At 38.0% G+C, this 68151-nt stretch overlaps 2 protein-coding genes across 2 annotated transcripts; both read right to left on the reverse strand.

The window, feature by feature from the left end:
- Positions 1 to 11929: 11929 nt before the first annotated feature.
- Positions 11930 to 36957, reverse strand: LOC128609491 (Fc receptor-like protein 5). Its single transcript, XM_053627971.1, has 19 exons — positions 36705 to 36957; positions 35348 to 35614; positions 33088 to 33360; positions 31755 to 32021; positions 30790 to 31059; positions 30345 to 30614; positions 26402 to 26671; positions 22405 to 22680; positions 20548 to 20823; positions 20128 to 20445; positions 19177 to 19443; positions 17597 to 17845; positions 17389 to 17496; positions 17211 to 17264; positions 17078 to 17119; positions 16911 to 16979; positions 15817 to 15894; positions 15504 to 15563; positions 11930 to 12319 (listed from the first exon to the last, which is right to left on the reverse strand). The coding sequence occupies exons 1-19, from the start codon at positions 36904 to 36906 to the stop codon at positions 12051 to 12053; spliced, it is 3885 nt and encodes a 1294-aa protein (XP_053483946.1). The 5' UTR covers positions 36907 to 36957; the 3' UTR covers positions 11930 to 12050.
- LOC128610638 (low affinity immunoglobulin gamma Fc region receptor II-b-like) lies at positions 36936 to 57983 on the reverse strand. The gene is made up of 5 exons (XM_053630059.1): positions 57839 to 57983; positions 56553 to 56585; positions 47095 to 47370; positions 37781 to 37989; positions 36936 to 36983 (listed from the first exon to the last, which is right to left on the reverse strand). Exons 1-5 carry the CDS (start codon positions 57867 to 57869, stop codon positions 36936 to 36938), a joined length of 597 nt encoding a protein of 198 aa, XP_053486034.1. The 5' UTR covers positions 57870 to 57983.
- Positions 57984 to 68151: the final 10168 nt, after the last annotated feature.

The raw sequence follows: 68151 nt of genomic DNA on the forward strand, positions 1-68151 counted from the left end.
AACCTTAGGTGTGTACAGGTGTTCATAATCAGAACTCCGGCGAACTCGAGCGCGGGTATGACTGGGAAGTGTAGTCCTCCTCCGCCACGTCCCTGGGCGGCACTACACTTTGTGAGCCGATTTCACCGTGTCGTAACAATGTTAAATAAAGTCTCTTTATAGAAAACAACAACATATCCATTATGCATTCTTATTTGTTAAATAACACCATTTTCTCCACCATACAATCCACGTGAACTAGCTGTTACTGAAGAAAGGATAAAGTGTGAGAACATTAATATAAACCTGTGCCTTTTCTTGAAGCCCGCACTATTATTCAAGCTTCTGTTATACAAAATGTATCAACACCTTCTAACACAGTGATTCTCAAACTGGGGGCCATGAGCCCTTGGGGGGCCGCCAGATGGCGCTGGGTGTCGCATAGAAATTCTAGAACATTATTTTTTTAAAAAAATTATTTTACCTGAATGTAAGTCTGGATTGTCAACCTTTGAACTATGATGTACATAAAAATGAGAAATATTAATAAATTAAATCAATTATACACAGCAAATGAAGACACACACCAAACAGAGACATCCGTTGATATACTAATGCCCTGTTAGCCACACACTGATAAATCCTACGGCTATTTAAAATGGATAAGTATTTAGAGAGAGGACATAGTCTCTTAGCTGAGAAAGTTAATACAGAAGAGCCTAGCTTGAAAAAGAATAAATTTCCACAAAGGGATGCAGCGTACACAAGGGGGGGCCTCATGCTGAAAAAGTTTGAGAACCACATTTCCAACCAATCAGAATAAAGAACTTAACCTCAATGTGGTAAATATGAATTATTATCTGTTAAACACAGGCCATATTAATGTGTCATCAAAGCTGAAGTTGTATAAAAAGTTCAAATCAGTCTGTGCCTGTCCTATATTAATTACACATGCTATATGCTATAATGATCTTAAATCCACAAATAGATTTATTCAAAGCAGCATCTGTTCTGTTGTTAAACTCAATGACATGTCTCTATTAATGTACATGTCTAGCTAATGCTGTTGAAACATCTATCTTGAGTGCTGCAGAGTCTTCTTCTGGCCCTGATGATTTGATTGCCTTATTATACTCATTTTGCTCCAATATTTTAGACTCCATTGCCCCTTTTAAACTGAAACAACCAAATCATAAATCTTATTACTGGCTGGACGATAATACTCACTCTCTCAGACAGGATTGTCGTAGAGCTGAGCGGAGATGGAAGCATGATCAGTTAACTGTGTCCTTCCAGATCTTTAAAGATTGTTTGTTTAAGTTTCAGAGTGCAGCAAAGTCAGCTAGGTCTAGGTATTTCTCTGACTTAATTGCTACACACTGTCATAGACCAAAGATCTTATTCACCACGATAAATTCAATTATTAATCCGAGTTGCCAATTCCATGTGGAACCTTTGGCTGAACTTTGTGAGAAGTTTTTAAAGTTTTTTGCTGATAAAGTAATTACCATTCGTTCTTCCTTCACTTTGCATTTATCAGACCTGTCCCCGAATTCACTGGCTTTACCGGGTTCATTTGATCAATTTGAACACGTTTCTCTAAAGGAACTGTGTGATCTGGTTAACCAGATGAAAATATCATCCACGCCGCTTGATATTGTTCCCGCTGTGCTTATGAAAGCAACCTTTTCTGAAATTGGCCCCAGTATCCAAGTGTTGATAAATTCTTCTCTGGATGCAGGGGTGGTCCCAAATTGTTTTAAGCATGCTATTGTTCAACCTTTGCTTAAGAAACAGGGTTTGGATGAAGGTTGCCTTAATAATTATCGGCCTGTCTCTAAGCTACCGTTTCTGTCAAAGCTGCTAGAGAAAGTGGTACAATCTCAATTGCTCCTGTTTTTAAACTCAGCTATGTTATTTGAACCTTTACAATCTGGTTTCACTGCTTTTCATAGCACGGAGTCTGCTTTGTTAAAAGTGTCCAATGACATTTTACTCACAGTGGATGCTGGAAAAAATACTGTGTTGATGCTATTAGATCTTACAGCTGCCTTTGATACTGTAGACCATTACATACTTCTCTGGCGCTTAGAGCATCTGTTTGGTATCAAGGGCACTGCCCTACAATGGCTCAGCTCATATCTTGAGGACAGGTCTTTCTCGGTAGCGTTGGGTAATTTCTGCTCTTCTTCTAGTCCTATTATTAGTGGTATTCCTCAAGGCTCCATTCTGGGCCCACTTCTTTTTAATTTATATATGCGGCCGTTGGGGAATATTATTAGGGCTCACAATGTCTCTTTTCATTTATATGCTGATGATACCCAGTTGTACATTCCTTTGAAAGCTGGTGACTCCATTCAGCCATTGCTGGACTGTCTGGATGACATTAAAAAATGGTTGACAAATAATTTCCTCCGACTTAATGAAGACAAAACTGAAATAATTGTTTTTGGCCCCCTGAGATTGAGAGATGGTCTCATTAACGAGCTCCATAATCACTTTCCCTCAATTTCTTCCCAGGTTCGGAACCTTGGCTTCATTCTGGACTCAGAATTATGCTTAACCAAGCAGATAAATTCGGTTGTTAAGACTAGTTTTTATCAACTACGGATTATTTCGAAACTCAAAACATTTTTGTCTTTCCAGGATTTGGAGAAGGTTATTCATGCTTTTATTACTTCTCGCTTAGATTACTGTAATTCATTATACTTGGGTCTTCCTCAGTCATCTCTGGCTCATCTTCAGATGGTTCAGAATGCAGCTGCAAGGCTGTTGACCAGGGCAAAGAAGTCTGATCGTGTCACCCCAATTTTAGCATCACTTCACTGGCTCCCAGTCCGTTTTAGGATTCAGTTTAAGATTCTGATGTTTGTTTTTAAAACTCTTAATAATCAAGCTCCTTCCTATCTCGAGGATCTTCTTAAACCACATTCATCAAACAGATGTCTAAGATCTTCTGATAGGTTTCTTTTGCATGTCCCTCGTTCCCGGTTAAAAACAAAGGGGGATAGAGCTTTTGCTGTTGTTGCCCCCCGTCTATGGAATCAACTGCCACTGGACATCCGCCTTGCACCTTCTATTACCACTTTTAAAAATAGGCTTAAAACTTATCTCTTCTGCCAGGCTTTGTGATCAAATTTTTAATTGTTTAAACAAATTTTTAATCATTTTTTTTTCTATTGTCCATTGTCTGTTTTTATTTGGTCTAATTCTCTTTCTATGTTACTTTCCTTACTCTGTGCAGCACTTTGGTCAGCTTTGCTGTGTGAAACGTTCTATATAAATAAATTTTACTTACTTTACTTACATGTCTCTCATTTAGAAACTGTCAGTTGATTTCCTGTTTGCTTGGCACAGTCTCCTGCTAAATGCTACGCCCTGCAGCATTTTATAGTATATCTACACGAGCGACTTTCTTCACTTTACAGATAATAGAGTGCAAAAACTCCAAACAAATCTCCAAACAAATATAAAATATAAAATCCTAAACAAATACTGACTACCAATGTGTAACAGCAGTTAAAATCATCAGCTTTTATGTTCTACACACGTGAGAGACACCAGGATGCAATTGCTGAAAACAGTATTTGTTTAATGACTATTTAATATTTTACTCATAAAATAAATTGGGAATGTGAACACACCACAACAAAGCAGAGTCCACCGTTCACGCTAAATTCAGTATCAAACCTTAACTACAGACTAATCAAATAATCCCACAGAACCTGATTACAGGACTCTCAGCCGTTAATTCAAAACTTAATTCACTTCCAATCACTGTAATGAAGACACACAGATAACATTTACTCACAGAGAAACACACAGAGTGGACGGAGCGCCATCCTGTCACACTGATGACTGACTAAAAACACAGGAAGTGTCGAGGCTTTAACACAGACACTTCTCATTCAAACACCAATCACACTTCAGAGAGAGAGAGAGAGAGAGAGAGAGAGAGAGAGAGAGAGAGAGAGAGAGTTGTTTCTATAAATGAGGCTAAAATGTCTTCATGTCTTCATGTTGCTGACATTAATAACAGCAACTGATCAGCTTGTAAACAGTCAGGAAGCTCTTGATGTGCTGTTATGTTTATTTTTTTGCCTAAGGTTTAAGCAGTTCATCAGTTTTACTGTTAGAGCTGATTGTTTAAAATTTCTTCAAGGGAGCAAATATATTGTTTCATTCACAGTCTGATGGTCTGAATGTTGCTGTCTGTGTGTGTTATCTGTCTGTTTCTGATGAGACAGGACACAAGTGAATAAACTCAGTGTGTCCTTTGTTAAAGGACAACCAAAAATATTTGTCATAATTCCAAGCAGAGGTCAACATACAGGAAGGCAACATCACAGTAAGCAGATCCATAATAATAATAATAATAATAATAATAATAATAATCCAAGTAAAAAAGCATGCACAAGACAAAAAAAAAAACAGATTTACACAGGAACAGGAAACTAAAGTTGATGCTTTTATGTTACTGGGCTTCAGTTTCTGATTAATTCTACTTACTGCCTGTAGATGATATGAACACATTTCAAGTTATTTCCATTCTGAGCTCTGTGTTTAAATGCATTTCTGAGGCAGAAAGTAATGTGACATAAGTTAAAATAAGATGCTGTAGAGGCTAAAATGACATCTAACATTATGTTCATCTTTCATTATTGGTTCATCTCATTGAGTGTTGATGGCACAAGTCACAGAAGCTAGCAGTAGTGAGAACATACATGTGTGGCTGTTTTAATTTTGGCTTTTCTGAGAGTGTGAAGGACAGCATTTCCTCATTTCTGTAACGAAATAGGACTATATACAGGAAGTAAGCACAGGAGCAATGTCTTTATTTGAAACACAGCAGGCAAAACACAGGAAACGTGGTCTAAACTGGACAAGGTTAACTGGGTTAAACATGAAACCTAATGTTTAGGCATGGAACGAGAACAAACATGGAAATAAGACCGCTAGCATGCTAAACGTATTCGCTACTACGTTATCATATACGAATAATACTGCGCGAAGTGCACAGCACCACAAGGGGTTTAAATATCCAACATAATCAAACTAAAATACAGACACCTGGAGTAAATTAAGACACACCCTCGAACCTCAACCAACGCTTAAACAGGGAGAGAATCAAAACAAACAAAGGCGTGTGTCTATATACAAAAGTCTTGTGCTCGTGCGTTCTCTAAAGCCGCGCGTGCATGTTGACGCCGCAGTGCCATCTGCCGGCGGGAGCGTAACAGGACCCCCCTCCAAATGCGCTCCTCCCAGAGCGCCAACGAGCACCCCCCTCCAACGGCGGTCCGGGGCCCCTGTGTGATCTGTCTCTCGCTGCATCGGAAAACAGGGCGGCCTCCGCCAGGCAGCAGACAGGCGGAGCACCACCCCCAGCAGGATCGAAACTCGGGGCGCCATCCCCGGTGGGGTTGGAATGCTGGGCGATGCCCCCAGTGGGGTTGGAATGCTTGGCGATGCCCCCAGCGGGGCTGGAAGGCTGGGCAGCCTCCTCGGCTGGGCAGGACAGCGGGACAGCCTCCTCAGCAGGACAGGGAAGCGGGACAGCTTCCTCCACAGAACAGGGCAGCAGGACAGCTTCCTCAGCAGGACAGGGAAGCGGGACAGCTTCCTCCACAGAACAGGGCAGCAGGACAACTTCCTCAGCAGGACAGAGCAGCGGGACAGCTTTCTCGGCGGGCTGGAGCTCCGAAGCTGAGACCTCCCCGTAGGTCTCAAGCTGGAGCTCTGAGGTCACCATGTTGACCTCAGGCGGGAGCTCCACAGCTGAGGCCTCCCCGTAGGTCTCAAGCTGGAGCTCCGAGGTTGCGGTTACCCCCCCAAAAAAGATGTTCTCGGCCAGCCTCTGTTCCAGACTGGGCAGCGTGACTGGGTTCTCAGCAGCGCAGGAGGGTGGAGCACTGTTCCCCTCCGGGCCGGAAGGTGGGGTGCAGTTCGGCGCTACGGCACAGGGGCGAAGCGCTACCTCCACGGTGCGGAGTGTCTGATTTATTTCATCCTCCCACTGCTTCCACTGCAACTCCTCCTGCTGCCTCCTTAACGCAGCTTGGTACTCCTCCTGCTGCTCCCTTAACGCAGCTTGATACTCCTCCAGCTGCGGAAAGCCCCAGTAATCCCAATATTTCCCGACAAGGTGCTCTCCTGCTACTTCCATAGTCTTTTGGCACAGTATTCTGTAACGAAACAGGACTATATACAGGAAGTAAGCGCAGGAGCAATGTCTTTATTTGAAACACAGCAGGCAAAACACAGGAAACACGGTCTAAACTGGACAAGGTTAACTGGGTTAAACATGGAACTTAATGTCTAGGCATGGAACGAGAACAAACATGGAAATAAGACCGCTAGCATGCTAAACGTATTCGCTACTACGTTATCATATACGAATAATACTGCGCGAAGTGCACAGCACCACAAGGGGTTTAAATATCCAACATAATCAAACTAAAATACAGACACCTGGAGTAAATTAAGACACACCCTTGACCCTCAACCAACGCTTAAATGGGGAGAGAATAAAAACAAACAAAGGCGAGTGTCGATATACTAAAGTCTCGTGCACACGTGCTCGTCAACACCGCAGGGCCATCTGCCAGCGGGAGCGTAACAATTTCTCACTGGTTAAAGTCACACATCTGAACTAGGATAGAAACCAAACCACAATAATGTTTCATGTCTTAACTGCTATTAATTTAAAGTGAAAGTCACATATTTGCTGAAAAACAAATAAGAGTAAACTGTGCAATAATGGTAATTAATCACAACATTCATTACTAGATATGAACTCCTGGGTATTTTATTTTATGTAAATGAGATCCAAAATGACTGATGTGAGACAACAAAGCAAAATATCAACATTGTTCCAGAAGCAGATTGAACTAAACAGGTCTAATTTCCTGATGTGTGTCCGTATCTGAGTCATTACCAGTAACGTAGGGATCTTCTATGTAATGAAAGGAAGACTTTCAAAGTTAGCAGTAAGCCTAAACAGGTGACAGTAATGTTGTGAGGATGGCTTACTGTGTGGCTTACAGTGTGAGTTCACTTATTTTGTCATCAAGCTTTTCTTCCTCCATTTTACAAAAATAACTTCACAGATTTATTTTTTATTACCATACATTTCCTGTATTAAGTTCATCAGGGTCATCATCTATTTCTATAAAAGGTCATTTCAAAATAAGAGACAAAGGTTTGTGGGCCTTCTCATTTGGACAAACTTTTTCAGTTCAGTCCACATGTTTTCTGTGGAATTCAGGTCAGGGCTTTGTGATGGTCACTCCATTACTTTCACTTTGTTGTCTGTAAGCCATTTTGTTAAATCTTTGGAGGTTTGATTAGGATCATTGTCCTGCTAGAAAATGACCAAGCTTTAACATTTTTGATGATGTCTAGGGGTGTTGCTTTAGTTTATCTAGATAATTCTCCTTCCTCATGGTGCCATCTATTTTCTAAGTGCACCAGTCCCATTTCCAGCTAAACACTCCTACAACATGATGCTGCCACCCCCATGCTTCACACTTGGGATGATGTTCTTTGAATTAAAAGATTTACATGCATAACATTTGATCATTATGGCCAAACATTTAAATTTTTTTGGTTTAATCTTACCAGAGAACACTTCTTCAAAAGCTATATATATATATATATATATATATATAAAAAATACACTCTGGCTTTTTATGACAGTGTTAGAGTATGGGCTTCTTCCTCCAACACCCTTTCAGGTCATGATGATGTAACACGGCTGTATGTGATGATGGCTGTACACAATTTCATACTTAACATCTGGAATTCCTTTTCCAGTTCCTTTGTTGTTGTCTTGGGGTTCAATTAAACATTTTGGACCAAAGTTTGTTCATCCCTTGGAGTTAATTTTTGCATCTTTCCTGAATGACACAGTGTCTGTGTGGTCCCAAGACTTACTGTATTGTACTGTTGTTTAGAAATGACTCCTGAGTAGGGACCAGACTTGTCCACTGTTTCTTTTTCTGGGGTTTTGGTTGAGTTATACAGTATTTTACATGGTTTCAAAGGCAAAAAAGCATTGGCTCTAAAGGTAGGCCCAGGCTCAAGCACATTTCCGGTAACCCCTAATTATGATAATTGGCCAAACAGAAGCTTCTCAAATTCATTGTTGAATTAAAGCTGGAATAAATCTGTCCTTTATCAGTTGTTTTTATATTATCTCTCATGTAAACAGAATTAGATACAATAATTGATTGGGCAAAATCAATGTAGGTTTCAAGTTATTATACAAAATGTACCTTGAAAAGTGTGGAGTTGTGAAAATCTGAGACTGAATATCTTTAACCTAGGAGTATACTTATACTTTTATATTAGGTAGCTACTTAAATAATGCTCGATTTGTTTAGCACAAACTCCTGCTTTTCTGATTGTTTGATAAGACTCATGGGTATTGTATTTATGTGAGAGCACATTATTCCACTGGCTCCAGAGACCGTCCCAAAAACTTTGGCCATAAGTGTCCATCTCTGTGCTTTCTGCATTTCAAACATTTCAAAGCTTACCCGAATTTCTGACTGGCTTTTGAAGACATGGATATTGGGTATTGCAATATTTGTAATGGGAACATTAGAAGCTGAAGGTAAAATAAAACTTTGAGAATGTTCATTATCATTATTATTATTATTTATCACTTTTCACTGTCTCTTTTTGCCCCATTGTGTAAAATGTCCACTTGAAACAAAATAGACCTTTTGACTTCCAGACCTTCATTTAAAGTAAACACACATTTTACATACAGCCAACCAGCACTGATTAAACCTCAGTGTGACAGAGCACTCTGCCACCGGCCGGGCCAGCACAGCTGCATAATACCACACACACACACACACACACACACACACACACACAAACACACACACACACACACACACACACACACACACACACACAGTTGGTAGCCTTTTCCTCAGGTGCACACTTGGGACTGCGATACTGCTTTATCCTCATACACGCATACAGTGCTCAGCATAAATAAGTACACCCCAACAGATGTCTCAGAAAATCATCTGTCTCTCTTTATAATTAATACTTTCTATGGGACTCTATACAATAAAATATTCCAGCAACTCTGGTTTATTGGTTGTAAATGAGATTTGTCAGTACAAACAAACAAAACTGAATTTTTTTAACAAAGTGATTTAAGAACATGGTGTGAAAATAAGTACACCCCAATGAAATAACAGACAAGTCAAATCAATCATTACACAGGTGGCTGCAAGATAACTGACAATTAAGGGTAGTATTTAACCTATACAATCTCCTCCCAGTCCAACCTGACAATTATGGCACCACATGGAAGAGAAATGTCACGAGTCTGGAGTAATTTCTTCATACAAAAAAGGTCAGGGCTACAATAAAATTAGTAAACCATTGCTAATTAGTTGGAATACAGTAGTGAAAGTTATTCAAAAATTAAAAAATATGGACTTGTGGCAAGCATTCTGAGATGTCCAGGCCGTCCATGGAAATTAACACCTCGAGATGAGCGTTTTGTCCTAAGAAGAGTTGAGGCAAATCACCATGCATACGATACGACGTATGCTGCACAGGAATGGCATGCAAGGGTGCCGTCCATGAAGGAAGCCACTGCTAAAGCCCATGCATACAAAAGCCCATTTAGCATTTGCCAGGGCCCATGTTGACAAAGGTGAAGAATATTGGGACTCCGTACTTTAGTCTGATGAGACAAAGGTAAATCGTTTTGGAACTGATGGCATCCAAACTGTATGGCGTCGCAAGGGGGAAGAGTACAATGGAAAACGCATGGTACCCACAGTAAAGCATCGCCGTGGCAGTGTTCTTCTGTGGGGTTGTATGAGTGCTGCAGGTGTCGGGGAATTGCACTTCATTGATGGCATCATGAATTCACAGATATACTGCAAAATACTGAAAGAGAAGATGCTACCATCTCTCCACACCCTGGGTCACCATGCACTCTTTCAACATGATAATGACCCAAAACATACATCCAAGGCCACTGCTGCATTTCTGAGGAAGAACAGGGTGAAAGTGATTCAGTGGCCAAGTTTGTCACCAGACCTCAACCCAGTATGAAAGAGCTCATTCTCCAAGAATGGAGAAAGATAGACGTAGCAGTATGTCACCAATTTGTTCACTCCATGTCCAGAAGAATTGGTGTTGTTCTTAAAAATCATGGAGGTCAGACAAAATATTATAATATTCACCACTAATATACACTAAGTATATAGTTTGGAATATAATACTTAATAATAATAATAATAATAATAATAATAATAATAATACATGAGAACAGAATAATGAAAGATGCAAAACACAATCATACAAATTCCATAATAAGATTTTGCTAAAAGTCATTTGTATTCAAAGCTCTTCACACAGCATGTATACAGACTTATATTTCTTTTGTTTCTGTAAAATTTAACACATCCTGCTGGATACTGAAATCAATAAACAGGAGAAAAACAAAAGAAAGTACATTATCTTACTCAAAATGTTTACATCTATTAATTTACATTTTTTAGGATGAAATATATATAGTATTATATTATTATTTTTAAAAATATGAATTTACATATTATAGAGGCACTAAACTAAAAAAAAAAAAAGGTATAAAATTAGACACAATATCAGTCTATGTGCCAAAAGTCCATGAGCCGCTCACTCAAAGACAATACTGCATTATTGACTGTTTAAAGCAGTGAAGACAAAATATCTGATTATTCCACTAATAGGTAAATAGCATAAATGAGTAAATAAACAAAAATACATTAATGAATCTTGACTTCAATAAAATAATTCACACACAATAAGAAATTAAATGTTGACAGAAATATATAAGAAAAATCTAGTTTTTACTGTGAAACAATATATACTTTTTATTCATGTTTTATTTGTCATTAAGATCAGTATTACAATATACAAGTGAACACTTAGTAATCCACACTGCCAGCTTATAAATTATACTGATCCAGTGAATGAAAACTGGAAACTTAATTTATCCTGGATAAAAGCAGTTCTGACCCACTGTGAACGATAGGAAATATAATTTTAAAATTGCTTCCTGTTCCTCCTTTAACATTCATATCAGGAGTTTGTACAATGCTTAGTTTTGTATTAAGCAAAAAACAAGCTTTCCAGACACTACAATGTGCCCCCTAAATTATGTGTAAATATGTAAATATGTTCTTCAGCTGTTTCAACAATTCTTGATTGGAGACTCTAGGCTTTCTTCATGGACCTACGCACAGAGGACATTTTATATCATTTAGTTATTAATGATATAACTATTATTGGGTGCCATTTATCAAACATTTACTATAGTTATGTGTAAATATTTCTGAAGGCCAAACTGAACTAAAATTCCTGCCAATTTTTTTCATTAACACTGATTTTCTTTGTTCTCATGTGCATACGTTAATACTTGCCCCATTAATTACCAACTACATTCAAGTGCAAGGTTGTAATCCAGTCCAGTAAATCAATTTTGATTCTGTGTTTAAAACTAAAATAGTTTTTTAGACCAGAATTAAACTGAAAGTTAAAGAAATATAGAACTGGTCTAAATTGCACTGCAACCAGCCACTAGAGGGCCTCACAGGACTTTTTCGCTTCATTTTGAAACCCCTGTTATGATGCCCAGCCAAATACAGTCATCGAATTATTGAAATACTACCAAGTAATTTCTTAAATCCGTGTCTTTATGGTACTTATGTCCCAGTTCTGACTTCCAGGCTATTAATCCTTGCCTACTCTCTGGGTGATTTGTATTGCTGTGCCTTCATCTGTTTCCACATTTCTAAATCTCTATAAGAGCATCTGCCATATTACATAATGTAGTGTAATTGTAGTAAAAGCAGTGTAAAAATATCTGTTTGCTGAAGCAATACTGTTATCTGGAGAGATTGTGTATATGCTTTAAGGTCATCTTACCTTTATCTGTGTTCTGCTTCAGTTCTGAGTAAACAGTGTCAGCTCCCTCACTGCTCTTTCCTAATGGGAAACAGTCACTGATTTAGCATTCGCTAAGATAAAACACACATTCTATTAACCCCTTAAACTTCCATAACTACATTACATTTACCTCTATTACCTTCTGTTATTTTAATTTTAGTTACTGAATGATTCGTAGCAGTTACTGAATATGATGCTTTAGGTTGAATAACTGGCAAATAATTAAAGGGTGTAAAGGTAAAATAAAATCTAAAACAGTGGCCATACATAAATTGAAAGAATTTAGTCCCACCTTGTTTTCTCTTTGGCTTCTTTTGGTTTTTCAGTTCAATTTTAGCATAAGTCACATCACTCGGTCCAGCAGCAGCATCTATAAAACAGACAACAGACACAGCTTTGTTTTTCCACTCTTCATGTTTGTGTCACAATCCTGTAGAAAACTTCTACAAATCACACGCTACAACACAGTCCTGAACCAATTACAGTTACCTGTCCAACTGTCCCAGATTCTGAATATAACACAATCAAATGTTTTCCCACAAATGTTTTATTCATAAGCCTAAATGGTCACAGTTATCCACTGGATGATGCAGAAAAAACCCACAAAACTTTGCATAAAAACAAGTACACTTAGTTAGCAGATCAGTTAAGTCTAACCTTTAATCTCGTGTCACACAGATATATTATCCCCATAATGCTGCTATTTTAAGTCAGTGCTTCTTTTTGCGTGGAGTGAATTGCAGCTGTGTGGGATTCACATTAGGTAATTAGTTTGGTCATTTAAGGACATTTCACATCTTGGCCCTGTAGCTCCCCATAGTTGCCTTAGCAGTATATTGGTATATCATGCTGCTGTTGCCAATTCTTCAAAGTATAACAAATTAAAAATCCAGTTTTAGTGACCACACAGGCCCACACCATGGCACTGCCTGTATATTTTATATATATATACAGTGAGGGAAAAAAGTATTTGATCCCCTGCTGATTTTGTATGTTTACCCACTGACAAAGAAATGATCAGTCTATAACTTTAATGGTAGATTTATTTGAACAGTGAGAGACAGAATAACAACAAAAAAATCCAGAAAAACGCACATCAAAAATGTTATAAATTGATTTGCATTTTAATGAGGGAAATAAGTATTTGACCCCTCTGCAAAACATGACTTAGTACTTGGTTTAAAAACCCTTGTTGGCAATCACAGAGGTCAGACGTTTCTTGTAGTTGGCCACCAGGTTTGCACACATCTCAGGAGGGATTTTGTCCCACTCCTCTTTGCAGATCTTCTCCAAATCATTAAGGTTTCGAGGCTGACGTTTGGCAACTCGAACCTTCAGCTCTCTCCACAGATTTTCTATGGGATTAAGGTCTGGAGACTGGCTAGGCCACTCCAGGACCTTAATGTGCTTCTTCTTGAGCCACTCCTTTGTTGCCTTGGCCATGTGTTTTGGGTCATTGTCATGCTGGAATATCCATCCACGACCCATTTTCAATGCCCTGTCTGAGGGAAGGAGGTTTTCACCCAAGATTTGACGGTACATGGCCCTGTCCATCGTCCCTTTGATGCGGTGAAGTTGTCCTGTCCCCTTAGCAGAAAAAAACCCCCAAAGCATAATGTTTCCACCTCCATGTTTGACGGTGGGGATGGTGTTCCAGGGGTCATAGGCAGCATTCCTCCTCCTCCAAACACGGCGAGTTGAGTTGATGCCAAAGAGCTCCATTTTGGTCTCATCTGACCTCAATGCTTTCACCCAGTTGTCCTCAGAATCATTCAGATGTTCATTGGCAAACTTCAGACGGGGATGTATATGTGTTTTCTTGAGCAGCGGACCTTGCGCGCGCTGCAGGATTTCAGTCCTTCACGGCGTAGTGTGTTACCAATTGTTTTCTTGGTGACTATGGTCCCAGCTGCCTTGAGATCACTGACAAGATCCTCCCGTGTAGTTCTGGGCTGATTCCTCACTGTTCTCATGATCAATGCAACTCCACGAGGTGAGATCTTGCATGGAGCCCCAGGCCGAGGGAGATTGACAGTTCTTTTGTGCTTCTTCCATTTGCGAATAATCGCACCAACTGTTGTCCCCTTCTCACCAAGCTGCTTGGCAATGGTCTTGTAGCCCATTCCAGACTTGTGTAGGTCTACAGTCTTGTCCCTGACATCCTTGGAGAGCTCTTTGGTCTTGGCCATGGTGGAGAGTTTGGAATATGACTGATTGATTGCTTCTGTGGACAGGTGTCTTTTATACAGGTAACAAACTGATATTAGGAGCACTCCCTTTAAGAGTGTGCTCCTAATCTCAGCTCGTTACCTGTATAAAAGACACCTGGGAGCCAGAAATCTTTCTGATTGAGAGGGGGTCAAATACTTTTTTCCCTCATTAAAATGCAAATTAATTTATAAAATTTTTGACATGCGTTTTTCTGGATTTTTTTGTTGTTATTCTGTCTCTCACTGTTCAAATACAACTACCATTAAAATTATAGACTGATCATTTCTTTGTCAGTGGGCAAACGTACAAAATCAGCAGAGGATCAAATACTTTTTTCCCTCACTGTATATATATACACACACACACACACACACACTATATGACGAGTGACTGGTTAACCGAGCCACCTAAATGTAATAATATAATAATAGTATTAATAATTAATAATTTAAATCTGACATGACTGGGCAATTTTAATATCTAAACTGGATTATTATGACATCTCACTAGAGAGCTAATTTAGCTAGACTGTTCATCATCCCCCCTTCAAGGTGTTTCAGTTTGCTAATGTTATGAAGCAGCTAGCTAGCTAGTTAATGAGCTAGTTTAGGCATCAAAATGAGCCACATACCAGAAAAACTACAAAGATCACCCAGAGGGTCTGTTAGAACAGGTTACAGTAGAAGATATTGCTTTACTACAGAACTGTCAAATTTATCAACAAAGTGAATCTTTGGTACAAATTTTGAAAGATGTCAGATGAAGTTTTCTGTGCTATAGTCTAGCTGATGATCAGCTCATCCCGAAACTGTCCATGGCCTCATCAACAATGCCCTTTATAAAATTTTATTAAAATACATTTATTGTGAAGGAAAAATACTGGGGAGATATGGAGGCCAAGTGAAGTTGTAAAATGAACAGAACACTATTCCCTAAATGAATTTATGGAGATGTAACTAAAATGTACAGTGAATGGAAAATCACCACGGTTAAAAATTTAGCTGCAACCTGCTGCTTAACCCCTGTTACAATGTCCACGCATTTCTACAGTCTTTGATTTGAGTGATACAAAAATGGTGATAATACTGAAAAGATTATTGAAATACTGTCAAATAATGTCTTAATTATGTCCCAGTTCTGACTTCCAGGCTATTAATCCTTGCCTATTCTCTGGGTGATTTGTATTGATGTGCCTTCATCTGTTTGCACATTTCTAAATCTCTACAAGAGCATTAAGAGTTATTAGAGTTATTTTAAGAGTGTAAATGTAGTAGAAATATCTCGTTTGATGAAGCAATACTGTTATCTGGAGAGACTGTGTATACGCTTTAAGCTCATCTTACCTTTATCTGTGTTCTGCTTCAGTTCTGAGTAAACAGTGTCAGATCCCTCACTGCTCTTTCCTAATGGGAAACAGTCACTGATTTAGCATTCGCTAAGATAAAACACACATTCTATTAACCCCTTAAACTTCCATAACTACATTACATTTACCTCTATTACCTTCTGTTATTTTCATTTTAGTTACTGAATGATTCGTAGCAGTTACTGAATATGATGCTTTAGGTTGAATAACTGGCAAATAATTAAAGGGTTTAAGGGTTAAATGAAATGTAAAACAGTGGTCATACATAAATGGAAAGAATTTAGTCGCACCTTGTTTTCTCTTTGGTTTCTTTTGGTTTTTCAGTTCAATATCAGCATAAGTCACATCACTCAGTCCAGCAGCAGCATCTATAAAAGACAACAGACACAGCTTTGTTTTCTCACTCTTCATGTTTGTATCAGAATCACTAAGCAAACTCTATAATATATGATGCTGTATAACAAATAAAATAAAATAAAAATCCAATTCCACTAGCTACCACACAGGCCTTCTCCATGGCACTACCTCCATGATTCATTATGATGCACTCCGTGTTAATCTTTAATCTATCTGTCTATAAGATTTTTCCCAGAACTTTGCAGGCGTGTTAATAAACATTTGAGCAAAGCATAACCTCTGGTTTCTATTCCAGTAGATTGTATCTTGCAGAAATCCTAATGCTGGTGGTACTGCATTATTTAATATTGCTAAACTAGTTACTGAATTTTCTTTTTTTAAAACACACACACACACACACACACACACACACACACACACACACACACACACACACACACACACACAAACATACACACACACACACAAACATACACACACACACACAAACATACACACACGCACAAACATGAACTAAATGAATGGTTTTAACAAAATCTGTTTCCAGTTGATTTAGTGTGATTGTGAGGCAACACACTAATTGTTTATTCTACTTTTCATCTTCAAATGCTCTGCTCATTAATAAACTATGTATAACCAATTAGTGCAGCGGTAGCTCAGTGGTTCACTCGGCTACTGATCAGAAGATCATGAGTTCAAACCCAAGCACTGCCAAGCTGCCACTGTTGGGTCCTTGAGCAAGGGAAAGACATTGCTGTTTTGAAAGTAAAAGTGTTTATATACTGTGTTGATTGAAAGTCTGTGAATCCTTTAGAATCTTTTTTTAAATATATTTCTGCATAAATATCATCAGATTTTCACAAAAGTCCTAAATAAGAGATAGATAAAGAGAACCCCATTATACAAATGAGACATAAATATTATACTTGGTCATTTATTTATTGAGGAAAATGATCCAGAAATTATTTTACATTATCTTCAAACACCAAAGGCAAAGATTTGACATTAGTTTCATGCAGTATCTTACCATTTTGTGTCTTGTTTCTGTGGACATCCTGTGAGTGGATCATATTGCTGGTTCCAGCTGCAGAATCATCTAGAAGAGAATAAAATAGTCGTTACAGAAACAGAAGCTCTTGCAGTGTTGTGTTGCCAAATCTATCTCTTAGGAGCAAAAATTTAGATATACTTTACCTGTGGTCCTGAAATCAGCATTTTCGTAGATGTTCTCACCATCTTTTAAACAGAAACAATAAAGACTTTAGAGGAAAAGGTTAACTAATGTCAAAAACAAAATCTGGTGTGTTTATTGTTACTGCAGACGGACCTGCAGGCTGATTGGTGTCCTGATTTACTGGAGAAGGAGTCTGATATTCTACACCTTCTCAACAGAGTAAAGCAGTAATACAGGTTAAAACACTGCCTTTACACATAAGTACATTTGGTGAAACATGAAATTAATTTTTCCTCCTTGTTCTATGGACATAAAGAGCTGACCATCAAACCTTTTTTCTTCTTGAAGTGCAGCAGCAGCATCAGTAAGATCATTAAGATGACAAACACGAAGGTCAAACTCAGTCCTATAATTACACCAGTAGATTCAGAATCTGAAGCTAGAAAAAGAAGGGAACCCAAATATTCATTTAAACACTGAATACTGAAATTTTATCTTATTACAAATCTAACTCAAGTAAGAAGACATTGTTTCCTCACCTCTGACTGAAACCCAGCTTTTCGGTGACTCTCCTCTCTCTGGGTGTTTACAGTGGTAGAAACCTTCATCTGACTTTGAGACAGTACTGATGGTCATCTCTCCTGTAGTCTGGGACTGGAGAACTGAATCATCTTTATAGAAATCAACACCAGAATCTGAGATCTTTGAGTTGTGATGTAAACAGCGTAAAGTCAGAGGACGTCCCTCAGTTACAGGATGGACAGGACTCTCCAGGATCACATCACCATCTGTAGGAAAGAGAAAGAAGACACTGAAAACACACAGTGTCTAAAATACAAATATAATTCTAACATTCAGACCTCTATCTAGCTGCTTCATGTGGCATTACTGTATGACCACACTGCTATATTTATGACCAAAAGATTGTAGAAGATGTGACAATAGCATGAAAAAATAATATTTTATTTTACCAAAACACTCCATTGTCTGTAATGAGCACTTTATATCAGGTAAGTTGTTGGCTGTAGCAATATGTGCTAAGCCAAATAAAATATCTGAGCAGTTGTCTGAGACAGCTGTGCAGAGGTTTTATGCTCAGTGTTGTTGTTTGTTGCTTTACTCTTTGGTTTTATGAATAATAAATATCTGCTGCCCATATCTACATATCTACCTAGGATACACAGTTCACTGGCTAGCTTTAGCTCACAAATAATGTCACCACAAATTTCTGTTTCTATTTATAAAGCTAGATAAAGTGATACTGCAGTTTACTTCATACTGCTAGGTTTCTGTAACTAAAGCCCTCAGACTCGTGCCCGTGTACAGAGATGGACCATGTGTTAGATATATATGTAACTGTCTGTGAATGGTAGATGTGGAAATGTCTGTTCTGACTCCAGATCTGTATATATTTTCCCTGGGACTTGGTATGGATCATAAATTATGGTCATAATTATGGCAGCTACAAGAAAGAGCTTACATGACAAACAGATCAATAGGGCCTAGAAATCTACAAAAAACTGCATTGTAGGGAATCACCTGTTATATGGTTGGCGAATCCATGTAACTTTTTGTTTAATATGCAATGTAGCATTAATATGACCCCCAGGCTCCAACTTCCCTTACCTATATTTTTCTAGTATTCTATTTTGCTTGTGGTTCAATGCTGATTTATTTATTTATTTGATTTTTATTTATTTATTTATTTATTTATTTTACAATTATAAGTCACTCAAAGCTCATGTTGAATTCATAAATGAACTGGAGTTAAGTTATAGATTGAATATTATGAATAGAAACATTCACATTAAACCAGTTAGATATATAGAACATGTCTAGGTTTTGTAGCTAATAGTGCTATCCTGCCTGAAACACAAGTAACATCATAAATCTTAAAGAGCATGGACGCAACTTAAGAACTAACTATGAGCGTAGTTATACATTAAAGTTTTCATCATGTATTAAGTTATGTAAATGTACAACTATGCAGTTAAGTTAACCAAGGCAGAGTGATGCAGAGAGACTATCACTTCATTTCGTTACAATACTTGATTTTTTGTAAATGTTAGGTCCAGGTATGTATATTAATCTATTACTGATGAGAACATTGAAGACTCACGGTGCACTGTGATGTTGACAGGATTACTGCGTCCTCCAGATTCAGACTGACACCAGTAAACTCCAGTGTGTGATGTAGAGAGGAAGCTGATGTTACATGAAGATCCTGAAACTGATGAACAATCAGACACTGTCTCACTGTGTGTGTATCCTCTCACTGTCCATCCAGTAGAGTCACTCTGGTCCTCACAGCTCAGTGAGAGAGAGTCAGCAGTAAAGTGTTGAGTTCTGCTGGGATTGATGATCAGAGGCACTGGAGGAGATTCACCTGAAACACACACATTATATATTATGGTTGTGAACAGAACAGATTACACATGGAAAATTAATGATAGATAGATAGGTAAACATCATGAACAATTAAAATGTCATCACTGAGCATGTAAAATAAAGCAATATGCTGAAAAAAAAATAGATAGTATGTACTTGTCTTATCTTCAAAGAAATTTTCAAATAAAAAATGTCAAAAGCAAAAAAATACACGAGTGTCATACAGTGTTAATCCTTTAAAGTCTGAGAAAACAGCAGTGAGTTCAGATTTAGTAACTACAAACCTTTCCTAGTAGTTACTGAACACGGTGTAGGATGAGTAACTGAATAATAAACTGTCAGTTTAAAGAGTTAATTCTCACTATTTATGAACAATATACATTATGCTGACACATGTTTATAAATCATCAAGTAATTAGATTTTAGTAATTCACTGGTCATTACTGGAGTTTATAAAATGCTCCTGAAACAGTCTCAGATAATAATGATTACACAACTGTAAAAGTTTCAGATTTTTGCTTCAGTTTGTTTCAGTAAAAGTTTCAGTTTCCCAATTTATTTATCTGCTGTCCTTCCATCCCCCCTACACCCACACAAACACACACACACACACACACACACACACACACACACACACACACACAAGCACACACACACCATTGATGTTGATTTATTTCCTCACCAGTGATCCACAGTGGCTGTAGGTTACTGTCCCGTGTGTGAAAGACTGGTTCTCCTCTCTCTGCTCTGCACATATAAACTCCTGTGTGCTTCACAGTAACAGGACTGAGAGTGTAGGAGCCTCCAGATCCTCTGCTGCTGTCTGAAAGGAGCGCTGTACTGTACCTGAGGGAACCCTGACTGTCTCTGGAGGGAACCTCTGTGTACCAGCTGAATGTCCAGCCTGTAGAGGAGTGTTTAACCTCACAGCTTAGAGTCACTGAGTCTCCTTCAGTCAGCCAGCACAGTGGAGACACACTCACTACTGCCTCTGCTGCATCTGATGGACAACAAATGTAAAATAAAATAAAATAAAATCATACAGAGTGGTAATATTTTTACATATAATTAATGACAAGATAAAACAAACTCACACACTCACCTGATACAATGAGTGTAACAGCATCACTGATCTCTGATCTCTGATAGTCACTGCTTCTCCACCCTATGCAGGTGTATTCACCACTGTCATCATTTCTAACTGAGCTGAAGCTGAACTCCTGTGTTGTGCGGGATGGGTAGAGTGTGTAATCTTTCTTATACCAGCTGTATATCCACTCAGTGTCTCCTCCTCCCTGTATTTCACATCTGAGAGTCACAGTCTCTCCTCTGAACACATGTTTATCAGGCTTTATGGTCACCACAGCTTTAGGACTCTCTGTAAGAAAATTACACTGCTATAATACACAGATTAGATCTCAGCAGTATTATTACATCAGAAAGAACATTTATAGATGGAATTCTGAAGATAACCACATTCAGTGCACATAAATCATCTGTACATTATCAAACCATCATTTAATTACAACTGAACAACTGAAATAATGATGCACAAATAACCTTTTTCACTTCCTCCAAAATACTCAAATTTCTTATTTAAACTAAATAAACTCATTGCAAAATTCAGAACTAATAAAGTATTTTAGTATAATTATGATATTTCAATGTATTTCACTAATTATATTATCATATTAGCATTTTTGTTTATAATAATATAATATTTATTTTTGTTAAGTATATATATATATATATATATATATATATATATATATATATATATATATATATAAGTGACAGTTTTCAGTGTGAAGTCAGCAAAATAAGAGATTAAACTAAAAGTTTATTTAAATATTTATTTATTCTTCCACACTAATCGGTCGGCTTATTAAGGAGAGGTGTGCTGTGACTTTTCAAAGTGATCAGAATTCCGGTATTCCCAGTACGGAAGCTCAAAGTGACCAAAATTCCCATTGACTTGCATTACAAATTTTTGACTGTTATAACTCGTTGAGCTTTCAAGCTACTTCCAAGAAACTAGGCACAGTCCCTCAGGTCGATCAGACTGGTCAGGCTCTATTTTTCCGAACCGAATGGACTTCCGGTATTCCCGTTACGGGCGCTGAAAATTCCCCAAAAAACCCTGTGTCTTACATTGAGGGAATGTTCAAAGCCTGGCTCCAACTGTCAAAACTCACACACACCTGAGTACACACGGCCTGAAGCCTAAAAGTATTGGAATGTTATGCTAGCAGCATGCTCATTCATGCTAGCAAAATGCTAATTCATGCTAGCAGCATGGTAAAAAATGCTAACAACATGGTAAGTCATGCTAGCAACAAGCTAATTAATGCTAGCAACATGCTAATTCATGTTAGCAGTGTACTAATACTAATTGACCATAGCAACCACCCAGAACACCCAACAACCATCTAGCAAGCACCCAGAACACCCTAGCAATTGCCTAGCATCATGTTAGCAATCGCCTAACAACCACCCAGAACACTCTAGCAACCACCTAGCAACCACCCTAGCAACTGCCTTGCAACACCCTAATAACTGCCTAATACACCCTAGCAACTGCATAGAAACACCCTAATAACCGCCTAGAACACCCTAGCAACTGCCTAGCATCACCCTAGCAACCGTCTAGCAACCACCTAGAACACCATAGCAGCCAATTAGCAACACCCTAGCAACCACCACACAACAGCCTAGCAACCACCCAGAACATTTTCTACCAAAGCTAAACTAGTGTTGTTCCACTTGCTTTCCAGCTCACCTCACACCAGCCCTGCTCAGCCGTGCTCACACTGTCTCTCTCTAACTTTAATAACATGATGTAGCTGAAAGAGTTCTCTGTATGTAGCTGTGTACATGTTGCTATATTGTGACTCTGCTCACATGTTGTTTATATGTTCAGTGTTGTGCAGAATCACTTAACAGAAAGTCTCTTACTCACCAGTAACGTTTACCCAGAGTGCATCACTGTAGTGTGTGTAGTAGACTGGGTTTCCTCTTCCAGCTCTGCACTTGTACTGACCCCCATCAGAGACACTAACTGATCTGATGTAGATGTAGGAGTGTGTTTCAGTCTCAGTCTCAGTGCTCTGTGTGGGTTTGATCCAGTAAAACTTCCATCCAGCAGACTGCGGCGTCATTGTACAGGACAGAGTCACTGAGTTTCCTGTCAGTACAGCTCCTTTAAGGTCTGATGTGAGTTCAGGTTTAGGTTTTTCTGTTAGAAATGAAACACAAGTTCAGGATGTGAAGTCTTTACTACACTAATCACTTCTACAGTAAAACAGTATTACTCTCTCTGTGATGACGCTAAACATCTTATGACTACTTTCAAATTATTTTACAATTTTCAGTTAGTAAAATGATGAGAATGAAAATAGGGATATTAAATGTAAAGCTTCACTGAGATTGAAGTGAGGGTCAGAAAATAACTGCTGTGTGATGATGCAGATCTCTAATCTCTCTAATCAATTTATTTTTATGGGTGAATAGAGTAGGGTTGCAGCGGTATGAGATTTGAACGGTACGATAACCGTCTCAGAAAATATAACGGTTTCACAGTATTACACATTATTATTATTATTATTATTATTATTATTATTATTATTATTATTATTATTACTACCACTACTACTACTACTACTGGTATTATTGTTATTATTATTATTATTATTATTATTATTATTATTATTATTTACATTGACCCTTGAAGGAATAAAAACAGAAGAATTTTTGTTTGAACAAACACTTTTATAATTGAAACTTGAAACCATATGTGTAAAAATAAATAAATAAAACAAATCCCTTGTGAAAATAAATTAAATAATAAGACATCTCCCATTTGAACAAAAGAAATTAGGAGGAAAAAAGGAGCAGGACCTGCTGTGGCTTTGTTTGGAATTATTTTCGCTGGTGAAAAAGAACAAAAACAGACAATATTGAGTCTAAAATGTAAGTCACTTAATATTAGCTTATTGTTTACGTTAGCGTAGCATGCTAAATTAACTACTAAATGAAAAATCACATCAGCTGTGTGAGCTTTAAAAATAATGTCCTGTGATTATTAACATATACTTTAGGTGTGTAACAGCGCAGCCAGACTGCTCTCTCTCTCTCTCTCTCTCTCACTCTCTCTCACACACACACACACACACACACACAGATCAAAGTCAGTAACCATATGTCAATCAACGTATTTTTATGCAAATTTTGGGATATTTCATAAAAAATGCTGGATGGAAACATCAGATACAAATAAAATCTCCAAAATGCGCATTAAAAAAATTGTGTTCAATTGAGGCAGATAATATTTCTATTTGATAAAACGTGCACATAAACTACGATGGAAACACATTTACCGAATAAATTCCTCGATGCGCATCAAAAAGTCATGTGACTTTTTCTCAACATATCATTGGATTGAATAATTGGCTGATGTGATTGGATGTGATTGGATATTCCAGCTTATAACCAGCAAACACAGAACGTTCCCCTCACAAAAGCATACGGTTCCCGTTTTTTGGAAACCGAATAACGTTCTAGGAACATTTTCTGTAGGTTATTTTTTATGTAAACAAAAACTAGCCTTCCCAGAACGTTGCAGGTTTTTTTGTAACAACCTAAAGAGAACCTACACAGAACATCCTCTAATTGTTATTTTTAGATCAATTTAGATAATTGACATTTCCTACAAGCACTGGCAGATCCAGGGGTGGGGCCAGATGACTACTGGCCGGCCCCAGATGAAATCTGATTGGCCCCTTGAAGTTCCCCATCCTGTCAATCATCTCTGATCTACGTCAGAGCGCTCCATCAGCTGAATCGCTTTGTTTTAAATTCAACTCGCGTAACCGTCTCTTTCTGCTACATCTCCTAATGGCAGGGGTATAGACAGTGCGGTTTATCGTCCTCGTCCACTTAAGCTTCGATGGTAAATACCTATTCAACACTTTAACTAACATCTCAAAGGACATTAGTGTCACTGTCACTTAACTTCTCTTTGTCTAACGTTAGGAAGCTAGTTAGCTACAACAGCACACTAGATAGTTTATTAGATAGTTACCTAGGCTAAGCAATGTTGGATGGTAGCTAGCTAGCTGGCTAATTAGTTAGGTTTCACAGATTAGTTCACAGTTGCACAGTTCAGGGAAGTAAAGTATAGAGACTGACAAATAAAACTATAATGTTTGGTCATGCCACACAGCCACAGACATTAACTGTTGGGAATAAAATTAATGCTGTGTCCCGTATAAGTGTCAGCTGGGAAGTGCACAGAGACTTCAGCGCTGACATGAATGGAACACAGCAAAGTGCTAACGTTAATCAGTGACGATCTTTTGATGAGTCACTTTATCAAAATCACTTCATATCACGACGCTGCACTTGAGCTATAATCAGTGAATTTGTCTCGTTGCTCAGTATAAATATATAAACATTTTTAAAAATGAATAAATTAATCTGAGAACCAAACTGCAGACAATTAAGTGTATTTTATTTTTCATTAAGAAGATTTATGACAAAATACACAAAATAAGTTTTAAAATCCAATGCATGTCTTCTTTTCATGTTAATTTATATTTTTAAGAAGATTTAGATTTTTTTTGGTGTTGTGTGTAACATCAGATCACTAGACACAGCCATGCACAGACTTCATGATATTAAAGGCCTGTATAGTAAAGTTTATTTATTTATTTAATTGTTCATCTAATTCTGATCTAAATCTTACTTAAGTTGCCTTTTAAAAAATATATAAATATATATATTTGTTAAATTTGCAGATGACGCTGGTGGAAGAAATGAACCTGTATTTTCAAGTGTAAAAGTCCCGAGTCCCCACACAGTGCTTTCAGCCTCTGTACGCCCTAGTCAGCTGGTATGTTTGTACCTACAGTGCTGCTTGAACTTTTGTAAACCATTTAGAATTTTCTATTTCTGCATAAATATTACATAACAGTACATTATCGTATACATGGCCAGTAAAATGTGTAAATAATGGCAGAAGGTACACCCGTGGCATCTAATGTTTTATTTTATTCCATGGATATTCAAAAGAATGTAGTAAAAAAATTAAAACAAAAGGTGTCCTCTTTGCAGAAAACCAGAATATGGTCACCCCAACTTTTGTGATGTAATGTTACCTGCATCAGGGACAGTGAGCTTTTATTTATTTATTTATTTATTTATTTGTTTATTTTATTTTATTTTATTTTATTTAAACAGATCCAAACATTGGACATGATTTTAAACTCTAAAATAAGCTATAAATAAAAGTATTTTAGATCATATTGCTTTTCTCTTGACTTTATTTACATACTTGACCTTGAAGTAATCTAAAAGTAATCAGATTACATTACTTTCATATTGTGATACTTGGATTACGTTACTGATTACATTTTTAGGAAGTTATTTGTAACTGTAAAGGAATACATTTTTAAAGTAACCCTCCTGACCCTGATGATGTCACATGAATGAAGTCATGTATTTTCTATCAAGCACTTCCACTGCAAGGCCTCAGTAATATAACTTGCGTTCACTTATCAATCCAGAAAAACATGCAGAATCATGACAGTAGCATCAGATTGACTATTAGGTGAAGAACATGTTTCTTATACATCAATTATTTCCTAACAATTTAAAATTCAGTTAAAGGTGAAATGATGTTCCACCAATCAGACTGACTAATAAGTGATGATTCCTGTCTTAACCAGTAATGAAGAGAATTAGTCTTTAAGATGTGAAAAAAAAAGAGTAAAATTAAGAGTAAACAGACAGAAGGAAGCTGTAAAGTTATTGTAATGAGACTCAGTTACAGTGTAGCTCATTGAAAAATAATCTGGAAGAAAGCTGAAAGCTGAAATTATTGATATACTTTACATATAATAAAGTAAAATTAATAGCATATTATAACAAAAAATAATAACATAAACTCACACACTCACCTGATACAGTGAGTGTAACAGCAGCACTGATCTCTGATCTCTGAGAGTCACTTCTCCTCCCTCTGCAGGTGTATTCACCACTGTCAGAGTCTGTAACTGAACTGATGCTGAACTGCTGTGTTGTGTGGTGACGGTACTCTTTATCATTCTTATACCAGCTGTATGTCCACTCAGTGTCTCCTCCTTGCTGTATGTTACATCTGAGAGTCACTTTCTCTCCTCTGTACACCTGTGTATCAGGCATTATAATCACCACAGGTTTAGGTCTCACTGTGTTAAAAAAAAGAAAGAAAATCAGTACTTCTTTATGTATGAAGTAATTCCCAACAGCATTATTGAAATGAGTAGTAAGATTTTAAAATGGAATACAGTATATCTGCCACATGTAAATGATTAAGTTCTGTCAAAGGTGGACTGAGTCATTTTAACAATCACTACTAATAAAGTAAATGTAGATCACAGTCAGGAAAACTGACTCAAACCTAAAATTAATCGAGTTACTGTTCTGATCATTTTCAGGGGTCTCAAACTCCCGGCCCGGGGGCCACTTCAGGCCCGCCTTCCCCTCAGTCCGGCCCGTGACGGGATGTAAAAAAACACAATATAATCTGGCCCGCCAAATCGAATGATATTTTATAGCGCTTCCATGCCAATTCAAGCTACCCTTTTGAAATAATTAAAATAAAAACACATTTCTGTTTTATTTTTTTTAAATGCATTCCGTTTGTTATGGTAAAGGTCAAAGTTGGCCAAAATGCACGCAAGGTGCTGAAGAACAAAAATGTTGCTGTCAAAATCAAAACGTAAGGTGGATGATGAGCACAGACTGTTTCAAGAAAGATGGACTACCCAGTATTTTTTTTGTTTAGTGTAATAGAAATGCTGCCTGCCTGATAGGCAACAAAAAAGTTGCAGTTTTAAAGGAATATAATATCAAGCGTCATTATTGGACTAAACAAGGAGAGCAGTATGAGAAGTATGGGGGAGATGAGAAGGAAACACGAGCCACAGCTACAGAGAGGATTTATATCTCAGTAAAGTATTTTTCATAAAGCCAAAAAGCTAGCTGATACTGCAGTAGAGGCAGGTTATGTGGTGAGTGAATTAATCGCCAAAGCCGGAAAGCTTTCACTGAAGGCCCGTTTCTGAAGGACTGCATGATGAAAGTTGCGGTTATTTTATGTCCAGAAATAAAGAGCTTGTTCAACAATATAGCGCTATCGGCTAACACGGTGGTGCAGCAGATCAGCGAGTTATCAAGTGACATTTATGATCACTTATGTGATTAAGTTAAAGCTTTCACTGCATACTCTGTGGCTCTTGATGAAAGCACAGATAAAACTGACAATGCTCAGCTCGTAATTTTCATAAGGGGTATTAATGAGACGTTCGAAGTGACAGAAGAGTTGCTAAGTTTTTGTCCAATGCAAGGCCGCACCACATCCGAAGATATTTTTCAGGAGCCGTGTGACGCGTTTGAGTGTGGTCGTTTACCATGGAGTCGACTGGTAGGCATTACAACTGACGGAGTCCCATCTATGACAGGCAGAAAAAAACAGACTGGTTGCGCTGGTACAAAGATAATTAGAAGAGGAAAAAGCAGGTCCAGCAGTTGTTCTGCACTGCATTATACACCAACAGGCACTGTGCAGCAAGTGCCTGAAATATGAACATGTCATGTCTGTTGTCCTGAAATGTATTAATTATATCAGATCCAGGGGTCTGCAGCACCGCCAGTTCAGGGCCTTTTTGTAAGAAATTGAGTCAGCATATGGTGATGTACTTTACTTTACTGAGGTGCGCTGGCTCAGCAGGGGAAATATCCTGAAGAGATTCTTTGAGTTAAGAACAGAGGTGAAGAGATTCATGGAAGATGGCTGAATGGATGTTCATGAATTTGATGATCCAAAATGGGTGATGGATCTTGCCTTCCTAGTGGACATAACATGAGCTAAACATCCTTAACCTGAAGCTCCAGGGCCCTGATCAGCTCATCACAGCAGCTTATGAAAATGTGAAAGCCTTCTCCATAAAACTGAGATTGTGGAAATGTCAAGTTTCTGCAAAAAACCTTAGCCATTTCCCATCATGCAGATCTCTTGTGGAGGAGGGCACATCATTCCCTGGTGATAAATATACATCTGCTATTGACAACCTACTGCAGGAATTCGATGAGCGCTTTGCTGATTTCAAGGCACACCGTGACACATTCCAGCTGTTTGCAGACCCGTTCTCAGTCGATGTGCAGAGTGTCCCAAGTGTCTTGCAAATGGAACTTATTGACTTGCAGTGTAACAGTGAACTAAAAACTAAATTCAGGGAGGCACAGGGAAAAGCAGATCTCATTGGACCATTTCTGAGAGACTTGCCTCCATCCTTCCCAGAACTGTTAAAAATGTCCAGTCGGTTATTGTGCCTTTTTGGAAGCACATATCTGTGTGAAAAACGTTTCTCAACAATGAACTTTAATAAATGCAAGTACAGGTCCAGGATTACTGACGCCCATCTTGAAGCTGTACTTAGGGTTTCGACTACAACCTCTACAATCTGGGCAAATGTATCTCAATTGAAGATGTGATGACCTATGAGATGACAGTACCAAAAGTGGCCCCAGGGCAATTTGAGTTTGAGACCCCTGATTTAGATCTTTTTCACTACTGATTCATGTTTGAGTTACAGTGTGTTTTCCATCCTGTTTTCCTGAATATTCATCTTTAGGAACACTGAGTGACAGCAAGGGAACAAGAAACTAAAGGTAAAAGATACACGATAATGCTAGAAATAACTGACTGAGTATAATTTAATCACAGTTTTAACAGGTCTATTTAATAAAAAGAAGAACAAATAGTGCTAGAATACAATAATTCTGATTTACACATCCTTACTCATCACTGCATGTCTGCACACACACACACACACACACACACACCCCTGTTATTAATCTCTCTCATTCTTTCAGATTCTACAGCCTCTTAAGCGTGGGTCACACTGCACAGATAGACGCTGACAATCCCCATCTTTTAAAAGTCGGTTGTTGGGATTTAGAATGTTGGGAAACATGACGGTCATGTTCACACTGCCCCAACACACACCAACAAACTATTTTATGGACAGTCAGACTGGTTTAAAAGTGGATGATCCTTTTACCAAAATGAAACACAAGTTCAGGATGTGAAGTCTTTACTCCACTAATCACTTCTACAGTAAAACAGTATTACTCTCTCTGTGATGTCACTAAACATCTTATGACTACTTTCAAATTATTTTACAATTTTCAGTTAGTAAAATGATGAGAATGAAAATAGGGATATTAAATGTATCATCAGCTGTGTGAGCTTTAAAAATAATGTCCTACGATTATTTTTATATACTGTAGGTGTGTAACAGCACAGCCAGACTGCTCACACTCACACTCACACACACACACACACACACACACACACACAGATCAGGGTCAGTAGCCACGTTTATACGAATAAAATCTCCAAAATGTGCATTAAAAAAATTATGTGCTCAATTGAGGTGGATGATATTTTTATTTGATAAGAAAACGTGCACATAAACTACGATGGAACACATTTACTGAATGAATTCCTCAACAAATCATGTGATTGGATATTCAGCACATGCTGCCAACTTATACTCAGCAAAACAGAACGTTCCCCTCAGGTTAGCATATGGTTCCCGTTTTATTTTGGGAACCAAATAACGTTCTAAGAACGTTTTCTGTAGGTCATTTTTTTAGTAACCAAAAACACTTAATTCCTACATCTTTTATTAGAAATTGTATTATAATAAGTTACTGTGATTTGCAGTCAGTGTTTATTAAAGCGAGCTCACTGACAGCATTAGAGCATCTAACATACTGTGTTCTATACAAAATACACCTCTACACTTTTCACTGTTAATGGAATAAACAATATGTGAGATAAAACACACTCACCTGATACAGTCAGTGTAACACTATCACTGGTCTGTGTGTATTTAGGGTCTGATGACTTTGTTCCTTTACATGTATAATAACCTTTATCAGAGTCTTTAATATCAGTGATTGTGTGTGTTTTCTTTCCTGCAGCATCACTGAGTTCTTCATTATTTCTATACCAGAGGTAACGCCAGGATTCTCCAGTCTGTATCGCACATGTGAGAGTGACGGTTTCCCCAATGAACACACGCTCAGCTGGCTGTACTTTCACTACAGGCTTTGGTCTCGCTATAGAAACATAGCAAAACATTTTAAACACATACAGAATCAATTAAACATATAATATAGTTACATAATTACACAATTATAATACTTCTTTAAACAATTACTGAAACAGTAAAATAATTTCATTTTCACCATCTTCCTTTAAGTCTGTAGTGAAAAAGTAGAAAACATGACGTACCTCTCACTGTAATTGTGGCTGGATCACTGAGCTCTGAGTCGTAGTTTCCCCTGCGTGCTTTACAGTAGTACTGTGTTCCTCCTTCATTAGAGACTGTTACACTGAGTGTGTTGGTGTCTGTGGTTCCAGGAGACAGGGGAATTGATTGCCAATAATCTCGGTACCAGAGAAAAGTCCATCCAGTAGACTTCAGATTACAGATCAGAGTAACTCTGTCTCCAGTGTAGACGGAGCTCTGAGGATTCACTCTCACAGTCGGTTTGGGTTTTTCTGTTGATATGAAATGATGAAGAGCCGCTTTTACATTTACAACATAAGCAGTAGTTTTATCTTTGTGTCTAATTAAGAAATTAAATGCAGTGTTTATTGTAAAGTTTACAGTGAGTTTATATCCAGTACATTCTCTACAAAAATGAAAATTAATGATTGAACTGAAGTGTAAAGATAACTGTATTGCCCCTGTGCTTTTCCACATGATGTTTTATAAATCGTTTCTCAAATTCTGAACCACGCTGCACACATTAGTGTCTTTTTTTATAATGTCATTAAATCATTTAACTCTTTACAGTAAAATCACAGCAGTGAAACTTTGGCAGTAGAATCAGCTTGACTATTAGGTGAAGATGAATGTGTTTCTCTTAAATATCAATTATTTTCTAACAATTTAAATAATAGCTGAGGAAAAATATCACACCAATCAGAATAGCTAATAAGTTGTAGTGATTCTTTACAAATCAAATGAATCAGTTTCTTTAAAATATGAAAGTGAAAATCAAAAGAAAATAGAAAAAAAGGAGCTTTAAAATCATTATAATGAGACTGTGTTATTCATATGATAAAATCTGGAACAAAATCTGAAACTAGTGATAACTTTTACATATATAAGTAATAGCATACATTCACACACACACACACACACACACACACACACACACACACACACACACACACACACACAGACTCACTTGATACAGTGAGTGTAACAGGATCACTTGTCTTCGAGATCTGAGAGTCACTTCTCCTCCTCCCTCTGCAGGTGTATTTACCACTGTAATAATCACTGGTGCTGAACTCCTGTGTTGTGAGGGATGGGTAGAATGTGTTATCGTCCCTATACCAGTCGTATGTCCACTCAGTATCTCCTCCTCCCTGTATTCCACACCTGAAAGTCACTCTCTCTCCTCTGAACACCTGTGTATCAGGCTTTATAATCAGCTCAGGTTTAGGACTCTCTGTAAGAAACAAAAACAAAATCACTACTGTTTCTATAAATGAATTAATTTCCATCACTATTATTTACACAAGTATTAACACTTTAAAAATTGAATACAGAATGTAGGTAACTATTCAGAGTGTAGATACGGTATATCTGCTCACATGTAAATGATTAAGCTCTGACAGACAACAATCAGTACTGATGAAGTAAATGTAGATCACAATTTTAAATACAGACTCAGCCCTAAAAATAATCAGGTCACTGTACTGACAGTTAACATCTACACTATTTATTCATGTCTGAATTACAGTGTGTTGGCCATCCTGTTTATCTTTTCATAAGATCTTTAGGAACGCTGAGTGTCAGCGAGGGAACAAGAAACTAAAGGTAAAAGATACACTGGTATGATATCAATGATTTGATTCCTGATTTTACAAGTAATGAATGAATAAATAAATAAATAAATAAATAAATAAATAAATACACACACATAGTGATAGAAAACAATAACTCTGCCATACACATCCTTACTCATCACCACACACACACACACACACACACACACACACACAAACACACACACACACACACACACACACACACACACACACCTGTTATCAGTTCATAACTCCTCATACACACTCAGTCTCTAATCTCTCTCATTCTGTCAGATTCTACAGCCTCTTACACTCAGTGGTTCAGTATAAAAGTTCGACCCTCGTCCTCTTCACTCATTCACACTCAGGCAGGTCTCCACTCGAGCATGTTGATGTTTCTGAAGCAATAACTTTATGAAGCCCCTTTTACAGCCTCTGAGCAGCTTGTTAAAAGAGTTTTACAGGTTTTGGTGACATTTTCTACCAAAGCTAAACTAGTGTTGTTCCACTTGCTTTCCAGCTCACCTCACACCAGCCCTGCTCAGCCGTGCTCACACTGTCTCTCTCTAACTTTAATAACATGATTTAGCTGAAAGAGTTCTCTGTATGTAGCTGTGTACATGTTGCTATATTGTGACTCTGCTCACATGTTGTTTATGTGTTCAGTGTTGTGCAGAATCACTTAACAGAAAGTCTCTTACTCACCAGTAACATTTACCCAGAGTGCATCACTGTAGTGTGTGTAGTAGACTGGGTTTCCTCTTCCAGCTCTGCACCAGTACTGACCTCCATCAGAGACACTAACTGATCTGATAGTGTAGGAGTGTGTTTCAGTTTCAGTCTGACGGCTCTGTGTGTGTTTGCTCCAGTAAAACTTCCATCCAGCAGACTGCGGCGTCATTGTACAGGACAGAGTCACTGAGTTTCCTGTCAGTGCAGCTCCTTTAAGATCTGACGTGAGTTCAGGTTTAGGTTTTTCTGTTAGAAATGAAACACAAGTTCAGGATGTGAAGTGTTTACTACACTAATCACTTCTACAGTAAAACAGTATTACTCTCTCTGTGATGACACTAAACATCTTATGACTACTTTCAAATTATTTTACAATTTTCAGTTAGTAAAATGATGAGAATGAAAATAGGGATATTAAATGTAAAGCTTCACTGAGATTGAAGTGAGGGTCAGAAAATAACTGCTGTGTGATGGTGCAGGTCTCTAATCTCTCTCTACTCTACATCAATTTATTTTTATGGGTGAATAGAGTAGGGTTGCAGCGGTATGAGATTTGAACGGTACGATAACCGTCTCAGAAAATATAACGGTTTCACAGTATTACACATTATTATTATTATTATTATTATTATTATTATTATTATTATTATTATTTACAGTGACCTTTGAAGGAATGAAAAAACAAGAGTTTTTAGCTTGAACAAACACTTTATTATAATTCAAACTTGAAATCATTGTGTGTAGATAAATAAATAAATAAACAAATAAAACAATTCCCTTGTGAAAATAAATAAAATGGATAAGAAATCTCTTATTTAAAAAAAGTTTGAACAAAAGAAATTAGGAGGAAAAAAGGAGCAGGACCTGCTGTGGATTTGTTTGGAATTATTTTCACTGGTGAAATAGAACAAAAACAGACAATATTGAGTCTAAAATGTAAGTCACTTAATATTAGCTTATTGTTTACGTTAGCGTAGCATGTTAAATTAACTACTAAATGAAAAATCACATCAGCTGTGTGAGCTTTTGAAATAATGTCCTATGATTATTAACATATACTTTAGGTGTGTAACAGCGCAGCCAGACTGCTCTCTCCCTCTCTCTCTCTCGCTCTCTCTCTCTCTCTCACACACACACACACACACACACACACTCTCACACACACACACACACACACACACACACACACTGGAAACACAGTTACTGAATAAATTCCTCACTAAATCATGTGATTGGATAACTGGCTGATGTGATTGGATGTGATTGGATATTCAGCGCATGTGTCCAACTTATACTCAGCAAAACAGAACGTTCCCCTAACTTTAGCATATGGTTCCTGTTTGGTTATTTTTTTGGTGGGGTGGGAACCAAATAATGTTCTAAGAACGTTTTCTGTAGTTTCTTTTTTTGTGAGACAGGGGATTTAATTCCTGATAATCTTTGTACCAGAGAAAAGTCCATCCAGTAGACTTCAGATTACAGGTCAGAGTAACTCTGTCTCCAGTGTAGACGGAGCTCTGAAGATTTACGCTCACAGTCGGTTTGGGTTTTTCTGTTGATATGTAATGATGAAGAGCCGCTTTTACATTTACAACATAAGCAGTAGTTTTATCTTTGTGTCTAATTAAGAAATTAAATGCAGTGTTTATTGTAAAGTTTACAGTGAGTTTATATGCAGTACATTCTCTACAAAAATGAAAATTAATGATTGAACTGAAGTGTAAAAATAACTGTATTGCCCCTGTGCTTTTCCATATGATGTTTTATAAATCATTTCTCAAATTCTGAACCATTCTGCACACATTAGTGTCTTTTTTTATAATGTCATTAAATCATTTAACTCTTTACTGTAAAATCACAGCAGTGAAACTTTGGCAGTAGAATCAGCTTGACTATTAGGTGAAGAAGAATGTGTTTCTCTTAAATATCAGTTATTTTCTAACAATTTAAATAATAGCTGAGGAAAAATGTCACACCGATCAGAATAGCTAATAAGTTGTAGTGATTCTTTACAAATCAAATGAATCAGTTACTTTAAAATAGGAAAGTGAAAATCAAAAGAAAATAGAAAAAAAGGAGCTTTAAAATCATTATAATGAGACTGTGTTATTCATATGATAAAATCTGGAACAAAATCTGAAACTAGTGATAACTTTTACATATATAACTAATGGCATACATTCACACACACACACACACACACACACACACACACACACACACACAGACTCACCTGATACAGTGAGTGTAACAGGATCACTCGTCTTTGAGATCTGAGAGTCACTTCTCCTCCTCCCTCTGCAGGTGTATTTACCACTGTAATAATCACTGGTGCTGAACTCCTGTGTTGTGTGGTATGGGTAGAATGTGTTATCGTCCCTATACCAGTCGTATGTCCACTCAGTGTCTCCTCCTCCCTGTATTTCACACCTGAAAGTCACTCTCTCTCCTCTGAACACCTGTGTATCAGGCTTTATAATCAGCTCAGGTTTAGGACTCTCTGTAAGAAACAAAAACAAAATCACTACTGTTTCTATAAACGAATTAATTTCCATCACTATTATTTACACAAGTATTAACACTTTAAAAATTGAATACAGAATGTAGGTAACTATTCAGAGTGTAGATACGGTATATCTGCTCACATGTAAATGATTAAGCTCTGACAGACAACAATCACTACTGATGAAGTAAATGTAGATCACAATTTTAAATACAGACTCAGCCCTAAAAATAATCAGGTCACTGTACTGACAGTTAACATCTACACTATTTATTCATGTCTGAATTACAGTGTGTTGGCCATCCTGTTTATCTTTTCATAAGATCTTTAGGAACGCTGAGTGTCAGCAAGGGAACAAGAAACTAAAGGTAAAAGATACACTGGTATGATATCAATGATTTGATTCCTGATTTTACAAGTAATGAATAAATAAATAAATAAATAAATAAATAAATAAATAAATACACCCACACCCACACACACACACACACACACATAGTGATAGAAAACAATAACTCTGCCATACACATCCTTACTCATCAACACACACACACGCACACACACACACACACACACACACACACACACACACACACACACACACACACACACACACCTGTTATCAGTTCATAACTCTTCATACACACTCAGTCTCTAATCTCTCTCATTCTGTCAGATTCTACAGCCTCTTACACTCAGTGGTTCAGTATAAAAGTTCGACCCTCGTCCTCTTCACTCATTCACACTCAGGCAGGTCTCCACTCGAGCATGTTGATGTTTCTGAAGCAATAACTTTATGAAGCCCCTTTTACAGCCTCTGAGCAGCTTGTTAAAAGAGTTTTACAGGTTTTGGTGACATTTTCTACCAAAGCTAAACTAGTGTTGTTCCACTTGCTTTCCAGCTCACCTCACACCAGCCCTGCTCAGCCGTGCTCACACTGTCTCTCTCTAACTTTAATAACATGATTCAGCTGAAAGAGTTCTCTATATGTAGCTGTGTACATGTTGCTATATTGTGACTCTGCTCACATGTTGTTTATATGTTCAGTGTTGTGCAGAATCACTTAACAGAAAGTCTCTTACTCACCAATAACTTTTACCCAGAATGCATCACTGTAGTGTGTGTAGTAGACTGGGTTTCCTCTTCCTGCTCTGCACCTGTACTGACCTCCATCAGAGACACTAACTGAGCTGATGTTGTAGTAGTCTGTTTCAGTCTCAGTCTCAGTCTCAGTGCTCTGTGTGTGTTTGCTCCAGTAAAACTTCCATCCAGCATGCTGCGGCGTCATTGTACAGGACAGAATCACTGAGTTTCCTGTCAGTACAGCTCCTTTAAGATCTGATGTGAGTTCAGGTTTAGGTTTTTCTGTTAGAAATGAAACACAAGTTCAGGATGTGAAGTGTTTACTACACTAATCACTTCTACAGTAAAACAGTATTACATAAATAAATAAATAAATACACCCACACACACACACACACACACACACACACACACACACACACATAGTGATAGAAAACAATAACTCTGCCATACACATCCTTACTCATCAACACACACACACGCACACACGCACACACACACACACACACACGCACACACACACACACACACACACACACACACACACCTGTTATCAGTTCATAACTCCTCATACACACTCAGTCTCTAATCTCTCTCATTCTGTCAGACTCTACAGCCTCTTACACTCAGTGGTTCAGTATAAAAGTTCGACCCTCGTCCTCTTCACTCATTCACACTCAGGCAGGTCTCCACTCGAGCATGTTGATGTTTCTGAAGCAATAACTTTATGAAGCCCCTTTTACAGCCTCTGAGCAGCTTGTTAAAAGAGTTTTACAGGTTTTGGTGACATTTTCTACCAAAGCTAAACTAGTGTTGTTCCACTTGCTTTCCAGCTCACCTCACACCAGCCCTGCTCAGCCGTGCTCACACTGTCTCTCTCTAACTTTAATAACATGATTTAGCTGAAAGAGTTCTCTGTATGTAGCTGTGTACATGTTGCTATATTGTGACTCTGCTCACATGTTGTTTATATGTTCAGTGTTGTGCAGAATCACTTAACAGAAAGTCTACTCACCAATAACTTTTACCCAGAATGCATCACTGTAGTGTGTGTAGTAGACTGGGTTTCCTCTTCCTGCTCTGCACCTGTACTGACCTCCATCAGAGACACTAACTGAGCTGATGTTGTAGTAGTCTGTTTCAGTCTCAGTCTCAGTGCTCTGTGTGTGTTTGCTCCAGTAAAACTTCCATCCAGCAGACTGCGGCGTCATTGTACAGGACAGAGTCACTGAGTTTCCTGTCAGTGCAGCTCCTTTAAGATCTGATGTGAGTTCAGGTTTAGGTTTTTCTGTTAGAAATGAAACACAAGTTCAGGATGTGAAGTCTTTGCTACACTAATCACTTCTACAGTAAAACAGTATTACTCTCTCTGTGATGATGCTAAACATCTTATGACTACTTTCAAATTATTTTACAATTTTCAGTTAGTAAAATGATGAGAATGAAAATAGGGATATTAAATGTAAAGCTTCACTGAGATTGAAGTGAGGGTCAGAAAATAACTGCTGTGTGATGATGCAGGTCTCTAATCTCTCTCTACTCTACATCAATTTATTTTTATGGGTGAATAGAGTAGGGTTGCAGCGGTATGAGATTTGAACGGTACGATAACCGTCTCAAAAAATATAACGGTTTCACGGTATTACACATTATTATTATTATTATTATTATTATTATTATTATTATTATTATTATTATTTACAGTGACCTTTGAAGGAATGAAAAAACAAGAGTTTTTAGCTTGAACAAACACTTTATTATAATTCAAACTTGAAATCATTATGTGTAAATAAATAAATAAATAAACAAATAAAACAATTCCCTTGTGAAAATAAATAAAATAAATAAGAAATCTCTTATTTAAAAAAGTTTGAACAAAAGAAATTAGGAGGAAAAAAGGAGCAGGACCTGCTGTGGCTTTGTTTGGAATTATTTTCGCTGGTGAAATAGAACAAAAACAGACAATATTGAGTCTAAAATGTAAGTCACTTAATATTAGCTTATTGTTTACGTTAGCATAGCATGCTAAATTAACTACTAAATGAAAAATCACATCAGCTGTGTGAGCTTTTGAAATAATGTCCTATGATTATTAACATATACTGTAGGTGTGTAACAGCGCAGCCAGACTGCTCTCTCTCTCTCTCTCTCTCTCTCTCTCTCTCACACACACACACACACACACACACACACACACACACACACACACACTGGAAACACATTTACTGAATAAATTCCTCACTAAATCATGTGATTGGATAACTGGCTGATGTGATTGGATGTGATTGGATATTCAGCGCATGTGTCCAACTTATACTCAGCAAAACAGAACGTTCCCCTAACTTTAGCATATGGTTCCTGTTTGGTTAGTTTTTTGGTGGGGTGGGAACCAAATAATGTTCTAAGAACGTTTTCTGTAGTTTCTTTTTTTGTGAGACAGGGGAATTGATTCCTGATAATCTTTGTACCAGAGAAAAGTCCATCCAGTAGACTTCAGATTACAGGTCAGAGTAACTCTGTCTCCAGTGTAGACGGAGCTCTGAGTATTTACACTCACAGTCGGTTTGGGTTTTTCTGTTGATATGAAATGATGAAGAGCCGCTTTTACATTTACAACATAAGCAGTAGTTTTACCTTTGTGTTTAATTAAGCAATTAGATACAGCTTTATTTGTAAAGGTTACAGTGATGTGACTTTTTTCATAGTTTAAAGTACATTGTTTATAAAAATAAATCAATGATTGAACTGATTTGTAAAGGTTAGTGCAGAGTGTAGTCAGTCATTAAAAGCAAAAGTGATCTCGTTTACTCCATTAGACACTCTGACATTAACACTTAGCTCCATGGTATCTTTGTAATCTGTGACCAAATATGTATTTATAAGCAAACTAGTACAGATTCTATGCTAAGCGCTAGCTAGCTACAACAGCTAAGCTAGCTGACTCCACTGAATGTTGGCTAGTGCGTATTAGCCCTTAGCTATTCATGATCGTTTTATTGGTACCTATACCTAAAGACACATGTAGCAGAATAAAATAGTTTATTTAGTTCTATTTAATTTATTGTGCTTCATTAATGTTAATACAATGCCAGTAATAATACAATACAGTGAACTTAGGTGAATGATCAACTCCCTGTGTATCACCTGATTTCTAAGACGAGTGAAACCTTCAGGGATCACATTTCTTTTCAGGAACGCCACTGAGCAGATCTTTAGTTAGAGGACAGTGACACTGACGCGTGTTTCTTGATGAACATGATGTGTCCATTAATGGATGGAGTAGAAGGGGCAAATTGTGCAGAGCTGCATATTGGTAGCAGTCAGTAATTGTATACATCATCACTGAAATCTTGAGAAATTACATTTTATAAAGTGTTTGCAATTGTGTGTGTGTGTGTGTGTGTGTGTGTGTGTGTGTGTGTGTGTGTGTGCACGTTGTGAGGGATTCTATTCAGGGGGTTGAATAATTTTGAGTCTGTAGAAATCATTATAAGTTGCATTTTGGGGAAACCACTGGAAGCATTCATTGTATTGAACTATTTCAATTGCTTGTGTTTGATTTGTCCATTGCAAACAGCTAAAAGTCTGTACATTTTTACAGTAAACCTGATTTGCAATGAGGGTTGAATAATTTTCATGGCAACTGTACATCATGGCCTTTCATTCATGTCTATGGCCAACCTAGAATTTGTGTGTGTGTGTGTGTGTGTGTGTGTGTGTGTATTATGCTGTCCACCCAGTGGATATACATACAATTCACATGGAACTGTGCGCAAACATGTTTATTGCATGTGTGGCAGGGTTAGTGATCTGGCTGTCCTATTGGCTCTGCTTGGGATATAGGTTCGGCAGACCAACAGGATGAGAGCTACCCGAGTATTTAAGGACCCTTATTTTGGTAAGCAGATAGGTGTCTTGGTGATTCCGAGTCCCTCGTTCCCGCATTTCCGGTTCCCACTTCCGTTCAGGTACGTTCAGGCTTTGTTACGGCGTAATGAGGTGAATACCTCAAGGCTAATTTGTTGGTTTTAGAGTCTTAGAGCGGCGCTGGTGGCGCGTGCATGGTGGCGCGTGCACTGTGGTGAATTGGCGCCAGAGATCACGTAAAGTGATTGCAACATTTAGCCAGTGGCTGAGTGATATGTGTGTATTTCGAGCCGCGGTACCTGTGAGTAATCATACAACTTCGCGTCTGCTGTTTGTTCAATCTAATTGTAAGTGAACCTCTCCCTTTTTCACATTGGGATGCTACATGTGATACCGCTGCTGTTTTGCTTCAATGACTGTTTTGCTTATTGGATTGTTTTGCCTTGACAGCTGTTTTGCTTTAACAATTGTTTTGTTTTTATTTACTGTTTCGTTTCACTTGATTGTTTTGCTTTATGTACTGTTCTGTTTCATGGTTTTATGTATTTTGTTTTACTTTAGTTTTGGATGCATGTCTGGTTTGTTTTGTAACCACATATAGTAAGAGAGTGAGTAGTCTGAGAGTGGTAAAACTAGTGTTTCCTAGCCTCGAACCTGCTTCAGGTTTGTTCCACATAACCACATTCATTACTACTGAGAGGGTGTATGTTAAGCCTTACTGTCTCCATGCTATAGTGGCCATAATTGTCATTTGTACTGTTACCATAATTCTGGTTCTCCTTGGGTGTTGACAACTGCCTATTTCGGCTATATTTCGTGTGGTGGTGTCAGTGGGCCTGGGTGTTATAGCTTACACCACAGGGTCTATATACTTGTCTTTCTGTGTCTTGTTGTTTAGTGTCTGTGTAACTTTGGGTTAATCGATGTCTTCTTTCTCTCCAGGAGCCAGTGAGTCTTGGTGGGACGAGGGAGGCTAGCTGCATTTATTCGGCGTTGTGTTTCACAGCGTGCTCAGTGTGCCAACACAACAACTTCCTTATGGTTTAGCTAGTGTGATTTTTGGTGTGACTTGCAGTGGGTTTGGATGACCTCTCGAGCTGTAGCTGGCCTGCCTTGTCCCTGCCAAGCCTGGGCCTGGAGAAGTTCTTAGTTTTTTAAAACCCTTACTGTGCTTCATGGGAAAGCGATTTTATATTTTGTCAAGTTTTAAATGATGCCGAAGTGTCGTCATAATAAAATATACATTTTTATATTCATACCCATGTCTCACTCTCATGTTCCTTGCCCCGATTGGTGAAACTTATCTGTGTGCCTTTGGTTTGGGAGTATTTCCCTGGTTCTCCCACAGGGTGGTGTAGTTGGATTTACTGAATTTGGGATAAACATTTCCCTCCACTTGGGAATGCCACATTTTTGGCGTAGTGGTGGGATAAACTTCTCCCTCCACTGGAATATTGCCACACATGGACAGAACAATGGAGTCGGGAAAGTCAAGGGGAGGTGAAGTGTATCTGATGGTAAACAGCAGTGGGTGTGACAGCGTGAGCATTGTTCCACTCACACACTCCTGCTCACCCAACCTGGAGCTCCCGACCATCAAATGTTACCCTTTCTACCATCCTCGGGAATCTACTGTACCTCGATCATAGTCAGTGCCCTTTATGTTCCACCTCAGGCGGTCATGGACACTGCCTTATGTGAACTGCATGAGGCTCTCACTCAACACTAGACTCATCATGGTGGCAGGAGACTTTAACAATGCCAAGCTCAAACGTGCAGTGCCAAACTTCCACCAACACATCACCTACCCTACCAGGGGCAAGAGGATACTGGACCATTGCTACACTGAATTCAAAGACCGCTCCAGCACACAGTCTCGTCCACCATTTGGGAAATTGAACCATGCCACCATCTTCCTCATGCCTAGATGCAAACAAAAAGGGGGTGGCCCAAGATGGTGGCTGTAGCAGTTGAATGTTATTTAATCTGAGCGCTTTTTAAGGTTTAGATGCTAAATATCCATGAATGTTTATTGACTTTGGTCATACAATACTTTAAATAATATACATAAAGTTCTGCAGCATGTTTGGAAGCTATTGGTTAATTTTTTACATTACTGCATCATGGAGCAAGCTGTGTCACCTCGGTTTCTAATCTAGTGAAAGGGCTGTTATTATCATTGACAAGTCTACTGCAGCACAGGTAAAGTGGGATTCCTCCTCCAAAACAAAGAAAACCTCTCAGCACCAGCCAACGTTTCATACGGAGGATATGGTAAATGTTATTGAGAGGGATCACTCTTATCCAAGAGCAGAGGGCAAATAGTTGATTCCTCTACCTGACACACCATTGAAGAGCATGGAATTGAAAGAGACAACAAAGGAACCTACACTATTTGAGATTCAAAACAACATAGTGAGTCATCGACTCATTCAACAAGAGATAAGATCAAGAAGAGAGCCGATAGTCTGGATGAAACTGTCAAGAAGAATACTGTGAGTATTGATGTTCAAACGCTCACTTGACTTTGCCTTTAAAGAAATCAATGAGTTAAAAACCTGATATGAAAGCTGTGAAAGAGACATGTACAAGAAACAAACGAGAGGTAAAGGAATTAGAAGACAGACTGAACAAGGCTGAACGCTCTCAATGTAGGTGGAATCTAAGTATTTCTGGAATTCTGGAAAGGGCAGATGAGAATATTAAGCAGTGTGTGATAGAAATATGTGAAGTTATCAGTCCAGAAGAAAAGGTCAGACAGACAATGGATGTAGACATTGTTCATCATTTAGTAGCAAAGGAGCCGAACAGAGACCCCAGACCGACAATCATCCAGTTGTCAAGCAGAGCACACACTCCTATGGAAACAGGCAAAGAGCTGTGAATAGTTGAAGACACATAACCTAAGATTTAAGGAAGCTCTGATCAAAGCTGACATGAATGCTCGTAAGGAACTATGGCCAGTGGTGGGGGCAGCATGAAAAGAGGGCAAGGTGGCATTCTTTGCTGGAGTTAAGGTGATCATCAATGGTAGCTGGTGTCGATCCTCCAAATCGTAACTGTTCTTTTGCCAAGCTGTAGCTCTTAAGACACTTTTAGTAACAAACAGTGTTTATTGTTGTTTTATGCAATGGGGAAATGATATATACCATCAACTTATTTTTATGGATGTAGAGAGTAAAGATTATTTTGACAAAAGTGGAGCACAAAATGCAAACTACACATATAATCTTTACTGGAAGACACATTGGGAAGGTTTAGAAATGGTCCCGTTTTTAACACTTTGTGTTTTGCCTAAACATCAATACAAGTGGATAGTGTTGCCATCTCACAGCAAAGAAACAAACAAATAAATGTACATTGCTAAAATAATATTGTGGCAGTGCGAGCGTGGTTAAGCTTTGGCTGTGGACGGACAGGAGGCGGGTCGAATCAGCAGGTAACGCCGATTGACGCTGATGATTCTCACCTGTGTCCGATTTGCCCAAGTTTACTTATGTGTGTTTCTTTGTGCCTGTCTCCCGGGTCTTCCTCTACACTCTCCCACACCGGGTTCTACAGTGGTGCCGAAACCCGGGATACAAGCAGAATTCTAGCGGAGCTCCAGGCTCACGTTAATTCAGTCTGCACTTTTCAAAACACTTTCAACAAAATCAAAACACTCAGCAGAAACTGGTCTGTACTGGACTCACAGCTTTCACTCAGTCAAGTTTAAATTCACACTGTGTATGTGTCAGGGTGTGTGTTGTGCGTATCTCTCAAGCTGTCTCACACTCTCTTTTCTCTCTCGCAGGTTACGGGTCTCCTGAAGGCACAAAGAGACACTAACCACGCTCTCACTACCTCATCTATGAACATAGTACACTAAGTAGAAATCTCTGCAGAAATTTCCCAGTCTATCTTAATCACCCCTAACCCTAATCTCCCCACCCCATGGTATGTTTGTACCTATAGTGTTGCAGTGGGTAATGATTGAGATGTGGAAAGGTGGGTTTCCGGATTTTTCACTTAACACGGCAGACACATGAAGTAAGTACTGAAGGTAATATGCAGGATGAGTATGATTATCTGAAGTCCCGCCCTCCTCAGATCTAACAGGATAGGTGAGGCACCTCTACTCCCTAATAAGTATCTCAAAATAAACATAAACTGTACCTTAAGCTTAATTAACTGAAATATTTATTAATATTAATAATTATATGCTGTATGAAATTAATAAAAGTAATTGTTCTTAGTTTTTATCTTACAGAAAGGAAAATGTGAGGTTAAATCTCCAACTCAACCCAATACAATCAAATAGAAATCATTTGAAATAAACAACCCTTAAGTGCTGTCAGGTAAACCTAAAAAATCATAATAAATAATCTGTCACTCTTTTTTGATGCAGGAAATTCAGGTCCATTCAATTACGGGGAAATATTCACTTTCAAGTTCTAAAAAAAACTATTATATTGTCTCTTTGCATCAGTGAATCCAGAAACTAAAGTAAATCTGCATCCACTCCAAACTGGATTTAATTATCAAGCTCACCAAAGTCCAGTCTCTAAATCTTCTTTCATGAGAAAACAAGAGTTAATATTACTCGTCTGATACGTGGAGATGAGACGCTGGAGGAGGTCTAGAGGATGGTGGGGTAATGTCTCTTCATTGAGGCATGAATATCTTTGGCAATTGTCCTGGAGAAGCCCAGACAGCTATGGTGGGATCCGCCGTGATTACAATTCAAGTATGGGCCTATGATGGTTAATGCTGACAAAACCCACGTTATCCAAAAATAAAATCTTCCCCTGTGATTAATAAACACATCAGCTGTGTCTCCCTGAGTCACCAATAACACATACTGATCATTGAAAGAGTCAAATAAATTCTGGCAATAAAACAAACCAAGCCACTCTACTGGCTAACACTTTTCAGTCATACTCTCGCTCACTAACTGCTCTCAGGATCGTCACTCAGTCTGACACAATGATGTGTAGATAACCGTGTTTGTCACTCAGGGTCTCGGCTGTACTGGAGAAAATCAACTTTGAATCACAGTAACACAGTGTAACTCTTGAGTAGACCACAGGTGTAACTTAACTTTTATAACTTTATCACAACCCCATGTGGTCGTAATACTCAGCTTTTTATTTAGTTTAGCTTCCTCTCATATCACACGCCAGCTACACTTGTGTGCTCCGATTAGCTAAGGAACGCTCAGATGCGGTGTCAAAATAAACGTCTTTTAAAATACTTGTAGATCCCTACACATGTTTAAAAACGTAGGAAATAATCAAATGATAAATATCTGTACATGATTTGCACCAACTCCCTGCTTATTTTGTTACAGTTTATCAGGTCTATATGGCATCTTAAATAACAATTTTAAAACCTCATTTAAAAAACTATACAATGTGTGTAATTTTTCTACCTCAAGAAACTTTTAGGTCAACAGTTTTATGGATGCTATGATGCTATGCTAACTCTACTGTATAATTGCTTGTATGTTTTGCATGTTGAAACGTTGTATGCTGCCGTCTTGCCCAGGTCTCTCTTGAAAAGAGATTTTTAATCTCAATGATTCTTCACTTGATTAAATAAAGGTTAAATTAAATAATAAGTCAAATCTCCTGTTTGGTTCAGACCACGCCCCCTTATATGATGTCACATGAAGGAAGTCATGTAATTTGTATCAAGCACTTCCACTGCAAGGCCTCAGTAACATATGTTTTTACATACATTTATCAAGCTAGAAAATAAATAATTATAGGTTTAACTGTCCCAATATTCCTGCATTTATCCGATTATATTTACAAATCTGATAACGTCGTCAATATTGAAAATCATTATATGACTTTGTGATTTTCTTGCTAGAGTGCACATTTTTTATTATTTTTAACAAGCAGATGTTTATAGCTGAATGACTCCAGACAGTGAAGGTCGTGCTCTTTGGTACAGCTGATGTGTTACAGAGACTCTGTGTTGGACTGAGATGTGTTTTTGTGTGCGCATGTTAAAGAAAAATGGGGTAAAGTGTGTAGACACAACCTGCATCACCAACTGCACACATCAGTATCTATTTAAAAATCTTCTTCACTCAACTAAACGTACAGATCTTTACTGTGAAGCCACAACAGTGAAACCTTCAAATCTTTTTTCAAACATGAAGAATCATGACAGGAGCATCAGCTTGACTATTAGGTGAAGAACTTGTTTCTTATACATATCAATTATTTCCTAACAATTTTGAAATAAAGTCAAAGACAAAATTATATTCCACCAGTCAGACTGAGTAATAAGTGATGATTCCTGTCTTGAGCAGTATTGAAGGGAATTCAAGGCTTTAAGATAGAAAAGTGAAAATTAAGAGTAAACAGACAGAAGGAAGCTGTAAAGTTATTGTAATGAGACTCAGTTACAGTGTAGCTCAATGAAAATAATCTGGAACAAATCTGAAAGCTGAAATTACTGATACATTTTACATATAATAAAAAACAAAGTAATAACATATTATAACAAATAGTTAATAACATAAACTCACACTCACCTGATACAGTGAGTGTAACAGCATCACTGATCTCTGATCTCTGAGAGTCACTGCTTCTCCTCCCTCTGCAGGTGTATTCACCACTGTCATCATTTCTAACTGAGCTGAAGCTGAACTCCTGTGTTGTGCGGGATGGGTAGAGTGTGTTATCTTTCTTATACCAGCTGTATGTCCACTCAGTGTCTCCTCCTCCCTGTATTTCACATCTGAGAGTCACAGTCTCTCCACTGAACACATGTTTATCAGGCTTTATGGTCACCACAGCTTTAGGACTCCCTGTAAAAAAATAAAATAAAAAAAAGTATGTATGAATTAATTCCCAACAGCATTATTTAAATGAGTAGAAAGATTTTAAAATGGAATACAGTATATCTGCTCACATGTAAATGATTAAGTTCTGTCAGAGGTGGACTGAGTCATTTTAACAATCACTACTAATGAAGTAAATGTAGATCACAGTTAGGAAAACTGACCCCAACCTTAAATTAATCAAGTTACTGTTCTGATCATTTAGATCTTTTTCACTATTGATTCATGTCTGAGTTACAGTGTGTTTTCCATCCTGTTTTCCTGAGTATTCATCTTTAGGAACACTGAGCAGCAAGGGTACAAGAAACTAAAGGTAAAGATACACAATAATACTAGAAATAACTGAATGGGTATAATTTGATTACAATTTTAACAGTTATACTTAATAAAAAGAAGAAAACATGGTGCTAGAAAACAATAATTCTGACATACACATCTTTACTCATCACTGTATGTCTGTCAGTTACCCGGCCTTTAACCACTGAGCCACCATTACCCTAACCTCCCATTTTCCAAGAAATACATGCTTTGTTGAACTTGTGGTTTTTTGTTTGTTTTTTATACAGTGCATCCGGAATGTATTCACAGCCCTTCACTTTTTCCACATTTTTTATGTTACAGCCTTATTCCAAAATGGATTAAATTCATTATTTTCCTCAAAATTCTACAAACAATACCCCATAATGACAACGTGAAAGAATTTTGTTTTGAAATCTTTGTAAATGTATTAAAAATAAAAAACAAAAAAGCACATGTACATAAGTATTCACAGCCTTCACACTAACTGTTCCTCAGTGGTGGAATGAACTTCCAATCTCAATCCAGACTACAGAATCTGTCACCATCTTCAAAAAACTGCTAAAGACCCACCTCTTCCGTGAACACGTAACTAACCCCTGAAACTCCAACCCCACATTATCCATTCTTTATTTAAAAAAAACTAACACTTACACCTCGACTCTGCGCACTTTGCTTGTCTAGAACTTAATTAATAAATCTTATAATCTTAAATTATAAGCACTCTTTATAAATGTGGCCTCTGACCTTTTCAAAACGTTTGTCTGGCAGAACATACTGGACACTAAAGTTTACTTCTATATCATAAATTAAAAGAAACATATTGTTGCCTGAAAAGAATAGCACACTGGCCACTAGAGCAGGAAAGCCTACAACTGTCTATTAACATAAATAGTCATGGGGCATACATTTACAAAATGTTTTGATCGCTTTGAATTCATTATTATATTGTATTTTCAATCACAGGAGTATTAGTGCAGTTGGCCAGCAAGAAGAAGGGTTTGTGACCACAGTAAGGTTGCTCACCATTTCATATTTGCCTAACATTCAGGAACAAGGGTGCTCTGAAATGCACACATCATATATCAGTAAAACGGATGTATATAATACCTTTACTCATTTTCTCATCTTAGTAATATATGTGGCCATTGTTTTGCGAATAATACAAGAAATAAATGTTTGAAAAAGTGTATGTACTACATCCTCACTAAATCAACAGCCTTCATCCACTTCAAAATGGTTTGATATCCATCCCACTCTATATGAGTTTGATACTCATATAATGTGATCAGATCTTTATTCAAATCTTTATTGAAATCATAATAATACACTCATTCCATCTAAACTAATAACACAAAGAACGCTTAGTTTAAGTTTTTCATTAATATTTCACAGCAGTTAATCGATGTAAGTTTTAAAGGATCACAAATGTTTTCTTGAAACTGTGCTTGGATGTGAGGTGGGAAAAGAGGTAAGTACAGGATGGCAGATCAAGGGCTATTAAGGTGATGTAACATCTCAGGAAGGGACAGACATTGCTGATAAATGCACAAGCCCCTTTCACAGCTTCTGAGCAGCTTGTTAAAGGAGGTGTACATACTTTAATTTCACCTAATCAAGGCTAGTATCAAGCCTCTTTGTCTTTTGTCTCAGCTCACACCAGTCCTGCTAAGTCATGCACACTGTCTCTCTCCAGCTTGAATAAAACGTGGTGAAGGTTGCAGAATATATTTTTTTTTACTTTGCATGTACCTTTGACCCTTAAACCTGTGCCTCTGTTAAACAATAACTAGGCCTATACATCTGTTATTATATATATATTTTTTTTATATTCTTGATGACTATGGCTTACAGCTCATGGAAAAGTCATGGACATCATTCAAAATAACAAAAGAAAGTGGAATAATGTATTTTTTTTTAATCCATTAAAAGCAAGGCAAACTCTTCCTGTCATTTAACATATATTTAAATTGTAAAATGCTGTTCTTCTTTTTTAGCTACATTATTTGTGTGTGACCATGCCTTACTTTTGTTTTTTGTTTTTTTACCCTTTTTTTGCCTTTGCCACGCCCATTTGTTTTGATGTACATCTGATTTTTTGACCCTGCCTTGTAATGATAGCAAAATAAAGCTTTCCTCCCAAATATATCAAAAAGGTGCTTTGCTTGAAGTTTTCAACATAGTGTGCGCTAGTGGCATCTGGTGGCCGAAATCATGAAGTGCAGGGTTTGGGGTTCCGGCAAAACAAATCTGGGATTTTCTTCTTTTTTTTTTTTTGATCATAGAATTTTTATTTTAAATTTGCATTTTACACATTATAACACTACACCCAACAACCCCAACAAAACAACCACAGCCAAAACCTAAAGAAAGGGGGAAACAAAAGACAATGACAAACAAACATTCAAAGAAAAACATACACACACACACACACACACACACACACACACACACACACACACACACAAAAAAGGTAAGATCATTAGTGTTTACCGTCTATCTCTCCTCAATCCACCTCCAGGGTGTGTACATCATTGAAGTAGGTAATAAATTGTTGCCATTTTCCCAAAAATTAGTCACCCCTGCCTCTGATGTTATACTTGATTTTTTCAAGTTTTAAAAAGAACATTAAGTCTTTAAGCCAGACTGATATAGAGGAGGATTATGGAGAGGTCCAAGACAACAATATTCTGTGCCAAGCAAGTAATGATGCAAAGGCCACAACACTAGCTTGTTTATGGTTCAGAGGCTGATGCTGAGATGAAACACCAAAGATGGCAATTAAAGGACAGACATCCAATTTGATTTTAAGAACGTCGGACATAGTTTCAAAGAAAGAATTCCAAAAGTTCTGCAGTTTGGGACAGAGTGCAAACATATGACTCAGGCTACAGGGCGAAAGTTTTCACATGTCAGGAACATTGGGATATATTTTAGACAGTTTACTCCTAGACAGGTGAGCTCTGTGGACCACTTTAAATTGTATGAAACTGAGTCTAGCACAGGACGTGGTGGTATGTATATATTACACTAACGCTCTGCTCCAGTAATCATCCTCAAGCTCCAGGCCCAATTCCTCTTCCCAAGCACCAATGGTTTTAATATTGTAAAAATCATCCTGTGACCAGATCGTTGCATATATCCGTGAGATAATGCCACCCTTATGGGGATTCAGCTTGAACACCTCTTCCCATGCAGACTTTGTAGGTAAGGAGGGAAAACCAGTGAATAGGGAGGAGACACAATGCCTAATTTGAAAGAAAAGGAATAGGTGAGACGGAGGCAGACTGGGAAAAAAAAAAAAAAAAAAAGCTGTAGTAAAAAACAAGCATTTTTGGCTGCAACAATCACAAACAAACCTGCAAAATCCTGGACTGTTTAGGTCATGTAGCCAGTGCTTATGAGTGAGCTGACTGACAGCATTAGAGCTGGTGTTCAAAAAGGTGTTCCCAGAATAATTTACAAAAACCTTTAAAAAGTTTAATTTAAAAAACTAAATTTGCAACAGCCACAGCTGACGTCCCTGGGGTCAAGGTTAGACTCCCCATTAAGACACCTTAACTACTCAAAGCCCTGCTCCCTGACTCATATCACTAGCAAATATTCATATTTATATTCATATATTGTTCACTGCTCTAGCAGTTCTACCCACACAGCTCTGCCCTGGTTCTCCAAACTCCCTCAGAAACAAGTCCGAAAACTGCCTACTGTCTTCCTGTACCCGGGGTCTCATGGCTGCTACTCGCTGTGCCCACTTGCGAGCTGGGCCAAAAAATCGGGACATCATGAACTTAATCCATTGTCTCTCCCTTGGCTTCGGGTCAAACAGGCTTGAGAAGTAACTCTGGCAGTCTGTCAAAAAATAGTCCGGATAACCAAAGAAGCCATCATACCGATCGGGAAGGTCCATGAAAGTCCATTGCGAGAACTGCATAGAATCCAAGACGGGGATGATTGGCGTGGACCTCCGGGTTCTGCGTTCTCGTGCTGCATCCATGATCGGCGGAATGTTCTGTCACGTTTCGTGACGCAACGGAGATAAGGTAGGATGCAAGCACAGGTTGAACAACAGTTTTATTTAAAGAGGGACAGGCAGACAAATCCAAAACGTGATCCAAAAACGAAATCCAGTAACATGCAAAGTTCAGGCGATCGGCAAACAGGCATAAACGAGGCAAGGCAGGAATCGAAGTTGTGGTCTCGGGATACAGGGTCGATATACCAAACATGGAACATAAACAACAGCGAGGGACTGGTAGCGGAGAAACCAGCGTGAACTTAACAAACGAAACTGAACATGACATGAACTATGAACTATGAACTAAGACTAAGACTAAGACTAAGACTATGAAACGAAACATGAAACTATGGACTGTGACTGTGGTTCTCTATCGTAAGGACTCTAAAGTAATCGACTATCTAACTCATTCAACATTCCAATATGACAAATTTATGCAGAAAACCATGAAATTCCAAAGGATTCACATACTTTTTCTTGCCACTGTATAGCCTAAATTACCCTTGTCATGTAATGGAGGCGAGCACGAATGCAGATAAAGCAGTTTATCACACAGGCAAACAAATCCAAATCAATAGGCAGTAGCAGAATCAAAGATCATGCATTGTGCAAACAGACTGTAAGAGGCAAGGCAGAGACAAGAAAACAATACCACACAAACTGGGTCAAAAACCAAACTAGCAAACACTAGAAAACCACTTGGGCCCATCAGGTGTATTAGGACACAACTGTTTATATACTTCACAATGAATGTGAGTGCTGATAGTCCTTATATAATGTAAGTGTGGTGGTGCAGGTGATTGAGTCCAGGTGTGTAATCAGTAATCAGGAGAGTGTGAGAAGTTCTGGATGTTGTAGTTCACAGCGGTCATGTTTGTAGGCTGTGCTGAGTTCTGGGAAATGGAGTTCATAGATTGTGACGATGTGATAACCCTGATCAGCAATACACATTATATATAAATTACAGATCTGTCAAAGCCAGGTGTAGCCCATTCTATAACCATTCATTTTACTAAAGATCTCTATTTCCTGTTAATATACAGTGAAGAGAAATATGTTAAATGTACATTTTTCGTATACAAATCTGTAATAAACATCAAGAGACGCACGAGTTTCACTGAGCGTCTGTTATCTCTGTGTCACAGGCTTCAAAGGAGATTTTTACACATGCTGCACTGTCCACCAGAAAAAACAAACAGTTAAATGAACAAACAACCCAATACTGCAGTGAGATATTTGATCATTTGATTCACTAAAATATTGAATTCTAAGAAGATTATTGAATAATGTAAACATTTTGGTAAACATTTCTGTGCTGAATTTTAATGAAATTTTAGGGGAAGCTGGGCTTTCTGTGTAGTCTTAAAGCAATTGCCGGTGATGCTTGCATAATACAGCCACCATGTTTAATGTTATGTACTGTTCCATTCATATTTCAAGCAGTGGCTTGTCTCTACTCATAGAATCTCTGGTTATGCATGTGCACTTTTTTGCTTTTAAGCATGAAGATAGCTGTACAGTGTGGCTAATGCCCTTTTACCCAGATAAAGACAGCCCACGCAGTTCGACAAAATGGTGTTGGTGGAGGAGTGGTCAGAGTGGGGACTGGGTTTCCCAGGCTTATACATGCTAATAGCACATGCTAGTAGCTTTATTCACAGCATATCAGAGAAAGACCACCAGTGTGCTGAGTTGCACATAAGCCAAGCAGTGAGAGCTTTATTGTGTGTGTGTGTGTGTGTGTGTGTGTGTGTGTGTGTGTGTGTTTGTATGTATGTTTGTGTGGTCACATGGTCACAGGACTTTTAATACTCACTCACTGCGATGTTCAGTGTATGCATTGCCTTTATCTCTGTTCTTATAGCTATTCTGGTTGTGACTTTTTTGCTTGGGTATGTTTTATTCCGTACTTCTTCCTTCTTAATTACGTAGACATACAGAGCATGTATATTCTTATGTTAAGCTGAGAAAATCTATAACTCTAGAGGCATATTGCTATAAATTGGTGGGTAGCAAGAATGGAATGGATTTAACCAACATAACGTCTTCTAAATAGGCAAAGTCTAATTAGTCTTTAAAAATAATACAGTCAAGTTTCAAGGTGTGTTTGTGATTTTCATATTCATGACTTTTTAACAAGTATATACATAGATTTATAGCTAAAATATGCTATATGTCTTAATTCCTATGTTTTGTTTTTTTTTCTTTAAGCCACATGGTCCTTTCTAATGGGGCGCACGGTGGCTTAGTGGTTAGCACGGTTGCCTCACACCGCCAGGGTCGGGGTTCACGGGGCCCACAGCTCTGTGTGTGCGGAGTTTGCTTGTTCTCCCTGTGCTGCGGGTGTTTCCTCCGGGTACTCCGGTTTCCTCCCCCAGTCCAAAGACATGCATGGTAGGCTGATTGGTGTGTCTAAAGTGTCCGTAGTGTATGAATGGGTGTGTGAATGTGTGTGTGATTGTGTGCCCTGCGATGGACTGGCACCCTGTCCAGGGTGTACCCCGCCTTGTGCCCCATGCTCCCTGGGATAGGCTCCAGGTTCCCCGTGACCCTGAAAGGAGTAAGCGGTTGAAGATGGATGGATGGATGGATGGATGGATGGATGGTCCTTTCTAATAAGGAAGAGGTCTTTCTATCATGATGCATCAGCATTATATCAAACTTTGAAATTTATACAAATTACAAACTAGTGGCCAAAATCAGATTAATAATAAATAAATAAGGAGCAACAATAATGTGTACTTTAATCCCCTATTCCTATTTAGTCATGTATTTATTACTTTAAAATATTGAAAATATTTAAAATAATAATAATAAAATATTGTATGCTCATATGTGTTTTATGCCTTTCCAAATGATTAACATTGCAAATATGAATATTTATAACAAGACCGTAACATAAACAATAAAATCTGTAAAACATATGGCATATGAATATGAATATGCAAATATGCAAATAATCACCGCTCCAATAAAAACTACACACATCTTTTCCACTTTTGACCACAGGGGGCGCACTTCCAAACAAACCTCAGTTACATGCATGCACATGCACGCGCGCGCGCGCACACACACACACACACACGCACACACACACACGCACATCACTGTATGCATGACATGAACCAGAAATCTTTGTTCACTGCCATAAAGTGTAAAGAAGACCCAGTATTATTACAACATCTCTTCAAAGAAACCATGTACATGTGTAAAAATGCTAGAGACAAAGAAGCACAACAGACAATCCATGTGTTACAGATCCTGCCTGTGTGTGTATGCGTTTATATTAAAAGCTCTTATAGTCTAAGTTCTCACTGAAGCTATATGTGTAAAGATGATCTAAACACTGAGTAAAGTTTAATGTTCTTAAGGCAGAAAGATTAATAAATTTATCTAATTTACAATACATGTATTTATTCATATGATTTTACTAATTTGAGCCACTTGTCTTCATCATCCGTTAATGGAACAGACCAAGATTTACATATACAGTGGATATAAAAAGTCTACACACCCCTGTTAAAATAGGTTTTTGTGATGTAAATAAAAATTAAATCAAGATAAATCATGTCAGTACTTTTTCCACCCTCAATGTGAAATTGCAACATATAAAAAATAAATAAAAAAAAAAAGCAATCAGAAACATTTAAGGGAAAACTATGAAAAATAAAAAAGTTACAATAACCTGGCATAAGCACACACACCCTTTTATAATTGGGGATGTGGCTATGTTCAGAATGAACCAATCACATTCAATCTCATGTTCAAATGTAATTATCATACAGCTGTCATTACCATGAACAGGAGATCTCTCTTAACAGTTCTGATTTCTCTCTGCATGTGACAACAATCTCTCATATTCTTCACATGTCTGAGCTATGGGGTAGGGAGGCTAGACGGATGCCCTTTTTCACAAAAAAAAAAATAAATAAAAAAATCAAAGCTGGACTAAATCACGTCCAACTATGTGGCAAAATGTGTGTCTGATGAGACCAATTCCTGGTCCAATGAGACCAATCAGACCAGACCTGACAATTCCAAAATGTATGTCTGGTGAAAAAAACAAAGCACATCACCAAAAGATCACCATACACAGAGTGAAGCGTGTTGATGGCTGCATCATGCTTTAGGGCTGCTTTTATTCAGTCAGAACTGGGGCTTTTATCAAGGCAGAGGAAATAATGAATAGCTGCAAATACCAGTCGATTTAAGTGCAAAACTTTCAGGTGTCTGCTAATAAACTGAAGATGAAATAAAATTTCCTCTTTCAGCAGGACAATGACCCAAAGCATACATCCAAATCAACAAAGTAATGACTTAACGAGAAGATCAAAGTTTTTAAATGATGTAGTCAGAACCCAGATCTGAATCCAACTAAAAATCTGTGGGGTGACCTGAAGCAGGCTGTGCACCAGAGATGCCTTTACAATTTGATGGATATAGAATGTTTTTGCAAGAAAGGCTGAGGAAATATACGTCAAGTAAGTGGAAACGTGTCACGCTGATAGACTCTTAGCCAAAAAGACTGAGTGGTGTAATAAAATCAAAAGGTGCTTCAACAATGTTTTAGTTTAGGGGTGTGCACACTTATGCAACTAGCTTATTGCAAGTTTTTTTATGGTTACTTTTTCCCCCTAATATGTTTCTGATTGGTTTTTACTTAATTCTGAAATGTAATTTCAAAATGAAGGAGGAAAAAGGTTCTGACATTATGATTTATCATGGTTTCATGTTTTTACATCACATAAACCTGCCATTTTAACAGGGGTGTGTAGACTTTTTTATAGCCACTGTATACTGAAGGGAAAATAAATAAATAAATTATAAGAATCACCTGTTGTTGTGCAGTGGATGAGTCCCATCAGCACTAAAAGTAGGGAGAGAAACAGAAGAAATGACAGATGAAGTATACAATAACGCTTGCGTGGCTTGCTGTTGTAAGAAAATAAGCCAACAACAGGGTGGTGTGATGTGGCTCAATGTGAAGTGGATTTACTTTTACCATTCCAAAGTTGATTATTTTCCAATAACAGCGTGTTCCTCTTATACCACAGCAACATGGCAACAGTTACAATGTTTATCTTAGTAATGAACATGCCATGCTTTTTACCATTTATAGTCATGTTTAATATTGTGTGACAGCCACAAGGCACAAATCACAAGTTATTTCTTGTTGTCACTAACATTATGGCAACTAATAGCAGTTGTTCCCCTTCATCAGCATCTGTTTTTTTTACAATTGTGGTTACAAAAATATACAGGCAATCACTGTTGTCATGTTACATTGAAACTTCAAAGGACAATCTATATTACGCTACATTTCTTGCTAGTGGAATAAAGGCTTTCCCATAATGGAAAACGTACTGAATATTACAAAGCACTGACACTCAAGACTCCATATATGTTCCATAAACGATAAATAAATACTCCATAAATGTTAAATAATCGTCTCCTTATAGAAAACATCACCATATCAACCATTATGAAATTGTCTGTTAAACGACATGGTTATGTCCGCTATACAAGTCCCTGTACAAGTCACTTCATAAAGACATGATAAAGTGTGACAACATTAATATAAACATGTGCTTTGTCTTGCAACCAGCACTCAACAGCATGGTGGTATAATATGAACTGTTAGCTGGTATCACACTCTATATGCTATATTAATCTCAAATAGATTTAGTCAAAGCAGCATCTGCTCTGATCTGATGAACACAGTGTCATGTCTCGATCAATATAAATGTCGCTGGATTTCCTGTCTGCTTGGCACAGTCTCCCGCCAGACACTAAGACCTGCAGAGTTTTATAGTATATCTGCAAGAGCAACTTTCTTCACTTTACAAATGTTAGAGAGCCGAGAATATCACCAAACAAATGTTAAATAACCTATAAACTGTAAAATTCTAAATAAATACTGAGTACGGATGGATAAGCATGCAGTTGGTGATTTAATACCGTGACTATTTAATATTTTACTCATAAAATAAAATGGGTGGAATGTAAACATACCACAAAATTCAGAATTCAGTTTTCACACTACATTCAGCATCCTGAACTACAGAAACTTTATTCACTACCAATCACTTTAATGAAGATAAACAGAAAACGTTTACTCACAGAGAAACACACAGAGTGGACGGAGCTCCATCCTGTCACACTGATGACTGACTGAATGAGAAGTGTCTGTGTTAAAGCCTCAACACTTCCTGTGTTTCTAAAGACCAATCACACGAGAGAGAGAGAGAGAGAGAGAGAGAGAGAGAGAGAGCAAGTGGTGATGCAGGTGGAATTTCATACATTAGCTTGTTATTATAATTCATTACAATTCATTACAACCAGCAAAAAGTGTTTTCACCATTTTTCACATTTCACATTATAATTGTGGTGTAAAAAGTATCTCCCTACATGACTGAATATACAATGGTTATAAAACATCTACACACCAGTCAGTTCTTTTTCAGTATTTAATATGATATAGAAACCAATAAAAGTGAAAAACATTTTAAATATTTTAGGGAAAAAAAGAAAATCACATAACTTACAATAACCTGGATACACACCAGTGCTCACTCTTATATAATGGGGCATGTGACTGTGCTCAGAATGAACCAATCACAGTCAAGCTCATGTTGAAAAGTAATTATCATACACCTGTCATCAACCAGGTGATTATGATTAACCCCAAATAAAGATTAGCTGTTTCTGTTTAACTTTCTTGACATGTTATTGGTTTAATCTGATTGCTAAAGCTATTGTCCACAAAGAGCTTACAAAGCATGTACGGGATCTCATTGCTGAAAGGCCAATCAGATGGAAGCCCTGCATAAAACACCCCAAACCATGGGGCAAAATGTGTTATGGTCAGATGAGAAAGATCAAGGTAGAAATTTTGTGGCATAAAAGATATGTTTGGCACATAAACAAGACAGCCTATCACCCAAAGAGCACCATACCCATGGTGAAGCATGGTGGTGGCAGCATCATGCTATCAGCTGCGACTGGGGCTCTAGTTAAGATAGAGGGAATCATGGATAACTCCAACTCTATTTTGGCACAAAACTTGCAGGCCTCTGTTAGACAGCTGAAGATGAAGAAAAAAAATTACCTTCCAGTATGATAATGACCCAAAGCATAAATCCAAGTCAACAAAGAAATAGTTCAGAAGAAGAAGCTCAGTGTTTTGAGAGCCAAGACTTAAATCCTATTGAAAATCTGAGGAATGACTTGGAGAGGGCTGTGCACAGGAGATCGGTCCACTGGTTAGTCCAGTTATGCGACCAACCGCGCCCCAGTTCACACAGAAAAACGCATTTCTGAGCTATTTATTCTGTAAATATTTTTTTAACCACAGTTTATGCGCATGTCTTCTTAACGAATGAAAAGGTTATCCACCTCAATTGAAAGCATATGTTTTTTATTGCTTGTTTTATTGGTTGTGATCTAGTAATTACGGTAATTCCGACATGGCGTGAACACGGCGAAAGTTTATCTGTCCTTATGCTCTGCTCATATCATGTTCATGTACTTTCAAACTCATACAGACATTTATACAGCTTGTGTTCCTTCTCAGCATGGGAGTGTTTCATTTTCAACCCTTGCACTGGTTAAAATAAACAAATAAATAAATAAATCTGTGTATATCCGTTTTTACCCTCACACTGACTGTATGAGCTAGCATTTGGCAGTATTGAGGCCTTTCATGAAATAAAACACAAGTATTTCCAAGTATTTCCCTGAAAACTGATTGGTCTTGCCTCCATTCAATGAAGATTACAGCACTGCCGTCTTGACGTAGTGACAAACTGCTCCATGTGAAGAATTCTTCAGGGCTAAAGAAAAAATCTTTGGGGCTACAGCCCAGGTTTTAGTTATTGGAAGGAGTAAAATGGATATTGCAGATTATTTTTTAAACAGTAAAGGGGTTGAAACTGAAACACTAACATCCTCCCATGCTGAGAAGGAAAACAAGGTGTGTAAATCTCCATATGAGTTCCAAGTTACCTGAATATGATATGAGCAGAGCATACGGACAGATAACGTACTTTGCATGGCTCTGTAGCAGCTAAACCCATACGGTGACAGTTTAGTTGTGCCTCCGCTTGTCTAGCGACACCAAACTAACCTAGTTTTGTTTTAGATAGCCAAAATGTTTTACATTTTATCAGTCTGGCAGTCCTGCAAACAGTGATAACACTCGCAAGTTTTATTATAAATCCAACTTTCTTTTTAATATTGTTGCTTTCTATATAACATTAAAGTTGGAAATAGATCTAGCATGATTTATCTTGGTTTATTTTATTATTTTTTTTATATCACGAAAACCTGCAATTTTAAGAGGGGTGTGTAAACTATTTCCTTTCTAGTGGGAGTCTTAAAACAGTGTGTGTGAAAGAGGAAGTACAGAGAGAGAGAGAGAGAGAGAGAGAGAGAGAGAGAGAGAGAGCTGTTGTGGTTTGTGTATGTGGTGGTAAAAAGTTTCAGTACTGCTGACACTAATGACAGCACTGACCAGCATGTAGGCAGTCAGTGAACGTGGTGTACTTTTATTTCCTTTAACATAAGGTGTAAACAGATCATCAGTTTTACTGTTAGAGCTGTTGTACACCTCCACCCTGTATACACTGCAATAACTCAACATTTCTCACATTCCTCCACACTGTATTCTTGTTGATTTTTTTAAATTATTTTTTCTCATGGATCATCACAAATTTTACTGACAGTCACTGTATGATCACCTGGACTACAGTCACTTTAAAATCTCATTTTATTATATTTTATTTTTATTTTTATTTACTTACTGGAATGGGTACTACAATCTGTGCATTTTCTGTGTCTATTGTCCTTCTGTGTTTATTGTACTGCTGAAACAAAACAGTTTCCTCAGGGATCAAAAAAGTACTTAATGTGAGTGTGTGTAATGTGCAAAGCTGATGAGACAGAACACAACTGAGTGACCTCAGCATGTTCTTTATTGAGGCCAAACCAATCATCTTCATCATACTGTAGTTCAAAGCAGAGGTCAAAGTTCAGGGAGGGAATATCAAAGTATGCAGATCCATAATCCAATGAAAATGAAAAAAAAGAGAGAAAGGTGTAGATTTACACAGAAACATGGAAATAAGGCTCCGTACTGCACAAGAAACATAAACAAAAAGCACAGCAGCACTCACTGCAGGACACACGCTGTGCAATGAGGGGGAATTTGTGACAGTTCCACAGATTCCTGGTGCTGCTGAAGGTCGCAGTGGCACTGAACCTCCACTGAGTCTCAGAATTTTCCTCCTTTTTGCGTCTTGATTACTTTTAACATTTTTCAATAGACTAGCAGATAAAATATCCAGTTTAAGTGAACACAGCACTGTATATAAAGCTTTTATGTTACTGGGCTTCAGTTTCTGATTAATTCTACTTAAAGTCTGTGGATGATATGGACACATTTCAAGTTATTTAGATTCTGAGTTCTCTGTGTTTAGATGCATTTATTGGCAGCACAAAGTAATGTGTTATAAGATGAGATAAGATGCTATAGAGGCTGCAGTGACATCTAAAATTATGTTCCTCTTTCTTTCTTAGCTCAGCTCACTGAGTGCTGTTAGTGTTTACCACAGAAACTAGAATGAGAACATGCATGTGTGACTGTTTTAATTTTGGCTTTACTGAGAATGTGAATGGCAGTATTTCCTCATTTCTCAAAGGTTGAAGACACATAGCTCAACTAGAATAGAATTCAAACCACAATAATGTTTCATGTCTTAACTGCTATTAATTGAAAGCATGGATGTATACAGGGTTTAAAAATACAGAGGTCCAAAAATTAAGTTTGCTAGAGGGGTTGAGGGGCAAAAAATACTGAATTCCCTGATCGACAGATGTGCATTTTAAGACGTTGGGTAATAATAGCTTTAAAACCATGTCAGTGGGCATGTCAGTGTAGAAATGTGTCTCTCTGACTGACATCAGCTCTATCACCTCTCATCTCAGCCTGGTCTACTCCACGATTGCTCTGCATGTGTGGTCTGTCTGAGTCGCTTCCTTTTGTGTCTCCTGTGCTCTTTCTCTCAGCCTCTTTTTCTGTATCTCTCTGCTCCCCATAACCTGCTCCCTGTTTCTCATCTCTTCTTGTCTCTCTGCCTTCAACATTACAAACTTTCTGTTCATTTCTCTCCCCATCCTCTGCTACTCTTTCTTCTCTCTCTCCCTCTGAATTCACTGCCTGTCCCGTTCTTTATGACTCCTCATTTGTGTCTCCTGCCAAAGTGTCCATCCATCCATCTTCAACCGCTTACTCCTTTTCAGGGTCACAGGGAACCTGGACCATCGGGCACAAGGCGGGGTACACCCTGCCAGTCCATCGCAGGGCACACAATCACACACACATTCACACACTACGAACACTTTAGACATGCCAATCAGCTTACCATGCATGTCTTTGGACTCGGGGAGGAAACCGTCCAAAGCCGTGGACTGGGGGTGGACTCTGGGTTCTCCCCCCAGCACAGGGAGAACATGCAAACTCTGCACACACAGAGCCACGGGAATCAAACCCCGACCCTGGCGGTGTGAGGTGAACGTGCCTGTTAAAACACTGTATTTAATCTTTGTGTTTGCATCATTTTAGATTTGAATTATAAAAATGTGTCTCAAGCAGTACATTAACGTAGGAAAATGTGTTTTATACAAAGTGATATCTATAGTACTATAGTGTATTATGACACTATACTTATGAAAGTAAATTGAACCTATAGGCTTCACTGTAATTCCCAAAGAACATATATCTCTGTGGTTATTAGGCCTACATTGTTTGAATGAGTTCAGGTCAGATTTTTGTTAAACAGCACAGTAACATAATGCTAATCATGCTAATGCTAATATTCTGTGCACAGTGGGTAGTAACTGCTCTTCCTCTCTCATCTTCATCATCTTCTCTTTTTGTTTTTCTCTCAGTCTCATTTTGCTTCCCTTCCCAAAGCTGTGCTTTAACTGATGCAGTCGTTTCCTTTTCGTCTGTGTCAGTAAAGAAAGTAAACACAGGGTAAATTGATATTTATTTGCAATTTTTTTGGCCTCGGCTAGGATAATCTTGCAACGAAAATAAAAATATGCAGCGGTATCTCATCATTTTAACACGCATTTCAACCCTACACAAACTGATATGAAAGAAAAGCCTATCATTATCAGTCCATCACTGGATGGATGTAGTTAATGTTAGCTGGCAGCTAGCCTAGTTAATTCACTCATGATGGACGGCCACTGTTTAACGAAGCGTGACCACGATTAGGAGCTATTTGTCAGATGATGTCTGACTGGTTGGGGATGAATCATGGCAATGAACTACAAGCAGATGACTAGTAAAATTCTCTAGTTACTTCAGAACATTTCAGCGGATTAAGGTGCGTTCCCTGCGTAATTTGTTGACATAGTCCAGCACTGTGGAGCACAAACCCGATTTCATTGCCCAAGTCAAGCAAGCAGTCACCTGAGAAGGTCGGTTATCTTTGAGGCACCAAAGAGTTATTATTAGGCAATCATTTTATGACTTTTAATATACACCTCGGAAAAAAATACAGAGGTCAGGACCTTGGTGATCTCAATGATGGATACAGCCATGGATGTAGCATGAGCAATCATTTCCTTACATTTATTTGTCAAGTTATAACGGTCCTCTTCATTGCATACCTGCGTTGCCCGCTTGCTTCACAGGAATTAAGAGCCTCATTGTAGCTCACATTTATAGGAAGAGACCATCTGCTGGACAGGTAAAGCGACCAATCACAGTATGTCACGTGATGTATGGGGCAGGTAAATGCTAATACCATTATAAATTAACACTGGAGTTTATTGGATACAGATAATATTACTGGTACTTTGTTGATAATAGGCAAAACAACGTTTACATTTACTTACAAATAAAATAATTCAATAAGTTTATCAATGTATGCTGAAGGGTTTATTGTATGTTATGAATACAATAGTCTGATTGTATTTCTCAACTTATTTTATTAGTTAATCATGGAAATAATAAAAATCAGTGGTAATAAAACTATTATTAATAATATTATTTATCATTGCATATATTATTATTGTATCAATTATTCTTATTAGTTCAACACACTCATCCTTATTATCAATGATTGAGCGAGAGATGTAGACTGACGCCGACAATGAGAAAACCAGTTACCTGTGGCCTTATTTGTCAAAGTTCCTGTGCCTTAAGAAACCAAATAATAAATCTTACACCTTTATATGTAATCTTTGCAAACCAAAAATTAAAGTTCACCCGACTTCAATTACAATATGGCATCCAAGAGCTCAAGCACAAACTTAAGGACGCATATTGGTGAACATCATTTTAAATTGACAAATAATACAGTTATTCAAAAGCTAATTCACAATCATGACATACTAAAAATGTTGCCCATTTAAGTAGCTTCAATGTAGTTAGCTACTTTTTGGTAACTTGTAGTGCAGCTAGTTTTTTTTTTTTAAAAGGTTGATAAGAGAAGTCTCAAACCTGAAATGTCATGCATGCACACTATACTTACCCAAGTACCCCTAAAAAACCTAACTAACTAAATAAATAAAAAGACTGAGAAGCATTCCCAAAATAAATCGACCCTAAAAGTGGAACTGTGAGCAATCTTGAGCATAACATTTGGACTTAAGGAACAAGAATGTGCAAAATGTTCATGATGTTTTTGTTCCAAGGAGCTAGGACCATCCTGAACCGAAATATTGAGGTTTCTGTAAAAAGCTGCATAACAGTTTATTATAAGTTGTGTGCCATGACAAAGATGGTTGTCATCATTAAACCAAGTTTTAAAAAATATGCATTTTTAAAACTGATGGCAATGACGATGCATAGAAATAATCACTTTTTTTTTTTTTAGGAAAATTAAAAACAGTCGAGCAATCAACTTTGCAATTATTGGACTACTTGAGATGACCCAAGGTTACATTTTTTTGAAAGATTAATCAATAATTTTGAAATTACAACCCTAATTCCCAAAACTCTGCCTCTCTAAGATACTCTTTTTATACCCAATTATAATAGACCTGCTGCCAATTAACCTAATTAGTTGCAAAATTTTCCGTGTGTTTCTTTTTAGTAACACTTTTCCAGCTTTTTCTTGCCCCCTCCCAACTTTTTTGAGACGCGCTGTGGCCGTCAAATTCAAAACTACCTCATTTTTTCCTTAAAACTATACATTTCCTCTGTTTAAATATTTGATATATTTTCTCTGTTCTATAGTGAATCACATGAGATTTGCAAATCATTGCATTCTGTTTTTATTTACATTTTACACAGCGTCCCAACTTTTTTGGAATTGGGGTTGTAGACTAGATTAAAGCCATTTAATTTAAGCGAAAAGTCAAACAGGCTAATAACCATCAGAACTCAATAATAATAATTTTGATAACGGTGGGTAACGAGTTCTACCTCTAACACAATAATAATAAATACCATTAAATTTGATGATAATCTCTCCTAAATGTGGCGTCTTCTCTATAGCTTCTTTATGGCATCTTCTTCTGTACCTACAATCAGCATAGACGGAGAAGCCTTTCTGTACGTGCATAAAAAGTGCCATAGCAGTTTTTCCATTGTTCCAGGACTGTTTACATTTCCTACTCCTAACTAGCAGGTAGTAGTAATAGTAAATGTAATTATAGTAATTGGTACATTGTACAAATACGGAAATCTCAAACACATGTCTAGCTTGTTATATACCCATAAACAAAGATTTTTTTTTTTTTAAATGCTTTTGCATTTTAGTATAGAGGAAACAGTCATTTTCGTAACAAGTATTTACTTCAAAGAAATCAACTTATATAATTCTCTTTGCTCAAACCTTAAAAACAAGCACTTATATAATAATGTGCACTTCTTATCGGTTGTACAACGTCTGTTACATACAGCAGCATTGCTCTGTAGTTGCAGCCAGCTTTGTTTTCTAAAATAGAAAATAAACCCTTTACGTTTAATGCTGTTTTGCAGTCATGGTAGGAATGTAAGGCACTTTTGGTAAGACTGAAGAACTATTCTGGAACAACTATAACTGGATTTTCAACATTACACAACCGCACATATTAAAACCAACACTGACCTATAGCGGAAACACCGTGTAAGCAAACTCTTAGCTAGTAACTGGTTTACTTTTGAGTAATTCTGGTGGTTTCTGCTCGAGTGTATAAGCAATAATAAAATCATGTGGTCTCTGACACCATCTGATTTTTTGCATCTCATGTCAATGAAGAGATCCTGCATGTGTAAAAGTACATTTCTGTCTTTGCAGCTATACCGAGCTCAGCTCCAAGTCAGTTCTCTGCTTGTACATTATTTTTTTTCCTCGTTTCTTCCTCCTGGGTTTCCTCTTCCGAGATCTTTTCTGCTGCTCTTCTTCAGAGCCGGACTCACAACTCTCCATGTCGGCATCAGCAGTAGAGCGCGTTTTTCTTTGCCTTCTAGGCTGATCTTCGTTCCTTATGGGTCTTCCGTTCTGTTTGTTCTCCTCTGTTGGCACACAACTAGAGTCGATGTCATGTTGTCTCTGCCGATGGTTCTTCAGGCTGATGTTGTGATTAAAAGTCTCTCCGCAATGCTCACACAGGAAGGGTTTCTCCCCTGTGTGGAGACGCATGTGGGACTTCAAGTGTCCGTCCTGGCTGAAGGAACGCTTGCACAGCTCACAATTGTAAGGTTTCTCCCCTGAGTGCATGCACACGTGTCTCTCATAACTTTGAAGCCTGGTAAATTTCCTATTACACGTGCTGCAGACGTATTTCTTTTTACCTCAGTGGGTGTTTAAATGCTTATTGCGTGTAATGAAATCTTGAAACTTTTCTGGACAGTCCGGACACGTATAGAGCAGCCCGTCTTCTTTCTGACTCTGCTCATGCTCTAGCTTGGACTGTTTTGTATCAAACACCATCATGCAGTACTTGCAGGCGTGCTGGTAATCTCCGTGCAAGCGACAGTAGTGCACTTTTTGTCCAATTTCTGTGAAGAAGCGCTTGTGACACATGTCACAGGAAAACGGTTTGATCTTGTACTCGCACACATGGCCCTTCTTGTTGGGGTCCGTCTCCACCCTGATAGTTTTATTACAGTCCTGACAGATCTTGCGTTCGTAAAGGTTTTCCGTGCCACAATGCTCAGCCACGGCATGCAGATGAAAACTCCGGATGTCACTAAAACGAACGGTGTAGTCCTATAAACTGAGGATCTCGACACTCTCGCCAGAGACACACTCCGCACAGCAATAGTTCTTCTCGTGCCGCTGTATTGAGTATACCATTTTAGCTACAGCTTCACAGTCTATACACTAAATTACTGGCTTAATAGTGTTCTGAAATGGTTTCTTGGTAAACTCCTCGTCAGACGTTTCTTCATCACAGCTCTCCAAGGCCTCGTCCGAGGAGCTCGGCAGGTACTCGTCTGAATCCTCTTCTGGTCTCTTTTTAGAGAACTTGTCGCTCCCTTTCTCAGCGAGCTCTTCACTTCTGTCCTCATCTGCACTCACATTGGCATTGTCCGAGAAGCTCTGCAGGTACACGTCAAAATCTTCTCCATGCCTGTTTTGAGAGGACTTGTCACTTTCTTTCCCAACAACCTCTCAGAACTGTACTCATCAATAAACAGTTCCTCGTCAGCTGTCAGTGTTTCAGAAGACTCGGGGTAAGTTGCATTAGCAGGCTTATCAGTGCAAGATTTGAACCCTCTTCCTCATCACTGTCCTCATGCGTTTCCATCAGGAGACTCAGCTCATCCTCCCTCACATTCTCATCATGTTCCTTTCTCACCGAGATGGAATCCTCAGCAGCCCGAGTGTTGTCCCCACTCGTGGGATTTGGTGACTCATCAGTCAGGTGTTCCTGGTCTACAGTCACAGGTATGCTGTCGGATGACGTCCTGTGAGCATCACTACACGGCGAACGCTCATCAGTCACCTGAGAAGACGAGAATTAAAAAACAGGCTAGGAATTACCAACTTGTATACAGAGAACTATATTCAACAAACGAAGCATTTGCAGAAGTCAAAATCAGCGCTTTATTGCTAAGTGAAGTCAAACATGGGGAAAAAAAAAAAAGTGATTGCTATTGCATGTTTTTAGACTTAACATTAAATTGATGTAAAGACTTCTTTTCCTGAAATACACACCTTGTTGTTTTGTGCATCAGCTGCCTGAGAGGTCCACACTCTTTAGTTACAGCGGATCAGGCACTCTTGTCTGAAAGTGAGATCCTCACCTCGGCCTTTCCCTCGGATTCGGCACTCACTGGAGCAGTCCAGGCAGCGGAACATCAGATGCACAAACCCCTCCTTGGTCAAGTTTATATACCTGGTTCTACAACATGTACAATTTATGACTTAGTGAGTTATGCTGCTATTAACTACAAAAATGAGTGAAGTTATGTACGTGGATGTTAT

Source organism: Ictalurus furcatus, chromosome 7 (assembly GCF_023375685.1).
Source record: "Ictalurus furcatus strain D&B chromosome 7, Billie_1.0, whole genome shotgun sequence".
Lineage (NCBI taxonomy): Eukaryota > Metazoa > Chordata > Actinopteri > Siluriformes > Ictaluridae > Ictalurus > Ictalurus furcatus.

Coding starts and splice junctions, on each gene's coding strand:
- LOC128610638 (XM_053630059.1), bottom strand. CDS start 57,869: ATGGAGCTCCGTCCACTCTGTGTGTTTCTCT. Junction 56,586..57,838: donor TCCACTCTGTGTGTTTCTCT/GTGAGTAAACGT, acceptor CCCTACTTTTAG/TGCTGATGGGACTCATCCAC. Junction 47,371..56,552: donor CATCCACTGCACAACAACAG/GTGATTCTTATA, acceptor ATTTTTTTACAG/GGAGTCCTAAAGCTGTGGTG.
- LOC128609491 (XM_053627971.1), bottom strand. CDS start 36,906: ATGACGCCGCAGCATGCTGGATGGAAGTTTTACTGGAGCAAACACACA. Junction 17,120..17,210: donor GGACACCAATCAGCCTGCAG/GTCCGTCTGCAG, acceptor TCTGTTTAAAAG/ATGGTGAGAACATCTACGAA. Junction 16,980..17,077: donor TGCTGATTTCAGGACCACAG/GTAAAGTATATC, acceptor ATTCTCTTCTAG/ATGATTCTGCAGCTGGAACC.